Raw genomic sequence first — 72089 nt, 5'->3', positions numbered from 1 at the left:
GTATGCATTCCATCTCTTTCTCTCTTTCTCACTGATAAGTCCACAGTTACTCACTACAGCGGATTACAATTATGTGTGTGCGTGTGTGTCTGTGTGTCTTTGTCTGTGTATCACTCTCTCTATCTCCTATACATCTATATATATATATATATATATATATATATATATATATATATAGTCACCCTTTTCCTTGTGGCTGGGTTCATGGTTGGAAATAATTCAGAAATAAGCTGAATGACCCTATTAACAAATAATCAATAATGCAAGACTAATAATAAACAAAAAAAATGACACTACTTCTATGAGCCTTGCTGAAATACCCCATAGTTTTCTAATCTTATATCCCTGAACTTTGGCTGTAGGTAGCAGCTTTGCAGATACACAAAAGGAATACAATTTTGAATCCGAAAGACTGTAGACCAATTATTCTGGATGCATCTTATGTAAGGTAATGGAAATCATACTCTTCCTACTGGTTCAGGCAAATGGATGGTCTTCTTTTCCTTGGTCCTGATTAACTAGTTTTGCCAAGTGCAGTTCAGATCTCCTCAATTTGGTGACCTTCTTTAAAGAGATGGTCATGGATGCAGATTTGACCATTCATATGGCATACCTTCAGCTGGAGAAAGCATTTAAATCATCAAAACTGGGAAATTATCTCTGAACTCAAAGACTTCCATGTGATTGAGTTTGCAATCATGTTGCTTTGAGGCTGGTTAACTAGCAAGTCGCAACAAGTGAATACTGGTGGCTCCCCCTTAATGGCCACTAGTCTTGCGCAAGGATCTTTACTTAATTTCCGTTTTACTCAGAATATTCTTATCTCAGCCAAAAGCTGGCAGTCATCTATACATGCCAAAATAAGCAGATAACTGTAAGATGAGCAATCTAATCACTGCTTTTTGCAATACTAGGTATTGTAAAAAGAATTGGATAAGCTCATCTCTTGGTAAACTGACAATAAATTTGCCCTTATAATAAAGAAATGCTGTTATCTTATGAATTAGAAAAAGAAAATAAATTAACTTTGATTGTAAAATTAAAGAGCTGTCATGAAAAATAATTCATGAAAATAGGAATTTGGATAGAGTCACTGGCAATAGGTTTGACCTTTAACCTCAAGTGGCATTCACAGTTCATAGGTTCATAGGTGTGTACTAGGCTAATGGCCCGGGGGCCTTTACAAGCCTAGTCCATAGGATAGAAAACCCTTGGTATAGTACTCATGATTTTAGCTCATTACAGACAAGTGATGACACTAGGTCTTTTTGCAGTTACATCCTACTGACGTCTTTATGCATTAAATATTGCTTGTTCATAATTGCATTAATAATTTCAGAACCATGCTTTATACAAAGTATTAAAATATTTCATCTTAAATCTTATACAGTAGCAAACACAACTACATTGACATTTGACCTCTGTCTAGTGCAGGTAAAAAAATATTAATTATTGTTCGTATAATATTTATGTTGTCACAAATTTCATGTTTTTCTAAGTGTCTCTACAACCAAGTAGCATAGACAGAACTGCTTAGTCTCCTATGAGACCTGTCAGCTGGATGAACAAAATGTTGCTGATGGTATGTGTGTAACTTGAGTGGTTTCTTAGCTATAGTAATTTGTTTACAAAGTATTACAAACTTAAAATCCAGTATGATTTAAAGAATGCTACTACTATAAAAATAGTTTGTGTTGAAGTTTGCTATTTAAACTTTTTTAGTAAGCCCTATGGTTCCAGAGATATGGACATTTGTTTGGAATGTTAGGACATAATTTGATTCTTCATAAAGCTTAGACTCCGCCCATTGGAAGTTACAGTGCGACCCTCCAGAGCTCCATTGGAGGTAATGAGTTGATAGCATGTTCACAGAGACAGAGTATTGTGTTCTGCAGCCTGCTGAGAAAACACCTGATGCAACTTTGACATTGACTATCCACAACTTTACCTGGCTGCTGCGTGCCCCTGAACCTTGAGACATGCTAACAAACTCAGTCTCTCCACAACCTTGCATTAAGGGACCTGCCTGGCTTCTAAGGACCCCTGAACCACCTCAAGCCTTGCCTAATTGGACCATCCTCTATTTCTGCTGCCCTGTGCTCCCACCTGACTGTACTGAACTTACTAACAATCTCTCCACAACCTTGCATTAAGGGACCTGCCGGGCTTCTAAGGACCCCTGAACCACCTCAAACCTTGCCTAATTGGACCATCCTCTATTTCTGCTGCCCTGTGCTCCCACCTGACTGTACTGAACTTACTAGCAATCTCTCCACAACCTTGCATTAAGGGACCTGCCTGGCTTCTAAGGACCCCTGAACCACCTCAAGCCTTGCCTAATTGGACCATCCTCTATTTCTGCTGCCCTGTGCTCCCACCTGACTGTACTGAACTTACTAACAATCTCTCCACAACCTTGCATTAAGGGACCTGCCTGGCTTCTAAGGACCCCTGAACCACCTCAAGCCTTGCCTAATTGGACCATCCTCTATTTCTGCTGCCCTGTGCTCCCACCTGACTGTACTGAACTTACTAACAATCTCTCCACAACCTTTCATTAAGGGACCTGCCTGGCTTCTAAGGGCCCCTGAACCACCTCAAGCCTTGCCTAATTGGACCATCCTCTATTTCTGCTGCCCTGTGCTCCCACCTGACTGTACTGAACTTACTAACAATCTCTCCACAACCTTGCATTAAGGGACCTGCCTGGCTTCTAAGGACCCCTGAACCACCTCAAGCCTTGCCTAATTGGACCATCCTCTATTTCTGCTGCCCTGTGCTCCCACCTGACTGTACTGAACTTACTAGGTATGTTTTACAATTGACCCATTTTGAAGGCTAATCTGCTTAATTTGTCTTGTAATTACACTTTATAAAGTAATTTAGCCTCTGGGTCAGGAAAACCAGCAGCCAGTCCCCTCTCACTGATTTTAGTCTCCTGAAAGATTTACCCCTCATTACCTACCTTATCCTTCCCACCAGCTGATTCTTTACCTGGCTACCTGCTGCTACTTCTTTTCTGCCCACTAGGTGGCAGTGTACTCTAGGCTTCGTGCCCTTACTCACTCCCCTTATTCTTTCTTAGTCTCTGCTCACTGCTCTTCTTTTTTTTCTACCCCCTCTCATCCCTTGCCCAGTAGCCTGACTTCTCCCCATCTACCTCTTCTTCTGTTTCTAGGCTGTACTTTCCTCTTCTCCTACCTACTATAAACTATAACACTCCATAGTTCCCCCTCCCTTCTGACCTACTCCTTATCTGCTCTTCTAGCAGCTACTTACCTGCTTCACTATCTCTCCCTGGGGTTCTGCTGCTCACTGATTGTCTCTGCTGACTCCCCCTCTACTTGCTCTAGCCCAGTCCGTTTGCCCTATGGGCTCACTCTGCTCCCCTACCCTACCCCCAATTCACAACCACCCCCAGTGCTGTTACATTTACACATCCTTAGCCACACCCACTATACTCCTCATCCTATCATCACACACCATCAATTATCTACCCTTCCCCTTGCCAACTTTATACTTAATCAACCCCTCCCTACTGCAAGAATACAATAATCACTGTACTCTTCCTCTATACCCTCTGCTACCTCACCCTTTAGTGACCCCCTATCTATTCTATCATTCCATATCCCACAGTTTTACTTTATCAAACATTCTACATAACCTCTAAGCCCTATTAACTAAAATGATCTTCTTTCAGAATCCAAACCTGAAACAATATCTTCTTATTACTTCTACACTAATATTCTTGGCATTACCCTATGCTCTAACCTTCTACGAACATGTCTCCCTAACTTATAACATACCTCCCCACTATCAAACTCTACCCACCACACACCCAAGCTCCCTCTCTCATAGCAACATAACCTCATCATCAATCTACCTACTCCCTAGATTTCATAGATCTTCCCATGTCACTTACATCTACAGTAAGAATACCTCACTCAAGTACTCTAAATATATAAGAACTATACTAAAACATCCCACACAACTTCTATCTCATGGTGATATCCATCCAAATCCGGGCCCAAATTCACATATCGGCAACATCCCACAAAAACAAACTACTAAGGTTGTCTCTAACCCTATACAGTTAGTGAACTCTCTCAGAATAGCTCAACTCAATATCCACAGCATTAACAACAAACTCAGTCAATTACATGCTCTTTTACATGTACATGCATTTGATATCCTTTGCCTCACAGAAACTTGGCTTAGACCCTTTACACAGGATCTAGAAATAACCCCACCTGGATATAACATCCTTAGATGTGACCACACTTCCAAGAAAGGTGGAGGTGTAGCTATACTATATAAATCTGAACTATTACTCTCAACCTTTAATGTGTTACCACCCTCTATCAACAATGCAGAAACCCTGTCCATCAAACTCCAACTTAATAAATCTAAATCCATTTATATTGTTTGTACCTATATTCCTCCAGGAAACAACATTAACACTCTTGAAAACATTCTTAGTAGTCTCTCCACCATTCTACCCCAAGAAACAATTGTACTTGGAGATTTTAACATCAATTGGACTACTTGTAACTCCCCTAATCCTACCACCCATATTAATCTTTATGGCTTCTCTCAAATAATAAACTCCCCCACTAGAATTCATAAACCTAATAATAAAGAAACCATCCTTGACTGGATCCTTATAAACAGTCATCCTGGAATCTATACAACAGGAACACTACCAGATGACATTAGTGACCATGTTCTAACCTATATAACAAAGCAAAAGCCTCATAGTCCTAAAAATAATACTTTTAAATCATATCGCTCAAAGAAGCACTTTAAAGCAGAAAGCTTTCAAAGTGAACTTAAAGCCTGTGACTGGTCACCACTGAAACTACTCAAACTAGATGAAGCTGTTTCCTACTTTAATACTAAATTCCTAGAAATCCTAGATCTCCATGCCCCCCTGCGCGCTTCCCTAGTTAGGAGCAAACCAGCCCCATGGCTCACAAAACAAACCAAGGATAAAATATTCCTTAGGAACAGAATATGGGCCAAATGGAGAGCCACTAAGAGCTCTGCAGACCGGCTACTATATAAACAACTAAGAAATGCAACTAAAAAAGACATTATCCTAGACAAAAAACTTTTATCACCACCTTCAACAATATCACCCAAAAAACCCTCAGAAGTTCTGGTCAGGCATTAATAAACTTCTTCAACCAGGACATACCAAAACTCCAGCCCCATCTTCTATTCCCAACAATAATCCTCTACAAATAGCTGATGCCTTCAACAATTACTTCACAGAAACTATTATAACTCTTGCGAAGACACTACCTCCCACACCCCCCAACCCGTTCCAAAACACTAGCAGCTCAGTGCCCTCCTTCCATATACAACCCGTACCAACATCCTATATATGCAAACTTCTTCAAAAGCTCAAACCCTGTACCCCTTCTGCAGACCACTTACCACCTGAATACCTCCAAATAGCAGCCAAAGTCATTGCATACCCAATATCCATCCTTATTAATAGAACAATCACAGAAAGTAACATCCCATCCATATGGAAAGTCTCTCAAATTATCCCATTACATAAAGGAGGCAAATCCACTGATATCTCTAATTTCCGACCAATTGCACTACTCTCCCCACTGGCTAAAATAATGGAAAAATGTATTCACCAACTACTTCAACATCTGCTCCAAAATAATCTACTGGCCAACTGCCAGCATGGCTTCAGACCCTTTCATAGCACAACTACCGCCTTGCTAACCTTCACTGACTGTATAAACAGGAATTGAAATAACAACTCCCTATCTTCTGCACTATTCATTGACCTATCAAAAGCCTTTGATATGGTTAACCACGACTTACTAATCAGTGAGCTAAAAGCCCAATCTCTTGACCCACAAGCAATACGTTGGTTTACATCCTATCGAGAAAATAGACAACAAGCAGTACTCTGGGACAACAATCTCTCCTCACCTATTGCCATAAACATTGGAGTCCCTCAAGGCTTTATTCTAGGCCTTCTTTTATTCTCCATTTTTACTAATAATCTCAAGACTATTTTTCGTAAAGCCACCTGCATACAATACGCCGATGACTCAACTTTAATCTGTACAGCTAAGTCATCAACCTCTCTTCAGACCTTGACTCAAACTGTATTTAATACTGTAGAAACATGGTTTACCCACCATTGCCTCCTCATAAATCCAAAAAAAAAAAAAACAAATTACTGCTTTTCTCTCCCACCCAAAAATCACCAGAAATCAACGTTACAATTACCTCTAACGATGGAACTACTATTACCCCAGATACTAACACACGTCTCCTGGGCATAACCATAGATAATAAACTCAGCTACGACGACCATATCAATAACACCATCCAAACTGTTAATAAAAAACTAGGCTCCCTGTATAGACTCAGACCCTACCTCACACCACTAGCGAGAACCTCTATTGCCCAAACTCACCTAATTTCTACCCTTTTCTATGCTTCTGCTATATACACCAACCTATCAAAATACAACATAAACAAACTGGAAACTAGCTATAACAACTTAGCCAGATTTGCCACAGGGAACCCTTTCAGAACCCACCACTGCTACAACCTCAAACAACTAGGATGGTCAGAGCTACAAAACCAACTACTGTATAATCAACTTGTGATCACACAAAAAATTCTTCATCACCCAAATAACACCCCAATCCTCACTAACCTGGTCACCCCATATAAAAATCTTTCAACACTTCGCTCTGCAAACAAGCTACTCATTTCTAATATCAAATCTAACAATAAAGCGGGGGACTCGTTATTTACCAATATTGTGGGCAAAATCTGGAATAACCTTCCTATTACACTCACATCTCACTCATCAACATCTCTCTTCAAGAAACACCTAAAAGAACATCAGCAACTACTCTGGCTCTGTCCCTGTTCGAAACCAGACTGAACCATAGTTCATCCCCCTTTTTCTTCTCCTTGCTCTACCCCTATCTTCCCTGCTATGATCTCCTTGTAACTAAACTCCTCAGAAGTCACCTGCGCACTAGCTAGTGCTTTATTTGTTCTTTCTTCTTTCATCTATTTCCTTCATTCTCTTTCTTCTTTCTACCCTATATGTCTCAATAACTCTGAACCCTTGTGCCAATTCTAAACTTTCCTTTGCCTCTATACTTATTTCTTAAACATAAATCTTATTTTTTATATCTTTTCTCTATCCAAATATTGTTAATCCTCTCATGTGTAGTAATTCATAGAAATATGCTTTTTAAGTATTGAACTTTTAACTAGTGTAGACTTGTTTTATGTATTGCATTTTTAACTACTGTTTTTATGTAAATTTTACTTAGCTTTGGAGCTTATCTCCCTGGGCCTCTACTGAAAAAAGACATGTATCCAGCGAGACTAGCCCAGTCAACACATGGAAAATAAAAATAAAAATAAAAAAAAACTTGAAAAAGCATAGGATTTCTGAATAGAAAAGCAATTACTTTAGTGTTCTTAACAACTCTAGTGGACTAAAGGAACTATTTCTGTATTTTGTGTTATACATATTTCTGCTCTCATTGCAAGGAATATTCAACCCCATACTTTTTGAGAATCTTTGCAGTGAGCACAATTTAGGGTTAGGCAACAGAATGTATGAAAACATTAGCCTTAAAATCAGCACAAATCACAAGGTTGTAGCAAAAGAAAGATGCATTAGTCAGAGACTGCAAGGGCACTATAATAGCCTCCACTGAGTACTGCTTAATTGGCCTGGCTCCTGCCCTTTAAAAGTGGGAATGGTATCTAACTAGAAGATGAAAATAACATGGGATGGTTGTTATTAGCTTTGTTCTTCTTCTTCTTCCTTCGGCTTTTTCCAGGTTAGGGGTCACCACAGCGGATCATCTGTCCGCTCATGATTGGCAGTGAAGTTTTACAGTGTCGAGTTGCCATCCCAGCGCCCAACCTTCCACAGAAGGCACACACACACACACACACACACTCACACCTAGGGCCAATTTGAGAGTGTCCAATCTACCTACTGCATGTCTTTGGGATGTGGGAGGAAACCAGAGCACCCGGAGGAAACCCACGCGACCACAGGGAGGACATGCAGACTCAGCATAGAAGGCACCCCAGCTGAGAATTGAACCGGAGAACCTCTTGCGGTGAGGCGGCAACGCTAACCGCTGCACCACTGTGGCCACCCGGCTATTAGCTTTGTTATGCCCAGTAAATCATAACCTTCATTTCATAACCTCTGAACCTATGAATCTGACATCATCCCTTTTCAGCCTTTTGGCTAAGATCAAATATATGACCTGACATCATGACCATTTCCTTGTGAAGTCCTTGCATACTCTCTAGTTTTCTCAGTCAGTCTTCCTTAATTTATTTCACTAGCTTCATGATAAAAACTTTGTTATGATGTGAAATAAATAAATGGTTGTTCTTTGTAACCATATACCAATACCTACCCTCAAGTGAGATATATGATTAACTGGCTGGAACAGCCCCACTCATAGCCCATTGAGAATGATCCTGGTTTTCAGAATAGGTAAAGAAAGAATACTGCTATAAAGTACGCAAATACAAGTCTACTATTTTTTCTGTCAATGTTATAGTTAAGGGAAAACAGAAAGGCATTATTAAGGGACCGATCAAAGGAACAAGAGATTAAGAAGGCTGTAGCAGCATTATTATTAGCTGCAAGTCTGGTTTAGGTGAAATGGGCATTCATACGTCTTCCTTAAGTAAACACTATTTTCCATGTGCTAAGTCTATGTTGCACACCTTTTCTGTCTATCGTAGGCATTTTTTGCACCATAGCAGAGAGAGAGAGAGAGAAAGAGAGAGAGAGTGAGCGAGACAGAGAGAAGCATTAAAATAGTCCGAATCCTGTTATTATTTCATGTCTCCTTAGTAACAAAGTCCTTTATCTCTTCTGTTCTTTACGTTTGAGACACTTCTTACATAATTAGCTGCTTCCTGTCTGTGTTACTGTTCTGTACACTCCTGTAAACTATACACTCTTCTCTTGTGATGCCACAGTCAGTATTCTCCATTTATCATGCATTTGTGCTCACCACTGTGTCTGAAAATTCCTTTTCCACTGATGTCACTAGCTGAGGAAATTTCCTATGTAGGTATTATTGGAAAATCATTTGGAAGATGGAAGATGAGCAAACTGGATTACCTTTGGCATCTGCAGTATCATCAGGATCCATTAGTTGTGTGCATATTGTTTTGAATCATATCATGACATAGTATAATCAACTGATACCCTGTTTCAGAAACAGAGGCTATTACAGTATATAATTTACTATTATCTACTTACTTCCTTTCTGTTATGCAATTTTTAGCATCTTCTTCAAAGGCTTCAACCTAAAATATGTCTAGTTATTTATTATCCACTTTGTGTCTTGTACAGAGTGTTCCAATTACACATCGTATATTCGATTTTGAAAGGTTTATAGGGAGTGGAGGCAAGTAATAATACTATAATTTGCTTTGAAAGGTACATAGATAAAGCTCTTATAGCTGCACCTGATATGCAACATTTTATTTTTGGCAACATATTCTGCAAAGCAATCATTTGAATTTGCTATTTGAAGATACCGAGATGAAAACTGGGTGACCTTAATGTACATTTTTATTTAATCCATTTGTTAATCAGTTACGGCCATTGGACACAAGGGTCCCATTTCAGTGGCAGCTCAGGAACAATCACTGGCTATGTGACTTGCTCTGAGACAGAAACTAGACATACAGGGTTGCAAGGACTCAGATCCTGTAACCTTGACTAAAGACAACAGCTTGTTAACATCTCAGAGCCTCTATGCTAACTGTTTTACAATTGTAATAACAATAAAAATGCCACCATTCATAGGATTATGAAAACTAAGACTCTAATTTGAAAATAACATACATTATATTAAAAAAATATGCCTTTTATTACATAAGCCACTGAGAGCATGGAGTGTATTATTCAGAAATTTATAAACTGACTATGTTTAGATATGGTGACACATAAATAAAATGAAATATCATTGGTGCAGATTCAATAAGCCTTGCACAAGCAGCTAAAACAGTGGGCATGCTGTGGTGTGACCCGCATATGATAGTGCACCATTTTGTATTCAGTAAGTGGCTCTACACGGTGTGCTGAGCAGCGCAAACATGGTAAACACCTTGGCATGCTAATTACAGCATAAGCAACTGAACTGTATTCTAATCAACCAATCCAAGATGAAGGAGACTCAGTGCTGGTTTTCCCTGCAAATTCCAAAACCTATTGGAATACAGTCACTGAAAGGAGTCTACACAGAAAGAATGTTAGAGGCTGCTTTAATTCATGTGTATATGCAACAAGCTGAAGTCTATGCTGCTGCTAATAGACCACAGCCGAGAAGGAGAAGAGTTTTCTGACCCAATTTAACATCACAATTTGCATGAGGTGGAAATTGTAGAGCACTATAACATGGATAGAGACACACTACAGGAACTCTGTAGCCACTGTCATCCTCAACTCAGACCAAGGGCAAACAGAGTGGAACCAATACTGATGGAGACAAAGGTATGTGTAGCAGTTAAATTGTAACTACAGGAACCTTTCAGAGACCAACAGAGGACATGCTGTGGGTGTCATAGGCATCAACATCCAGGATCCTCCATTAATTCCTGAATACTATGCTACAACATGCCAGTGACCACATATATTTTCCCCATACACCCGAGGACAGGGCAACAAATATACAGGAGTTCTACCCTGTAGCACACTATCCTGAAGTACTGGGTGGAATAGGTTGTACACATATAGAGATTAAAGCACCACCTGGGGAACAAGGAAGGGTCTACATAAATAGAAAGGTCTTCCACTCCATTAACTGCCAAGTTGTGTGTAACGCAAAAGGGAATAATCTTGAATGTGTGTGCTGACAACCCAGACAGTTACCACACCTCACATATCTGGCACAACTCCCAAGTGTCTCAGATGTTCACTAGGTGGGATATCCCACAGGGTCATTTACTGGGGGATACGGGTTATGTATGCATTGGAACCATGGCTGATGATGTCCATCAGAAATATACACAGTCCCACCGAAGAAAGCCATAATGAGGCACATGATGAAAACAGGAAGATCATAGAGCATGTGTTTGGGCTGCTTAAGTCATATTTCCGGTGTGTAGATATATCTGGCGGAGCCCTGCAGTACAATCCACATACATGTACTGAAATATTCACAGATATTCACTGTCTGTGCCATACTTCATAACATTATCCTGAGAAAACAACTTCAGCAGGATCAACAAGGGGAAGAGGCACACTTCCCACCACCACTGGCAAGGTCACCACAGCCACAATGAGCAGTCAGAAGGGGAACCAGCAGCTGCTGTGGATGAATAGCATAACCTTGAATACTGTTACTTGGTAATGTAAGTAAGTAAAAGGTGGTTGATTGTTACACATTACAAAAAATGGTAAGAAAGCAGTACAATTAGCAAAACAGCAAAACACACACAGATATTCTAAGCACTAAGTCAGCCAAGCACCCTGAGCATCAGACACAAAGCTTATGTATCCCTGAATCCAAAAGATAGAAAGCAAGGATATGGCACAGTTATCATCACTTGCACAGGATGTTGTGTGGGGAGGCAGGAAACCTAGGCTGACACAAAAGATTGGTGAGTGTGTGTGTGAGTAAGAAAGAGAAATGGGCAGACATTTGGATAAAGTATCAAATGGCCACTGAAACTAAGCCTCATAACTAAACCATGTTACTGTTGTGTGTGTGTCTGCATGGGCACTCCAGGTGAAATTGGTGTGTGAGTGTCTGCAAACACCGAGCCAAGCTCTGTGCTAGCTCTATATCTTGGTATGTTAGACAAGTGTATGCTGTGCATGGTAGAGGTGGCAGTTCTTTGTCATCATACACAACTATGAGAACTAGCCTCTGTCAGGAGTTGCACTGGCACAATCACACACATGGTGAGATACACTGCTGCTACCTGAACATGACTGATATCTGCTGGGCAAGTTCTCTTCATAAGTATGCCCAGGATCATGACCCCATGGCCAGCCTCATGTGGGTGTGGACACCTCAACTACTGACAGAATAGTGGAAGTAGTGCCACTATGGGAATGTGATTGGGCATGGCTACATCAGCTAACATCAGATGATGTGGCTGACCTACATCCACATGGTAGCCATCCTCCTCCCAGCAAATATGCCATCACAGACACTGCCCATTCCAACATGTCATTTATCCAATCCATTGAATCGGCGACACAGTGGATGCAGTCACACATGTCAGCTTGTGCCACACATGCAATCCTAAGCATTTCTTTGGAAGTCCTATCGGAAGATGCCTGTGCCTCCATGATAGCCCTAAACATATGTAGAGTGGCACGGAAAGACACACCTGGATCAGGTGGAAGATGGACAGCAGGCCTCCTCTGAGCACCCCTAACAACCCTCCTGCATGGCACCTCTGCCACACTTTGGCTATGGCCAAAGTCAACAGGCACTGAATCTACAGTAACCATACTACCCTGATCGAGTGTTTCACCTGTACAATATCTGAGAGCTCACTGGGATAGGTTGGCATAGGTCTACTGGCTGTGTCCAGTGGAATTACAGGGGATGGCTGAATGTCAACCTCAGTGTTAGATTCAACCCCCAGTATCCCCCAACTCTGTCTCTGTTTGGCCACCATCATCATCAAAGTATGACGATACTCTGACATCATGTGGTAAGAGTCATACACTACCACTGTCAGGATCACCTGTGATAATAAGCAACAAACATAGGCAAGAAATGAATAGCTACTCTACTACAGTTCAATATATGCTAACAAACTGACAAGGGTGCCACTGTTGTAGACAGCACAGCAATACACTGACACCTACATCACACATAAGGTTAAAATATATCTCTAAACTGCTCATCAGTACTGAAATAAAAATGTTTGTCTTACCATGTGCAGATGACTCCCCAGTTCCTAGGAAGTATGGTCCTGGAAGAAGATAAACAAAAGGTAAGGGCACCATCATCACAATTAACAGTAACACAGCTGGTGAAAAGGTTTGTCCCTTTATATGTCCATTAACAATACATGTAACAGAAACTTGGATGACACGTTCACCCCAAGCCCACATGTAATGAACCAGAATGTGTTGTTAACTGTATCAATCTTTATAACTACTCCCCACCAAAAAAAAAATAAATAAATAAATTGGCAAACAAACCTAAGTGTTGCTGTCAAAATTTTACTATACAAGAAAAAATTTACAATTGACAATAGTTAAGCTTACTTGAAAACTCATTCTGGGACATAGTTGTCCTCACTGAAATAGCAGTACCAACACCAATCACATGCTGTTGAGAACATTTCATTGAGCTCTCTGGATCCCTGACAGTGGACAGGAACTCTTCATTTGGTATAAGTGGTGGTTCTGTAGCAGGTCCCCCACCCAGTGGCCATCTGTCTATGGACCACTGCAGCTGCTCTCCTCCGGGCTGATGAAATCATGTCAGTGGCCCTATCATGCACCTGATCATATGTCCTGCTGTGACCCCTAACAGCATTGACATCTTCTACTATCTACTGCCAAATGTGCATTCTTTGAGGCATATCCCCATGGCCTCTCTCAAGCAGAAAGCCACCAAGTCACCTAAAGGCTTGTACAATTACATCATTTTCATGGCTATTAAAATGGGGTTTGCAGGAATTGGAATGCTTGGGTGCCATAGTCCTGTGTGACATAAAACAGAAAATAAAGATAATACGCATAAATAAAAGTTCTGCTTAGATATAACACATAAAGAAGTAGTTTTTCAGTAGTACCCACTGGAGAAAAACAATTCAAGTATATTCAGTATAAAAAAGGATTTATGTGGTTGCAACATATTACAGTGAGATACAAAGTAAGGTTGGATCCAAACTAGGGGAGTAACAACTGCAAAGCAAACCTCTGTATAAACAATTTTCTGTGTGTCAACACAGACATGGAACTTGTCCCCCCCCCCCCGCCACCAAAACAGCAAAGAAATAAAAGTTTGCTACCAAACAAAGGAATTAGAACTTTCAGTGACTTGGTATAAATGCTATCAAATAAACTGTCTCAAAAACCTCTGTACACATTTACCACAGAACATTCATTTTGATGCAATTGACCATCACCTATACCTGTGGCTAGCTCTCTCCTAGAGGTGTCTATGAGCCATCCTAGAAGGCTAGCATCCCTGTCTCATTGACAAAATATGACATTTACATTTCATGGAAATAATAATAGAAGAGTGTAGAGAAATAGTTGTAACATTAACATTTGTGTTGAAAGTTACTAAGGCTATGTATCTGTGAAAGTAACATGGCCTGACAAAAATGTATCAGTAAACATCCAAGAAATACATACAGATAAAAGTAGCATTTGCTAATGCATATATATAAATATTTTTGTAACTGACATCTGAGCATATCCAGTATCTAACTGAAAACGTAATCATACCTTATCAAGATCAGTACTCTTCTGTGCAGAGAAATCCAAAGTAATAGCAATCTTCAACAGTGTTATCCACATAAACAAGTATCCTGACCTTCAGATTCACTAGCTACATGGTTACCTTCTTATAGTATAGATTCAGGGCTGTGAGCACAGTGAAGATGCAAATGAGGTATAAACTCATTAGAATTGCTGAATCCCACATTTTTGGCTCCTTGTATCAGATGTAAACATAGTACAGGCACTTCCTCAGTGTTTGCTGCCAATCAATTGCAACTGTGAATGATTATTGCTATAGAGAAGGAAAACACAACAGCAATTCAGGCTCCCTTACCTCCAGTGGGTGTGTCAGCCAGGGTAGACTTAAAAAGTGTAGAAGTGATTGTATCAATGTTTTAAAAGTAAGTAAGCAGCACACATTTCACAGTTTCTGTTGACTAACATCTAACCTCCCTGCACTGGCTGAAAACTATATATTTTTTGCTATTTAATATTCTCTGACATTTTAAGGACAATGATACAAAAATGCCTTACATACTGCATGCATACCTCTCAACTGTACAGATTTTTGCAGAATGCCCAGATTTTTGCCTCATATTTTTGGTTCATTTTTTATAAAATTATGGTTTTCTGGCAAATTAGTGGCAAATCATTAAAGACTAAAGTTAGAAAAGAATGACAGACATTTGGTTTTCAGACTTCATACCCTTCAGAAAACTCATGCTAATGCAACATCTGTTATTCTATGAAGTTTCTGAGTTTGTAAGAGAAATATTTAAAAAGTGCCCCTATTTTTGGGCTTTTTTCTTTAGTTATGGCTTTGTCCAGATTTCATGCTCTGAGAGGTTGAGAGGTATGCCTGGATGTCTCAAATTACTGCACAGATAATAGAAGATTGAACACCATGGAGAGAAAAGACAGAGCTGCGTTTCTTCAAACAGTTGTAAGAAATGGTTGTGTGATCACTCATTGCATATCTGAAATTAATACATGTATAAAAAAGTCAGAAGTGTACAAGTACCATCTGATATTGTGGATGATTTTGGAAATGCTTGTATGCACAATAATATTTATTCTCGGCTGCTATGTTGTTTCTGTGCAAAGAGGGATAAGACACCCTTACACTGTATTTTGAAGGGTCATTGGTGTGAGAGTTTAAATACAAACTTATGTAAAAATCTTTCATGTGCATTTACATATATTTTGTAGTGTTGTTTATTGTATAGATTTCTTTTTTTATTTATTTATTTTTTAATGACTGTATTTGCATGGTGCATGGCTTAGCGCAAACACGGGAAACGGATAAACACAATAACTGTCATGTAATGTACTTCTTTGATAGTCAATATGTCCACTACACCTTTGAATCACCTGTGTGCATAGCACATCTGCTAAACACATTGATCCACACAGCATATATTATGTTCGCATCAGGGTTCAAGTCCCACCTTTGCCTTTTAAGGATGACACCTAATAAACTCTAATCACAAGGCTAGAACAAGTTTAGTCTTACCTTTCTTGTTTGTGTGACGCTTACCATCTCACAAGTTTAGACTAATTGCATGCAGACAGAACACCTGCAGACAGGACGCAGACATTCTAATTTCAAAAAGGATAATTTGTTACATTTTTTGCTTTCCATTGTGCAACACCGCTTAGCGACATTGTACGGCAGTTAGCAAGCTTCCCCAAGACCTGCAGGCATAAAACACCTACAGAGAAGAAGCAGACAGTAAAAAAATTTAAAATAGATACATTGTACCAAGTGTGTTGGGCACCACACAAACACGCTAAGCTGCGTTTTGTTGTGGTTAACACACAGAAGTTAATAACGAATAGGGAAATATGCAACTGTCATTTAACTTTTCCTGTGGCATTAGGTGTAAGTGGAAGGCTGTAATATAGATGGTGTTATCTTCTAATACAGGAAGATCAACACATTTGTTACTGCTGTTACAGTTCAGTTTGTAGTAATGAACAGGAAAATATTGAAGTACTATTTCAAATTTCCTGTTGCAACAGGTGAAAGTGTAGGGCTGCCATACACATGGTCAAATTCCAGCCATTTTAATTGTTGTTCCATTTCACTTTATATTGAATATCACTTATAACAATTTAAATATAATTATAAATAACAATAACTATGCATAACAGTGGAGCTCAAATGAACTCTATGTATAAGGGATAAGATACCTTTATTGTGTTCTGAAGGTTCAGATTGTATGATTCAGGGTATACTGACTGATATCTTTCTGTAATCATAATTGTGATTTCTGGCCATGGATGGTCTTCAAACTTCAACAATAGTCATAAACAGACGAATGTATAAATCAGGACCTTGTCAGGTCACACACATATATGGTTAACTCCTCAGTCTGTCATGTGTATTTATGTGCAAATAATGAGTATGTCTGAGAAGCACTTCTTCTGTGGCAAGGATGAAAAATCACTGCTGTGAAAGAAACAGTTTTGTTTCTTATCCATAGGTTTTAATCACACATTACAAAAATGAATTTTATTAGTATGTAAAGCCCCTCAGAAATGTGTCAGAACATAACATTTGTGTCCCCAGAATATGTCCGTAAAGTTATATCACTTAACAGTTCCAACAGCAAACAACCCTCAAACTAATGCCAAGTGTCAGATTAACCTTCCAATTTCCAAAACTGTTTCCTCTCTGTTTGGCACTGTTGCTCTCCAGTTAACAACGTGGCTGGCATTGTTGCTCATATTTGCGCACTACCAGTAAACATGATAACATGCATTGATGGGAAATCATTATTAGCTATTGCTGTCTTTTCTGGCTAAAAAGGAAGGTGCTCAATTTAGGGCACAGAGGTGGGGTGTTTAGGAGTCCAGAATATTTATGGACTCCTTGTAAAGTTTCACAGCCAAAGGCTTTTGCAAGGGGACTATGTTGTTTCCCAGTACAAGTCTGAGGCTTGAATTAGTCTGGCCAAGGCTGTGTCCAGTGTGACTGGCATTCTACATACTGGAGAACAGTGTAGCCTTCAATTTAATAGGTTCATAGGTTCATAGGTAGGTACTAGGCTATCGGCCCTGGGGCCTATACAAGCCCAGTTAAAAAAGGTGCCTGGCTTTTGCCACCCAAGAAAATTATTTTCCTGTGCCACTGTCGAGCAGAGCCACAGACGTGATCCCCGGGGTGAAATTCCTATTTCCCATTCAGTCATCAAGATTGTTCTTGAAGAATGCTAATGAGGAGCTTTGTTTGATATAGATAGGTAGTTTATTCCAGAGTATGGAAAGTCTCTGGGACAGGAATCTATCCCTCCGGCATGTTCTGTTTAATGTGGTGACAAGGTTTAGGTCCCTAGAGTGTGTAGCTCAGAGGGATTGGGATTTCTTTAAGTGGAGCATGTCCAACAGCTCTGGGTTTGACATAGCTTTTTATGTTAGGCAGAGATCTTCCCTGAGTAGGCGATATGTGATGGAGTAAAGCTGGAATTTTTTGAGACGGTCTGAGTAGGTCATCTGTTTGAGGCCGGTAATCTTCTTTGTGAGGTATTTCTGTAGCCTTTCCAGTTGTTGTAGATGTCTTGTGAGGTATATACCAAAAGGAGCATTGTACTCTATAATGGGTCTAATGAGTGATGAGTAGAGGGGAACAATGACCTCTTTTTTTCTGGATGAGACACCTTTTGTGATGAGGTGTGCCACCTATGACCTAAAAAGGCACAACAGGGATATATTCAAACAGTGGCTGGATGATTTTAGAACTAGCAACATCCCACAGTTGTGTAAATATACTAATAAACAGAATTTATAATAGATAGAAGGATAAATATAGGCAAGACTAGTATGCATAATGCTCTTCTGTTCTCTTCTTTTCTTTTCACAGCTAATGCAGAAATCATTGCAAATAGGGAAATTCATGCTGAGTGTCTCGAGAGACTGAGGGAAGCAAGGAGTATATATGTATCACAAGAGCTGTATTATTGCAGCTTTTAAATTAATATTTTTTTCTATACAGTTGTAGCAAAGTGAACATGCATATCCTAACTGTAAAAGCAACTATGCATGCATCAGTCTGTACCACAACCAATATTAGAAGTCAAGTTTAAGACTGTAGTCAGACATTCTGGGTTCAAATACCAAAAGTAACAAGTATAAAATACTGCAACCCTTTAAAAATATCATATAAATTAAATTTACACAATTCACACAAGTGGCATAAATGTCCTGCTGTTAAATGTAATCTGTATAATTAGACCAAGCATATGTGCAATATGTGAACATTTCAAGGATTACATTGAATAATTCATAATTATAGTTTGTAGTTGTTAGACAGTGTACTTAAATGTAAACTTTCAGAAAAAAATAGTTGCATTATTGTGATAATGCATTGTACGTCACATACGATGGTAGTCATTTTATCTCATTTATTTCCTCTCACCCCAACCCTTATCTCTCCTTTTTCCTATGTATCATCATAATGTTTCCATGTCATCCATCGTTAACAAATCACAAGATGCTTTACAGCACAGGGAGGTAGGCCAACCCCAGGGGCTCAGCCTGACCCTGCTCCACCAGCTTCAGCACCAATGCCCAGCACATCTTGCACCCAAGTACCACTTCTACTGTCCCTGCACTACCTGTCCCCTCAGGTAGTACTACCCCAGCAGCTGGTGCTGTGGTACCCTCTGGGAGTACTGGCAGAGGTGGGGATTTTATCACCAGCCAGGAGATGCCTGGATTGGTGCACAGGGTCATGCACAGCACATTGGTGCACACCTATGCTGGATGGAAAGACTGCTCTCCCTCATGGTTTATAGGAGGAAGAGACATCCAGCATTCCAGCGGCTAGTGGAGTAAGGGGATGGTGATAATAGTCCTGTGGGTGAGAACTAGATTCACACTGTTCCCATGTTTGATGGGCATGGGCTTCTGTTGTCTCCTCCCTAACACCAGTCATGGTGTCCCCCAACCTTTTGTGCCCTCACCATCTCTATGTCTTGTCTTATTTGTCCTGTTTGTTTGCATCTGTTACCTCACCTACCCTACTTACCTGGACCAGAAATACATAAAATCCCTTACCCAACATGCCTCTCTTACTTAAGTTAAAAAAGGACAACTGTCTCAAAAAAATAATCGTCACATACATAGCTGTTCACATCACACACATGCCTTCTTGACACACTTGTTTCAGTCCAATTGGCTATACAACATGATTGTTTTGTTGTCATCCCTCTTTGTTGAGGTGACAGTCCAATTTCAGCTAATATTCTGTACCATATTTTCATGATATACCATTGAAGAAGTGGATGTTCTACCTCCCTCCAGCACATTCCTAGATTGCTTTCCCTTTTGTTCTTCACCCTGCTTCTCCCCATTTCACCAGTTTTCTATGTACCCCATTTTAACACCTTTAATCTGGTCAAAGAAATAGAATCACACACAACATACATAAGTAGCAAAAAAGCAATGGACTCCTTCAGTTTTTGGCCTGTGTATTTGCATGTAGTTTAGCATCTTGCACCAATGCCATGTGGCAGTGAATGGCTCTTCAATGGTGTGGTTACTTCAATGCTATGCCACTTAAATACACTGAGCTAAGGTAACACACACTAACAGACAGTGAATATAGTATCAATAATTATTTCATAGCATTATCACTACTTATTTAAAACTATTACATGTACCTGGAGTCAAACCCTATATCATCTGGGCTCCAAAAGAAATGTGTCAATGTATTTACACCTCCTGCCACAGAGTCAGTTAAGCAGCAGGTGTGTTTCTTCAATAAAGCTTGCATTTGCTCACTGCTTAACTACACACAAACAGGGAAAGCAGAATAAATGCTTTCAAATGCATGCGCACATACTTTGCCATCTTTCATGTAAACCCGCTGCTTGGTGGTGTGCTATGAAAAGTGAACAATGGCATGTACTTCTTTTGTTTACTGTCCATTTAGTCTCCATGCCATGAAACTACATGTAAAAATACAAACAAAAGGAAGGCACCTTTTAAGAAAAAGCAAATATTTACAATGAAGCATCTGTTAGCACCAACATGCACTGCAGCCTTGTTTACAAATATATCAATTACAATACAGAAATAAATAACAAATGCTTTCTTATATACCATGCACATCTTTATAATAATAATACACATTCAGATGTTTCCAATTCCTGTAATGTGGATACCTATTTCCATATAGTTTGTAAAGCTGCCCCTTAAAGTATATCTGCACATTGAAAACACAACAGGAAATAATACACATTGCACATTCATCAATGGGGGAACATGCAGAATTTTAATAGCATAACAGTTTGACTTGGCTAGCTATCCATTTCATGCAGGTTTCCTGACATATTCTCTCTAATATCCAGTGCTGGTGTTGTCCACTGTATATTCTACAGCCTTGTAAAAGTCAGACTTGTGTCATGGTGCTTGCATAAAGTACTGAGTTCTCTAGTCAGTGTATTTAGTTAGGTAGTAGTTCTAAGTTCAATGCAGTCAACTGGTGTGTGTGTGTGTGTGTGTGTGTCTGTCTATTCAAAAGAGTATAACTGATTATCCTGCAGTTACCACTCCAAATCCATGGAGCACCAATAGTTTGGCAGTTGCACATACCTTCACATCCATTTCATGCAGGTCTCCCAACATCTTCTCTACAACATCCAGTGCTGATGTCATCCACTATGAATTATCCTACAGTTTTATAAAAGTCAGACTTGTGCTGTGGTGCTTGCATAAAGTACTGAGTTCTGTAGTCTGTCTACTTAGGTAGGGGTTCTGTTCTCACTGCAGTCAACTTGTGTGTGTATGTGTTTGTGCACTTGCTTGACATTAGAGAGAGCATTTTTCACCAGTATGTCAGACACTGCCATTATCATCTTGCTCTCACCAGACTCTGCTGATGTCATCACTTATAAACTGCTGTCCAATCCTCTCCACCTCTCCAAGTCAGACTTGTGCTGTGTGTACAGAGGTCTCTAGTAGATGTAGGTAGATAGGTGGGGGTTCTGTTTTCACTGCAGTTAACTGGTGTGCGTGTGTGTGTGTATGTGTGTGTGTGTGTGTGTGTGTGTGTGTGTGTGTGTGTGTGTGTGTGTGTGTGTGTGTGTGGTTGTGCATGCTTGCGTGTGTGTGTGTGTGTGTGTGTGTGTGTGTGTGTGTGTGTGTGTGTGTATGTGTGCGTGCGCATATGTAGTTGTGCACTTGCTTGACAGTAAAGAGAAAATTTTACACCAGCATCTCAAACACTGTTATTACCATGTTCTTCTCAATAGAGGCTGCTGATGTCATCAGCTATAGCTGTCTCTTAAGATTGTTCTGTTAATGTCATAGGATAGGTTAAGATCCCTACAGTGAGTGACTCTTGTGACATTAGATTTGCCAATGTGAAGTCATTCCAATAGTGCAGGGTCAGACACTGGCCTGTAGGCCAGGCAAAAATTGCCTCATCCTATGCAATACAGAGTACAGTGACAGGGCTTTCAGTCTATCCACATACATCATGGCATGGTTTTTATGCCCTGTGTTTTCTTGTTGAGAAACCCCTGTGATTTCTCCAGATGCGGCAGGTGTCTGGTGAGGTACATGCAAAAGTGAAAATTGTACTATTAGCATTCTGATGAGGTTCTAGCACAGTGGTATTATAACATCCTAACGCCTGAATATGACGGCCTGACTTATGAGGTGCACAAAGTAGAAGGTTTTCCTTACAACTGTGGAAACTTGGTGGTCAAAGTTCAGATTGCTATCTACTGTGTTCCCAGGTCTTGCACCACTGGGTTTGAGCTTGGGGGAGGGCATGTTGTCAATGCTGTAATTAGCAGGGTATTCCACTTTGCAGAACTCACATATAATGACACATTTTTACATTTCTTTGTAGACTGTGTGGCTTTGTCACCAATCATTTGAATGTGTTAGGCCCTACTTTAATATGTTAAAATCTTTGGTGGACTCGTTGATTGCACCCAATATGCAATCATCAGCAAACTTTGGAAACCAAAGGCCATATACTTAGCCTGGACTTCCAAGAAATAGATTCCAAATAGTAAAAGGCCCAGCACAGACATTTGTGATAAGCCACTGGTGATGTCTCTACTGATAGATGTTGATTCACCAACTTTCATAGTATGTGTTCTGTCAGTGAGCCATTTGGCTTACCATCTACCGATGTAAGGGTTGATGCCCAGCTGGTAGAGTTTTTTAGTGATACCTGAATGGAGGATTGTATCAAAACCCTTAGCCAGATGACCATAGGTGGTGTGCACTGTCTTACCTTCATCCAGGCCTTTGGTGACTTTGTCAAAGAAGTCTGTTATGTTGAGTAAGCATGATCTACCCTTAACAAAGCCAAATTGGGTTAGGTCTAGAGTTTGGAGTTCACCCATGCCCTTGTTGATAAGGTCCATGATGATTCTTTCCATGGCCTTGCAGATAAGACTGGTTAGACTTACAGACCCATAATTCCCAGGTTTGGTTGATGGCCCACCTTTGTGTAAGGAGATTACTGCTGCTGTTTTCTAATCGACTGGAACCAAGCCAATTCTAAGGTTATGGTGACAGAGGATAGTAATTTAGTCCACTAGGTCCTGCTATAGATTGCTTAGTAAGTGATGCACACAGCGCATACATAGTTGTTTGACAACATTGATGGCATGGGTTACATTTGTGACAGTGTGGATTATATTATATCAATATGCCATGCACAACTGTTAACTAGCCTGGATTGTTCATAATGTCACATACATGGATAGTAGTGTCCCGTCTAACACCTCCAACAGATGTTACAGTGTTGGGATGGTGTGCTTGAGTACCTTTATAAATTGCTGACATCTCATAATAGTTGTACAAGTATGTTAGTGCAGAAATATCTATGAGCACTCACAATCACATATGTCATAGACATATCATTACTAGTGGTATTATTCTGAGATTGTCCATAATTGTGGATGCTTGAGCATGCAACTATGTATCCCAGTTAATGGATACCTCTGCTGACATTACAGTCATATTCAGACAACTCATTTCTACAGTTTCACAATGTGCAGCTAATCCCTATTATACATAACATCCCTAATACATGTCCTCTCCATTATACACATCAGGATGCTCATATCACAGATACATCTTCTCCATTGTTATCATCTTGTGTGACAGTAACATTATATACATTTACACTGTGTGGTCTGTACTGTATCATGTTGATATATGATTAGTGTTCCTGCTACAACTGTCTTCATTTAAATGACCTCCTCTGATGTACATTACAATGTTTCACCTATCCTCTTTCCTTGTGTTCATTCCTACAATTCATCCTGTGTGTCCCTATTCAACACACACACTTTCCCTGATTGTTATTTTAAAATGACAGTCAATTTACAGTTAGAGATCATTTACACAACTGACCTCTTAGATCTGAAAACAAATTGCTGCTCAAAGTAGATAAACCAAATCTCCCAGCTGGTCAGATTCTCTACTCTTTTACTATCCCAAAATTATGGAACTCTCTCCCACCTTCAACCAGAACTACCAGTAAAACTGCTCTCTTTAAGAATTCCCTCTGACAACACCTGTTCTCTCTCTGGTTATGTACATGTGCTTGTTCAACACTCTCCAAAACCTGACTCCTCCACTATCACCCCTGCATTACTTCCATCTTAACATGTTCATTCTCTTCCATCTTCTCACTTACCATAACTGACTTCATAGCCACTTCTCTGTCTTCATAAAACTCCACTGCTCATGCCTACAAACCTCTATCAGTTCATAATCATTCAACTATGTCTTAGTACCTCTATTAATGGAATTGTACAATGCTAATATGTACTGTGTAAGTAATAGTCCATACATTGTGTTCATATAACTCCTAGCATTCTGACTGTATATATTATGTACTGTGTGTCATTCCATGTATGTACTGCTTAATGTATGTAATCTACTCCCAATTGTAATTATGTTCAGTATATCTGCATTGTTGTCCTCTTGCTACTCCAAGCATTGGGTATGTATATACTCTGTATTATTTGTATGATTTGCTCATTTCAATTATCTACTGTCTAATCTATGTGGAGCTTTTCTACCCGGGCCTCCACTGAAAATGGGCTCACCTAGGCCCATTGGACCTTCCCAGTAAACAAATGCAATAAATAAATAAATAAATAAACACATTTTGTACAGAAATCCTGAAATGGGATTCCACAATACTCTGCACTGTATACACTGTCACAATGTCTTGTAATGTATTTGGATCATATGCATTGCTATATTATTAACCCTGGTAATCATTGTGGTATTCGGAGCAATTCTGCACACCTAGTTTGCCCATAGTTAAACAGCTCTGCTTGTTTGCTGCTATGTATACTGCTTTACACAGTTTCCTGTCCGGCAACACTGCTGCTAGCCACAAAACTGCACTTCTTTATGTTTAAGCTCAGTGTGCGTTATGAACATGTAATTACTGCCGCTGCTCACCATGCAAACGTGTAAACTCTGTGTAGGCTTTGTGCAAAGCTTACATGAAGTTTATTGAATCCTCAGGATTATCCTCTGAATAAGAGACTTGTATTTTTGTATTCAACCTCAGCATGTATATACCTACAAGAATTATCAATGTCTGTATTGTTGACTTTGTTTGATTATTACATTTCTGTTCTGTTATTACCCTGAGCCATGCCTAAAAATGGTCCTTTGAGATCAGTGTACTGCACTGGTTAACAAATGAATAAATGAATGAACGAATAACCACATTTCAATGCAATACGTTGGCTGACATCCTACATATAAAGTGCTAAATTCAGTTAGAAGCAACATCTGGGTTTCTGCTCATATTAACACCTAGGAAAGGGACACAGTTCCTTCTGGTTTCCTCTGTCCTTGATCTTGGATGATAGAAGAGCAACTATAGGCCAGAACATAACATACATCTGATCTACACAGCAGAACCTGCTCTTCTGGGAGGAAAAACCCTAATGACTTCTTCTTCCGATATATGACCTACAGCGACAAAGTTTGTTTCCTCTTTGGAAAGATTGTTGTATATAATGTAAAATAAATGCAGATATTGTTTTATGGGTTCGAATGGCATGTACTTATTAAGCTATCTCACATAGATCTTTACATTTATGTCATACCGTTTGTTCTTCTAGCTTAAAATTGCTTAAGCATATGCAAATGAGTATATAATAACATGAAAATTAATAACATTATTAAAAGGAGAGTTATAATGAATGCAAATGAACATAAACAATATGACGGTACAATTATACAATGTATACATTTCGTGTGATGAGGTACAACTGCCAGAGTTTCTGATAACAGTAAAATCCTGGAGTTGCAGGAGAGAGAGAGAGACAATGAAAACATGTATGGGGAGCTACAGGTTTAATAGATATGTACATGCAAGAGTCTGTTCTTTCAACTAATAGCCATTATGTTACCCACCATTGCCTGTGCTGTTGCTGAGTCATCCTTATGCCCATAACATAGAATGCCTTCCATGACATAGAAACAGTGGACCACTGCCTCCTATTAATTAATTAATTAATTTATTTTTTTGACATTTGTTTAGGCACCATACAGCAGCTAGTTGAGACATGTCATCCTCAAATACAGTCTTGTAGGATGCATGGAATACCCATCCCTGTAGACAGCAAGGTACTGTAGCTTTGAGAATTTTGGCTACAGGGACCTTCCAATGACCATGTGAGGACATAATGAGTATATCCCAGGCATGTGTCTCATGGAAACTATACCAGTTTTTTGATGCAATGGTACAGCATGTGAAGGAGTATACGTGGTTCCCATGGATTCACTTCAGAATACAGAATCCCAAAATCTTGAAACCCAAAATATCGAGACCAAAATCTTGAAATTGCAAAACACTGAAAACTCAAAACACTGAATCTCATAATATTGAAAACACACAAGATACCAATACTGACTATATTCCAGCACAAGTACATACAAAAACAATTGAAAGACAAACCATATGACTTTTCTGAAAGTGTAAACATGGGGCAAACCCACCTGCACCCCCACACCCCCTGCTACTTAAATATATCAACTTTGAGACTGCATTTAGTGTAGTGAAGTGCAATCTTGGAGTTGATATATATAAGTAACAGGGCGTGTGGGGGGTGCAGGGGGGGCTTGCTCCCCTGCTTATTGTTGAAGGGTAATATGTTTCTGTATGTACTTGTGCTGGGATATTGTCAGTGTTGGTATTGTGTGTGTTTTCAATATTATGAGATTCAGTGTTTTGAGTTTTCAGTGCTTTTAAATTTCAAGATTTTGGTCTCGATATTTTGGGTTTCAAGATTCTGGAATTCTATACTCTGAAGTGAATCTGGTTCCCATACACCACAGAGGAGAGAAACAGTGCTATACAGGCCTGTTATTAAACAACCCATTTTTCTGAGGCAGTAAGAGCCACTATCTGTATGCACATTGCCAAAAAAGTTCCACCAAGGGTCCAGGGACAATGGTATATCAACCATTAGAAATTCCACTCCATTAACTGTCAGATGTTCTGCAATGCACAGGGAATGAAACACAATATGTTACCAGGTCACCAAGGTAGTGCTCATGACTCCTGCATTTGGCACATGTCTGACTTATATTTGTAATTTGTGTGTGTGTGTGTGTGTGTGTGTGTGTGTGTGTGTGTGTGTGTGTGTGTGTGTGTGTGTGTGCACGTATGTGGTTGTGCACTTGCTTGACAGTAAAGAGAAAATTTTACACCACCATCTCAAACACTGTTATTACCATCTTCTTCTCAATAGAGGCTGCTGATGTCATCAGCCATAGCTGTCTCTTAAGATTCATAGGTTCATATGTTCATACTAGGCTGTCTGCCCTAGGGCATTTATAAGCCTAGCCAGTGTGTGTTTGGCTTTCGCCACCCATTTTAAATTAATTTTGCTATGCCCTTTTTCGAGGTTAGTATACTGTGCCTCTGTCTAACAGTGACACAGAAGTGATACCCGGGATAAACCTACAATCTCCCATCCACTCATCAAGATTCCTCTTGAAGAGAGTCAATGAGGGACTCTGCCTAACCTGGACTGGGATTTTATTCCAGAGTGAAGGGAGCCTCTGGGTTATGAATCTGTCCCTCCAGCATGTCCTGTTTATTTCAGTGCTGAGGTTCAAGTCTCTCGAGTGCGTAGCTCGATGGGATTTGGATTTTCTGAGGTGCAGCATGTCCATTAATTCTGGGTTGGACATGGCTTTATATGTCAGGCACAGATCGCCTCTGAGCAGGTGGTATGCCACTGAGTAGAGCTGGAGTTGCTTTAACCGGGCAGCATATGCCATCTGTTTGAGTCCTTTGATCCTCTTGGTGAGGTAGTTTTGGGATCTTTCCAGTTGCTGCAGGTGTCTAGTAAGGTACATTCCAAAGGGGGCATTGTATTCAATTATGGGCCTGATGAGGGATGAGTAAAGAGGCATGATGATTATGGGCCTGATGAGGGATAAGTAAAGAGGCATGATGACCTCCCCTGATCTAGATGGGAATCCCTTCATGATTAGGTGGGCTATATAAAATGTTTTTCTAACCACTTTGGCCACGTGGTTGTTAAATGAGAGATTGCTATCAACTTGGGTCCCTAGGTCCCTAATTACTTCTTCTGTACTTAATGGATTACCATCTATGTGGTAATTTGTGGGCACTTTGTTTTTGCCAAAGGGGATGACTATGCACTTTTTGGCGTTTAGCTTGAGGCTATGGCTCTGGCACCAGTTGTCTGTTTCTATGAGGCCCTTTTGAAGGATGCTTGTGTCGGCTGGAGAGTCGGTTATGGCACCCAGTTTGCAGTCATCTGCGAACTTGGTCAGCCACAGTCCTTCCGTGTTGGCCTGTACCTCCGAGAAATATATACCGAACAAGAGAGGTCCCAGGACTGAGACTTGTGGGACGCCACTTGTAACTGGTTTGGAGTCTGACATGGCTCCAGCAATTCTAACCATGTGGGTTCTGTCCTTGAGCCAGTTTGCAACCCATCTAGTGACATAGGGGTTTATATTTAAGCTGGTGAGTTTATCTATAATGCCCAAGTGGGGTATTGTATCGAAGGCTTTTGCGAGGTCCAAGTAGGCTGTGTGGAGCACCTTTCCCTCATCAATGGCCTTGGTGACTGTTTCAAAGAAATCAACTAGGTTTAAGAGGCAGGATCTGCCCTTAACAAAGCCGAACTGGGTAGGATCCAGTGTCTGTAGGTCCCCAATATCTTTATTTATGAGGTCCATGATGATCCTTTCCATAGCTTTGCAGACCAAGCTAGTCAGGCTTATGGGGCGATAGTTTCCAGGATCCGTTGAGGCACCACCTTTGTGGAGAGGGACCACTGTTGCTGTACGCCACTCTTTGGGTACATATCCTGTAGTAAGGCTGAGATTGAACAGTAGTTTTATGTTTGGGTTTAGCTCTTCCTGGAGTTCATGTAGGATGCAGCCTGGGACACCGTCTGGTCCCATTGATGCTGTGTTTTTTGCTTTGGAGAGGGCAGCTCTTACCTGAGCATCTGAGATGTCAGGGGGGCAGCACTCTTTTGGGATAGATATTTGCCCTTTTGGTGGGGAAGGGGGGGAGAAGTTTGCACTGAACCTGTCAGCTAGGATTTTGGCAATGTCTGTGGGTTTGGAGTATTTTTTGTCATTTTGGACTAATTCTGAGCATATCTGGGAATTCCCACCCAGGTTCCTAACATAACTAAAGAAAGCCTTGTGATTATCCTTAGTGTCCTGTGCAATGTTTCTCTCGAAGCTGGCCTTAGACGACTTTATGAATGCCCATAGTTTTTTGCTAATACTGATCAGAGATGCCTTCCCTTTTTGGGATTTTGCTCTATCATGAAGTAGCTTCCACCTTCTATTGTATGGTTTCTTTATGGCTGGGGTCCACCAGACAGGACGTCTGCCTTTGGAGGATTGGGTCTTGGTTTTATTTGGGATTGCATGATCCATGCATTCCTGAAGGTGTTCATAGAATGTGTTTATAAAGGATTCTGCAGACTGGGCTGTATTTTCCACAGGTCCGGGGGCTTTGAAGGATTCCACCTCGGTTTTAAGGAGTGAAATTTGCTTTAGAGAAGTTTTTCACTGTGGTTTTCATGGCAGGGGTTGGAGTCGGGATGTGAATATCCAGTGAGATTAGTTTATGGTCTGATCTTATTGTTCTGTTAATGTCATAGGATAGGTTAAGATACATAGAGTGAGTGACTCTTGTGTCATTAGATTTGCCAATGTGAAGCAATTCCAATAGGGCAGGGTCAGACACTTGCCTGTAGGCCAGGCAAAAGTTGCCTCATCCTATGAAATACAGGCATGGTTTTTATGCCCTGTGTTTTCTTGTTGAGAAACCCCTGTGGTTTCTCCAGATGCAGCAGGTGTCTGGTGAGGTACATGCAAAAGGGAAAATTGTACTATTAGCATTCTGATGAGGTTCTAGTACAGTGGTATTATAACATCCTAACACCTGAATATAATGGCCTGACTTATGAGGTGCACAAAGTAGAAGGTTTTCCTTACAACTGTGGAAACTTGGTGGTCAAAGTTCAGATTGCTATCTACTGTGTTCCCAGGTCTTGCACCACTGGGTCTGAGCTTGGGGGAGGGCATGTTGTCAATGCTGTAATTAGCAGGGTATTACACTTTGCAGAACTCACATATAATGACACATTTTTACATTTCTTTGTAGACTGTGTGGCTTTGGCACCAATCATTTGAATGTGTTAGGCCCTCCTTTAATATGTTAAAATCTTTGGTGGACTCGTTGATTGCACCCAATATGCAATCATCAGCAAACTTTGGAAACCAAAGGCCATATACTTAGCCTGGACTTCCAAGAAATAGATTCCAAATAGTAAAAGGCCCAGCACAGACATTTGTGATAAGCCACTGGTGATGTCTCTACTGGTAGATGTTGATTCACCAACTTTCATAGTATGTGTTCTGTCAGTGAGCCATTTGGCTTACCATCTATCGATGTAAGGGTTGATGCCCAGCTGGGAGAGTTTTTTAGTGATACCTGAATGGAGGATTATATCAAAACCCTTAGCCAGATGACCATAGGTGGTGTGCACTGTCTTACCTTCATCCAGGCCTTTGGTGACTTTGTCAAAGAAGTCTGTTATGTTGAGTAAGCATGATCTACCCTTAACAAAGCCAAATTGGGTTAGGTCTAGAGTTTGGAGTTCACCCATACCCTTTTTGATAAGGTCCATGAAGATTCTTTCCATGGCCTTGCAGGTAAGACTGGTTAGACTTACAGACCCATAATTCCCAGGTTTGGTTGATGGCCCACCTTTGTGTAAGGAGATTACTGCTGCTGTTTTCTAATCAACTGTAACTAAGCCAATTCTAAGGTTATGGTGACAGAGGATAGTAATTTAATCCACTAGGTCCTGTTATAGATTGCTTAGTAAGTGATGCACACAGCGCATACATAGTTGTTTGACAACATTGATGGCATGGGTTACATTTGTGACAGTGTGGATTATATTATATCAATATGCCATGCACAACTGTCAAATAGCCTGGATTGTTCATAATGTCACATACATGGATAGTAGTGTCCCGTCTAACACCTCCAACAGATGTTACAGTGTTGCGATGGTGTGCTTGAGTACCTTCATAAATTGCTGACATCTCATAATAGTTGTACAAGTATGTTAGTGCAGAAATATCTATGAGCACTCACAATCACACGTCATAGACATGGCATTACTAGTGGTATTATTCTGAGATTGTCCATAATTGTGGATGCTTGAGCATGTAACTATGTATCCCAGTTAATGGACACCTCTGCTGACATTACAATCATATTCAGACAACTCATTTCTACAGTTTCACAATGTGCAGCTAATCCCTATTATACATAACATCCCTAATACATGTCCTCTCCATTATACACATCAGGATGCTCATATCACAGAGGCATCTTCTCCATTGTTATCATCTTGTGTGACAGTAACATTATATACAATTACACTGTGTGGCCTGTACTGTATCATGTTGATATGTGATTAGTGTTCCTGCTACAACTGTCTTCATTTAAATGACCTCCTCTGATGTACATTACAATGTTTCACCTATCCTCTTTCCTTGTGTTCATTCCCACAATTCATCCTGTGTGTCCCTATCAACACACACACTTTCCTGATTGTTATTTTAAAATGACAGTCAATTTACAGTTAGAGATCATTTTCACAACTGACCTCTTAGATCTGAAAACAAATTGCTGCTCAAAGTAGATAAACCAAATCTCCCAGCTGGTCAGATTCTCTACTCTTTTACTGTCTCAAAATTATGGAACTCTCTCCCACCTTCAATCAGAACTACCAGTAAAACTGCTCTTTTTAAGAATTCCCTCTGATAACACCTGTTCTCTCTCTGGTTATGTACATGTGCTTGCTCAACACTCTCCAAAACCTGACTCCTCCATTATCACCCCGGCATTACTTCCATCTTAACATGTTCATTCTCTTCCATCTTCTCACTTACCATAACTGACTTCATAGCCACTTCTCTGTCTTCATAAAACGCCACTGCTCATGCCTACAAACCTCTGTCAGTTAATAATCATTCAACTATGTTATTCATGTAATCTTAGTACCTCTATTAATGGAATTGTACAATGCTAATATGTACTGTGTAAGTAATAGTCCATACTTTGTGTTCATATAACTCCTAGCATTCTGACTGTATATACTATGTACTGACTGTCATTCCATGTATGTACTGCTTAAAGTATGCAATCTACTCCCATTTTTAATTATGTTCAGTATATCTGCATTGTTGTCCTCTTGCTACTCCAAGCATTGTGTATGTATATACTCTGTATTATTTGTATGATTTGTTTATTTCAAGTATCTACTGTCTAATCTATGTGGAGCTTTTCTACCCGGGCCTCCACTGAAAATGAACTCACCTAGGCCCATTGGACCTTCCTAGTAAACAAATGCAATAAATAAATAAATAAATTTTGTACAGAAATCCTGAAATGGGATTCCACAATACTCTGCACTGTATACACTGTCACAATGTCCTGTAATGTGTTTGGATCATATACATTGCTATATTATTAACCCTGGTAATCATTGTGGCATTCGGAGCAATTCTGCCCACCTAGTTTGCCCATAGTTAAACAGGTCTGCTTGTTTGCTGCTATCTGTACTGCTTTACACAGTTTCCTGGCTGGCAACACTGCTGCTAGCCACAAAACTGCACTTCTTTATGTTTAAGCTCAGTGTGCGTCATGAACATGTAATTACCGCCGTTGCTCACCATGCAAACATGTAAACTCTGTGTAGGCTTTGCGCAAAGCTTACATGAAGTTTATTGAATCCTCAGGAGTATCCTCTGAGTAAGAGACTTGTATTTTTGTATTCAACCTCAGCATGTATATACGAACAAGAATTATCAATTTCTGTATTGTTGACTTTGTTTAATTATTATATTTCTGTTCTGTTATTACCCTGAGCCATGCCTGAAAATGGTCCTTTGAGATCAGTGTACTGCACTGGTTAACAAATGAATAAATGAATGAATGAATAACCACATTTCAATGCAGTACATTGGCTGACATCCTACATATAAAGTGTTAAACAGTTAGAAGCAACATCTGGTTTTCTGCTCATATTAACACCTAGGAAAGGGCCACAGTTCCTTCTGGTTTGCTCTGTCCTTGATCTTGGATGATAGAAGAGCAACTATAGGCCAGAATATAACATACATCTGATCCACACAGCAGAACCTGCCCTTCTGGGAGGAAAAACCCTAATGACTTCTTCTTCAGATATATGACCTACAGCGACAACGTTTGTTTCCTCTTTGGAAAGATTGTTGTATATAACGTAAAATAAATGCAGATATTGTTTTATGGGTTTGAATGGCATGTACTTATTAAGCTATCTCACATAGATCTTTACATTTATGTCATACCTTTTGTTCTTCTAGCTTAAGATTGCTTAAGCATACTATGCAAATGAGTACATAATAACATGAAAATTAATAACATTATTAAAAGGAGAGTTATAATGAATGCAAATGAACTTAAACAATATGACTGTACAATTATACAATGTATACATTTTGTGTGATGAGGTACAACTACCAGAGTTTCTGATAGCAGTAAAATCCTGGAGTTGCAGGAGACAGAGACAATGAAAACATATATGGGGAGCTACAGGTTTAATAGATATGTACATGCAAGAGTCTGTTCTTTCAACTAATAGCCATTATGTTACCCACCGTTGCCTGTGCTGTTGCTGAATCATCCTTATGCCCATAACATAGAATGTCTTCTATGACATAGAAATAGCGGACCACTACCTCCTATTAATTAATTAATTTATTTATTTTTTGACATTTGTTTAGGCACCATACAGGAGCTAGTTGAGACATGTCATCCTCAAATACAGTCTTGTAGGATGCATGGAATACCCATCCCTGTAGACAGCAATGTACTGTAGCTTTGAAAATTTTGGCTACAGGGACCTTCCAATGATCATCTGAGGACATAGTGAGTATATCCCAGGCATGTGTCTTATGGAAACTACATCAGTTTTTTGATGCAATGATACAGCATGTGGAGGAGTATAAGTGGTTCCCATGGATTCACTTCAGAATACAGAATCCCAAAATCTTGAAACCCAAAATATTGAGACCAAAATCTTGAAATTGCAAAACACTGAAAACTCAAAACACTGAATCTCATAATATTGAAAACACACAAGATACCAATACTGACTATAGTCCAGCACAAGTACATACAGAAACAATTGAAAGACAAACCATATGACTTTTCTCAAAGTGTAAACAGGGGGCAAACCCACCTGCACCCCCATACCCTTTGCTATTTAAATATATCAACTTTGAGACTGCATTTAGTGTAGTGAAGTGCAATCTTGGAGTTGATATATATAAGTAACAGGGGGTGTGGGGGGTGCATGGGGGCTTGACCCCCTGCTTATTGTTGAAGGATAATGTGTTTCTGTATGTACTTGTGCTGGGATATTGTCAGTGTTGGTATCGTGTGTGTTTTCAATATTATGAGATTCAGTGTTTTGAGTTTTCAGTGCTTTTAAATTTCAAGATTTTGGTCTCGATATTTTGGGTTTCAAGATTCTGGAATTCTATACTCTGAAGTGAATCTGGTTCCCATACACCACAGAGGAGAGAAACAGTGCTATACAGGCCTGTTATTAAACAACCCATTTTTCCGAGGCAGTAAGAGCCACTATCTGTATGCACATTGCCAAAAATGTTCCACCAAGGGTCCAGGGACAATGGTATATCAACCATTAGAAATTCCACTCCATTAAATGTCAGATGTTCTGCAATGCACAGGGAATGATACACAATATGTTACCAGGTCACCTAGGTAGTGCTCATGACTCCCGCATTTGGCACATGTCTGACTTATATTTGTAATTTGTGTGTGTGTGTGTGTGTGTGTGTGTGTGTGTGTGTGTGTGTGTGTGTGTGTGTGTGTGTGTGTGTGTGTGTGTGTGTGCGCGTGTGTGTGCGCGTGTGTGTGTGTATGTGTATGGCGGGGGGGGGGTTCCACATGGCCATCTTATTTATAATGTTGGATATACCCTTAAGCCATGGCTCATAACACTAAAAAAACCACGGATGATGTCAGAGAATGCATGAAACATTGCCCTGTCATAGACCTGAATCATTGTCAAATGTGCTCTCAGATTGCTTAAGGACTCCTTCCTCTGTCTAAATTTCTCCAGTGGTATCCAGCAGTACTATCCCCTAAGCATGCACTAAACTATTTGCAGTGTGTGCAATATTACATTAAATGCTGGTACACATGCAAATACTGGAGGAGAAAGGCATTTGGGAAAGGAAATTCTTAGAGTCAGTGGTGGAGGAGGTACGTGATAAGGAGCCTGCTGAAGATTTGGCTACAGGGGATGACCATGCAAAGCAGAGATGGGTGCATTATGCATTTAGTTCGCGACTGTAGGCCAGAACATAACATACAGCATTAACAATGATGCATGCAATGATATGACCAGACTATGCTACACAATCCATGGACTGGTCATTCTGTGCATCAGACACAGGCTAGCAGATACTAAGGACAAGGAATAGTTGCCATCTTATTCCTAGATGAGGAGGGCCATAGTGACAGCTGCCAGCCATGGGGAGTGTGTGTGTGTGTGTGTGTGTGTGTGTGTGTGTGTGTGTGTGTGTGTGTGTGTGTGTGTGTGTGTGTGTGTATGTGTCAGGTGGTCTATTTTTTGAATTGGTCCAAGTACCAAATTGTAGAAACCCATATGGTCGAGTCCATATGGTTGACAATTAGATTCATCAGACCGTTCTGACTGAGATCACAGTACAGTAAAGCTTGAGGAATTTGTCCTTTTCCCCACTGTAGTCTGAATTTGAAGTTTGTATAAATAATTACCAGGGGGTATGGTGGGTGCTGCAAAAATATTTGTGTTGTTTGTGGATGTTGTGTGGATTTATGTCAGTTTATTGATTAACTGCATTGTCAATCATATGGTCTCGACCATACAGGTTTCCACAGGTTAATGCTGTGGTTGAAGATGTATCTCTTGAATTCATTGATGTTCCAAGACCACTTAGTCTCATTGCCATTCTTGCCTGGCCAGTACCCTTCCTCAAGTAGCAACACCTTTCTCAAGGAGGGTCATGCCAGTCAATTCTGGAGTAAACTTGACACCCATCCAGTCTTCTAGTTATGTTTAAAGGAAGATAGTGAGTAGCAATGCATAACATGAAGGGGAAGTTTATTCCAATGTTTTGGGGGTGTAATGTTATAAACCTTTACTACTACTGTGTTTTATTTATCTATTAGAGAAGATTTAGATCTCTGGATCTAGTACTGATGGAGATAGTGGACCTGTGGAGAAACAGGAGGTCCAGGATATTTAGGTCTCTAATGGAGAAGTAAGCAAGACTGGGATTCTGCCCTCAAAAGTCTACAAGACACTAACTAAAGGAATAGAGCTTCCAGCTTCTCTTGGTAGCTCAGGGACTTTAGGCCTATGATTTTTTTTCTTTAGGAACTTTTGGGGTTTTTCTGATTGTTTGACGTGTTTAGTGCGATACATCCTAAGGAGGCATTGTACTGGATAACTGTCCTGAACAATGCTGAGTATAAGAGAGTGATTACCTCTTTAGACCTTGACAATATTTATTAAAATGATTAGCTGGGCTAAATAAAATGATTTTTTGTTACTATAGTCAAAAGATAAGTGGCTATCAACCCAAGTACCTAGGTCCTTGCGTACATTTATATTTTGTATATGTGTGCTATCTGAACACTATGATGAGGGGAGAGATTTGTAGATGTGTGCTATCTAAACACTATGATAAGGGGAGACATTGTCTACCAAAAAGTGATTATAATAAGTGTAGCAATGAACATGCACTGGCCATAATGTGTGGCCTCTCAGGGATATCTGCAGCATATAGACTCCCTGCACTGCCTTTCCATTATTCTACACAAAAGGTCAAGGCCCTCCTTGCAGGTCATTATACAGACCATGTACCATCCCAACTAACCTTGCTACAGCTGCATTGGTCTCTGCTTGTAACTGTATAATGTCCCTGTACAAATGCTGAGTAGTGGTCATAGAGACTCTTAACTCAAGAGGTAAGCAGTACCTAGGACATTGCTGGCCACCAGTACACTGATCCATGTTGCCCTCCCTATGTTCAATGGAGCTAATGCCAGCCAAGGATGAGTCTGCTTGGAGAAAATAGGGCATTTTGTGTGCTGAGATACCAGACAATTCCTGCCCTTTTGTGTCACACTGAGACTAAGAAGTGGGTTGCACACGTGCAGGAGCTCTGTCTATGTAAGTGGCCCATGTCTACCACTGCCACCATGACTGCTGCCTCTGACAAGATGTGATTGCAATTAACATCAGGTTGAACAAGACCCCCAACATTAAGAATATCTATATTCATAGTGGAGGAACCTGACAATGTAACACATGGGAAACCATGTAAGCGTACCTGATTATATGAATGCACTCTTCTCCAACACCCACTGCCCAGTGTAAGTAAATCTCTACAACAGAGTGCAATGAAAGTCTAAAGTTAAAGTACATTGAGCAAAATAATGCTGTTTCTGCAGTCCTGATGTTCTTGTAACAATAAATATCTGTATGACTCTATGTCAAGAATGTTGTACAGCTTGCCTCACATTGTAGGATGATATTCTGCTGAACATTTTCAACCAATATGAGAGAGATGTCATGAACAGTTCTGTTCATAGGTTCATAAATGAATACTAAATGAACATACCTGAAGGGCCATTTTAAGCCTAGCTAATAAAACTAGGTCAGAATCAAACCATGTGCCTAATGTCCATGAGGTGAAAACCTTAATCATCATGCCAAACCCACCACCCCTGTTCTCAATTAAAGTATCCTACTGTGGATTTGTGAGCTGTCTGACACTTTATCAGATATACCAGAAACTTCTCTATGTCATTCCCCCATCCTTACATGTGGCAGGCAGGTTGCCTTGCTGCATGCAGTCACAAGCATGTCAATGACCCTTCAAACTTGCTCATGAGTTCTGTTGTGCTTTTTACTGTACTGCCTTGATCTACAAAGTGTTGCACCAGAAACATTCCTGAAAAGTGCAGTCTGATCTAATGTTCTGGAGTATCTGCCAAACATATGTGTGGAAGACCTGCACCAGATAATGTCTTCTTCTCCTTTCTCCCATTGTCAGTCACCTCTACCTGTAATTGTAAGCATATATGTGTAACATGGTAGTATTTAATACATGTTATACCCATGGATATATCCATTCTTCCCGTGATCTGTGTTATGTGTCATTCCCAGTGCAGACATGCATATGGCTGTCAGCTTTTTAGTGGCAGTCAGTATGAAATGTTACTAGGCATTACATTGACAGACAACAGGAGGTTGCATTACCCTGCAAATGAAACCATTTAAAAACACGGATATCTGGAGCAAATATGAGTTATGTGTATTAAAAGGCCCAAAGCAGCATGCATACTGCCTCTACCCAAAGTGTGTATGGGTACAAATGTTTGTTTTCAGTGCTCTTTGTCTGTCCACTGAACTTTGGAAGTGTTACAGGAAACAGCAGAGCAACTGACTGCCATTGCTTGTCAACCACTCCAACAATAGCAGACACATGATTCTCAGCTGTAGTTTGTAAGCCCATACAGCATAATCAGCTGTTATATGACACTTGACTTCAGTCTGTGTGCAGTCCGGCAGTAGGTTGAGGCCATAGATGTAGTAAGAGGCAGCCCATAAATGCTATATAGGCCTTATAATCATCCTCTTCCCACATTTACATATTGTTGGTAAATGAAGAAATGTGTACATTTCCACAAGTATAAAAGCATTTTACAACTTCATCTGAAGCAAATTCCATAGGAAGAGGTCAAAGGTATGCCTGTGGCTGATTTTGTTGTGCATTTTCTAGGCACTTGGCACAGTCATTATGCTAATAAGCCAATTAAAAGCAAATGTCTCAGAATTGCACTTTTTCCACAATATTCACATGCCCACCACTGTCTAACGAGTCTCATTCAACAATGTGCATTCACATGACTATCTGAGAAGTGCAATTCATATATGTGGGCAGGTCAATACTCCTGGTGGAAGGTTACATAATTATGACCTGTGCAAGTAATAAAGTGTGGAACTAGAAACATATGCATATACTGTTCTACTTTTATGCTCCTTATGTGCTACAGTTCACACTCTAACATCAGACTCTCATCTCTCAAGCCATGTATATACCCCCATAATATGATGGCTGTGCAACATGCCATGCTCACCTGTTGTTGTGTGTCACAGGTCTGGAAATAGCAACATGTGTGCATGCAACGCAACTGCCATATTCCTCTGGATTGTGACCTGAGTAGTGGCCATGGCTTTTGAAAGCACTTAGGGAGGCAGGACTACCAGGTGATGCTGTAAATGAGAGCAAAATAATTCTGCACTTTATGTACAGAAAGCACCATCAGCGCTTGTTTGGGGATGCTTATGAGGGTCCCCTATATAAAATGAATGCTTGGCGCAGTCTTTACAGGGTCCATCTGCTCCTACTGGTATTCATTACTCTGGGGAGCACTGCCAGTACCACCACAGTGATCGGAAGAGTTACAATCTCAACATTCTATGCCAAAAGAAAGAACAGATAAGAAAGACTGCTCCCATGATATGCAGTAAGTATGCCAAGCAAATCATTCCTTTGTAGTTTAAACATATTTGAAAGGGCTGTGGCAAGACATTTATTTAATATTGCTTGTAGCTCTTGACGCAGTTTTCAGTTATTGAGTAGACACAAAACAACAGGCTGCTACTTTAGAGGAGGATGGGGCACCTGTTTAGATGCTGGGCTAAGTGTACTTTAGTGTCATACTACTTGATTCTGTATGTCATAGCAGCTGTATATTACTCAGTGTTATAACTTGTACAGAGATAACAATATCACCCATTGTGACAGCAATCCACACTGATACATCCCCTGCAAATGCTATCATGATACCAGACATACTCGCAGGACATGTTCTGAGATTCCAGACATTCCCATTTACAAATTAAGCCCTGTATGGTATGCCTTTACATCATGTCCATAGCCAGACAGTAGCAGACATGGAAGGCTATTGTCCCACTACCGTGATGCGAGCATTACTGCGCAAGGTGAAGATGTTTCTGTACTGGCCATGCATCATACAACAAAATGCCCATGCATGCACAACTTCAGACTGGTATACCCATGCAATTCCTATATTATTTCAGTTTGTCCCTTAGTAAATGTCAGATTATATTGCAGTAGTCACCCACTATATGTTAACAGCTGCTTTTCTGTCTTTGAAATGTAACAACCCACTGGCACATTGCACCTGTTGGACTGCATAGTGTGTAATAGCATCATTGTCCAATGGCTTTTCAGTGGTCCTGTCCCACATGACATACCTACATTGGCAGACCACATACATCTTCCATGGATTCTTATAGCCAACAGCACCTTAATGTGGTAGAGTCACACATATGTCATCCTACCAAGATTATTACTATGCTTTTGCACCACTGAACACAGGTCTTCCAGTAGGAGCATATGACATTCTGCACATAGCCACCATAATGGCCCCTGGCATCACAGCATACTTAGTAGAAGTTTTTTTTACCTCTAGGTACCACTAAATAGTCATAGTCTGACACAATAGCAATGTTTTTGTTTTTTTTTATATTTCTTTCTTTGTCACTGTCATTCTTTTATATTTTATTTGATGTTTGTTGTTTTTATTATCCCCATTTATGTCACCATTTTATGCACTGCCAGTTATATCTGTGCCTGTGGTGTCAGGCCACATTTTGTCATCCTAACCTGCCTTCTCCTGGCAGCTTAACATCTGCCTACAGGCCTGTTTCTCCATCAAGAGACATGTGTCAGTGGTGAGGCATAACCTGGAAGTGTCCTAGGTGGCCTCTGGCAGTATATCAGCACAGGGAGTGGTGTTGTTCTCTCTGGTCATACCATCTGTAGGCCATATTTTATTACCTGGTAGGAGGAGTTGGAGGAGATGATGGCAGAGTTTGGACACTAGCAGCTTGGTGTCTGCAGTAGCTGCCAAGACACTATCCTTGTGTGACTATGAAAGTTGCACAGCTGCCTAGCACTGCCTAGTGTGCCATCTAAGGAAGGAGACAGTATTGTAGTGACTGAACTCTGTCTAGGTCCCACTTAAACCAGTATGAAAAGGAGCTGGGATCGCACACAATCCCTGGTCATGGTGTTTCCCTTCCTTGAGTGTCATCCCCTCCTTTGTTTGTGATCCATTCCTTTCTATTATAACTTTTGCACCCTCTTTTAGTATGTCGGCGTCTATCCCTTGAAAGCCCCATTTCCACTTTGTTTTTTTTACCTCACCTATTGGTCTTTATTTGCAGTTTATGTTTTTCTGTGTGCCCATAATTCCATTCCTATAACATCTTTTTATCCCCTGACTTCTCCTTACATCTTTCCCAATCTAACCTTCATGGGAACAAATGGACACCTGTTCTAAATATAAATAGTGTCCCTACTTTCCCTGCTCCCACATTTTCCTCCTCTTTTGTATCCTGCTGTGCATTTCCTTGCTTAGTCTTCCCCTTTTCTGACTGTCTTATACTTCCATTTTCTTCAATGACTAAACCTAGTGGGGATCCTGCTTGTATCATGGCTTGCAGCAACTGTCATAGCATCATGATATTGTACATATGGAAGTGCATAGTAATGTGTACGCAACAGGTACAGCATTACCGCATGAGAATTGTGTATCTGCTGCACCCACAGTATACCTCTCTGTTCATTAGCAGTGTCATTTATGAGAACAGAATTCTTAGTTAATACACATTTGGGAAGCATGGCTGCGGTTAAAGCCGCCTTGGAGTTGTAAGCCTAGTATTTGCCTATGAACCTATAATAGTTGAGGTGATAAATGTCTCCCTCTTAATAGATAATTACTTTGGGCAATGTCACACAACAAAACATCAGCATGGCAGCCATAACTCTAAAACCTGCAAGAATTCTGGACAAAGCCAAAAATAATGGAGGGACAAAGGCATAAAATCAGATGCATATTTTAAATCTTTAGATTCTAAATATATTAGAAAGTTGCTAGAATAACAGGGTTGGCATATGCAAGCATTTTTCTGAAAGCTGGGAAGTATGAAACTCAAATGTTTGTCATTATTTAATGAATTCAGTCCTCAATGATTTACCTGAAAACCACATATTTTATGACATGCAAATCAAAAATATAATGCAAAAATCTGTACATTCTAAAATAATTTGGACATTTAACCAGAATGATGGCAGCACTAGTGTGGCCAAATTAGGCATGTTTCTGAATCTCAAGGAATGTCTTACATATGGATTTTCCCAGTCATAGTTATTGCTAGTGGTTTATGATATGTTAATCTCTGTGTATTATAATTTAATGCTTGATTTTTTGCAAATTATTTAAGCATTTTAGTACTGTATATTGTTTACTTTTGCCTCTGGTCTGGTCATGGTTAGCAATGGTCTTGCAACTATTCTAACTCCATATGCAGCGAACAAATTAGACATATCTTCAATACCCCTCCCCACACACACACACACACACTCACATACACTCCTTTGCTGCTTAACTTATTTCTTAGCTTGTTAACATTCTCAGAATTCATATAGGATTCATTTTGTTCTGTTCTCAAGTTTCTGCTTTGTCTGTAAAATGTATTCTGCTGCACCATGCTGATAAGTAATCTTCCTATTACAAATCTTCTGCCTGACCTACTCATGGAATTTCTGTGTCCATAGCTCTGTATATGTCTTTTGTTTAACTACCTTGTACCTGCTTAGTGACTATCTGTATATATGAAACCTTTTTCTTTTGTATGTATCAAATGATGTAATTGATGCAAGTTAGTGCTTTTGTGTTTCATCTCAAGTCATGACAGAAAGGGATCCTCAGACCAGTTACTGCAGTATGATCTCATAATAAATGTTTTCTTTCTAGGTAGTCCCCCTCAAATTACCCCAATATAAGACACTCCTGACTGAAAGGACGTTACCCTAAAATTTTACCTGCTACAAGTTTTTGAAGTCCAACCTGCAGTTTGAATAAGGTTAATACCATAACATGCACTAGTACCTTAACACTCTCCCTATGTACTGTTTCATGCTGCCCTGGGTCTAAAGGCACCTCTAGGCTCCCTCCATATTGTGTAACCTAGGTCGATTTTCCTCAAGGATCTTACCTCTTTAACCAACAAATCTACCCTGCACACAGTAATTTCATCTGGCTTCCCTGCACATAGACCATAAAATATACCCTGCAGCTCTTAATTAATCTCTGCAAGGGAACAATCTATAGCTTAAAAATAGCCCATACATTTGGTGTAAAACTAAACCAGTAAAATACAGCCAAAATGATACATTTGGAGTGAAATTAAACTAGTACAATACAGCCAAAAAGATAGATTTGGTGTAAACAAAAACAAGTGAAAAGATACATTTGGTGTACAGAGAAAAGAAACAAGTAAGCCCAGGGATATAATTGGAGTTAATGTTAGCCCCACTGTGCTCACCCTCACTGCACTAGGGCTCACTCCATTCCCCTCCCTGGCCCCTCTTCCCACCTGCCCCCACTAGTGCTACCTTTCAACTAAACTTAGCCACTCCCCCATGCTAACCACCAATCACTGAATCTGCCCCACCCATGTACCCATTTTGTTCTCTTCCACTATTCCACATCCTGTAAAGCACAGTCTTCCATCTAACTACCTTACAGTCACAAACAACACCTCTCATCATCCACTACACCCACCCCGTCCCAAGCAGATCTCTCTCTCTCTCTCATGACCAAACCCAACCAAACTATGCCCAAACTACCCAGACCCACATACATAAACCTCTTACTATTGCTCCTAGGTGTATCCACCCTCCCACTGCTAACTTCTATAACCAGCCACCAAAAACAACTTAATTTTATCCACATACCAAGAAAAACTACTTCCATTAACATTATTACAACACACCTTTTTACTCAACTAGTCCCATATCACTACTGATCCTTCTTTATTCACCACTATGCACACAGATTACAGCCATCACACTACCAGTCCCAAATAACTATAAAGAACTCTAAGACTGTAAACAAACTACTCAAACTCTATTTTTACCTCAGAACCCAACTCATTAGTTGTGGTGATATACACCCAAACACAGGCCCACAAAATCTAGGAGCCCCAACCCTCAACCTGAATGATACCCTACTCCACTGTGACAAATCCATGCTCCTCATTTTAAATTTAAATGTCAGAAATATACTAAACAAAGTCCACGACCTTCATGCACTACTCTCCTTTTATCAACCTGAGATAGTCATACTAACAGAGACTTGGCTTAAACCAGTCAACCACAACAATGAAATCACTCCACCAGGTTACAATATAATTCGTAGTGATAGAATAGGTAAAAAAGGGGGGGGGTTGCTATAATGTATATCTCTCACTTCATCCTTGTGAAAGTAGACATAACAACCCCAGACCTTGATAAAGTTGAACTCACACTAACAAAACTAAAACTTAATGATAGTAAAGATATCAACATCATAGGATGCTACATCCCAACAGGCAGCAATATCCCCGTTACAGAAAAACTCCTAGAATGGATATCTAACTCTTTCCCCCAGGAAAGCATAGTATTAGGAGACCTTAATACTGACTGGCAAAACTGTTCCAGTCATAACCCACTCTCCCATATTAACCTACATGGCCTACCCCAACTCATCACCTCCCCCACAAGAACAGACAAGAGAACCAAACACCAATCCACTCTAGATGGGATACTCGTATTCCACCCATCACTGATATCCCTAGCAGGGTGTCTACCAGACACCCTGAGTGACCACCAAGCCACATTCTTACTCAGATCAAAATCACCACAACTGACCCAAATATCTACATGCCTAATTAGAAACAAAAAACACTTTAACCACTCCAGCTTTATAAATGACCTAAAAATGTGCAACTGGACCCCCCTAAAAAACCTACCTCTTGATGAAGCTGTACTATATTTCAATACTACCTTCTTAAACTCCCATAGGTTCATAGGTTCATAGGTTGGTACTAGGCTATCAGCCCTAGGGCCTATACAAGCCTAGCCATAACAATTCCCTGGCTATTTCTTCCCACATTATTTACTTTCCCGGACCCCTGTCTAGCAGGGCGACTGACGTGATCCCTGGGGTGAATTTCCTTTCTCCTATCCAATCGTCAAGGTTCCTCTTGAAGAGGTCCAAAGAGGCACTCTGCTTGACATGTATGGGCAATCTATTCCAGAGTCTGGGGAGTCTCTGGGTCAGGAACCTATCCCTCCAGCATGTTTTGTTTATTGTGATGACAAGGTTTAGATCCCTGGAGTGTGTAGCTCTGAGGGATCGGGATTTCTTTAAGTGTAGCATGTCCAACAGCTCTGGGTTTGACATGGCCTTGTATGTTAAGCAGAGATCGCCTCTGAGTAGGCGATATGCGACAGAGTATAGCTGGAGTTTTAAGGCGGTCAGCATAGGGCATCTGCTTTAGGCCTGTGATTCTTTTAGTGAGGTATTTCTGAGGCCTTTCCAGTTGTTGCAGATGTCTTGAGAGGTACATACCAAATGGGGTGTTGTATTCTATAATGGGTCTAATGAGGGATGAGTACAGTGGGACAATGACCTCCTTTTTTCTGGATGAAAAGCCCTTCGTGATGAGGTGTGCCACATAGAAGGATTTCCTGACTGTTGTGGCGATGTGGTTATCGAAGGTGACACCACTGTCCACCTGTGTCCCTAAGTCTCTTATCATACTTTCTGTGTTTAGTGTACTACCACCTATATGGTAATTCATGGATACATGTTTTTTCCCAAAGGGGATAACAATACATTTCTTGGCATTGAGCTTGAGCCCATGGCTCTGGCACCAAGCATCTGTTTCTGTAAGGCCCTTTTGTAGAGTATCCACATCATTTGGGGATTCAGTAATGGCTCCCAGTTTGCAGTCATCTGCAAACTTTGTTAGCCAGAGTCCCTTAGTGTTGACCTGTACTTCAGAGAAGTAGATGCCAAACAAGAGCGGCCCCAGGACTGAACCCTGAGGTACTCCACTTGTCACTTGTCTGGAGCTGGATTTGGAGTCGGCTACTTTTACAGTGTGGGTTCTATCAGTAAGCCATTTAGCAACCCATTGGGTGACATAGGGATTAATGCCCAACTTAGTAAGTTTATCTATGATTCCAGAGTGGGGGATGGTGTCAAAGGCCTTGGCAAGGTCCACATAGGCTGTGTGGCCCACCTTACCCTTGTCCATGGCTCTGGAGACGGATTCAAAGAAGTCAATCAGGTTCAGGAGACAAGATCGGCCCTTCACAAACCCAAACTGGGTGGGGTCCAGTGTTTGAAGGTTGCCAATGTCTTTGTTTATAAGTTCCATGATAATACACTCCATGGCCTTGCAGATAAGGCTTGTCAGACTGATGGGACAGTAGTTTCCGGGATGCAAGGTGGATCCCCCCCTTGTGGATTGGGATAACTGTAGCTCTGTGCCACTCAGTGGGCATGAAACCTGAGGTGAGGCTATGATTAAACATGACACTTAGGTGAGGTGCCAGTTCATATTGTAGTTCATGTAGTACACAGCCCGGGATGTCATCTGGTCCCATGGATGCTGTATTCTTGGCTTTAGAGAGTGCGTTTTGTACCTGTGTGGCCGTTATTACTGGAATTTGGCAGTCTTCTGGTATTGAGATGGGCCATTTAGGGGGTGAGAGGGGGGTGAAGTTGGCACTGAATCGATCTGCCAGGATATTGGCAATATCCTTCGGATCAGTATATTTAATGCCATTCTGTTTTAGCTCAGAGCAGATCTGAGCATTGCCATTTAGATTCTTGACATAGTTATAGAATGCTTTATGGTTGTCTTTGGAATCTTTGGCAATTTTATTTTCGTAATTAGCTTTGGAGGATTTTATGAGGCATCTCAGTTTCTTACTGAGGCTAGTAAGGGAGTTTTTTGCATCTTGGGATTTTCCTCTTTTCTGCAAAAGTTTCTTCCTTTTGTTGTAAAGTTTGTTTATGGCAGGGGACCACCAGATTGGCTTCCTTTTTTGGATGAGAGCATTTTGGTTCTATTTGGGATGGCACGATTCATGCATGAGTGGATGTGCACGTACAGTGCCTTAGTGTAGGATTCAGCAGTTGAACTTTCAGGTCCGTCTGCATGGGAGTCATGAAGTTTGTCACTTCTGACTTGAGTAGCATGAAGTTGGCTTTGGAGAAGTTATTTATGGTGGTTTCTTTACTGGGGGGTGGGGGTGGGATGTGAATGTTAAGGGTGATTAGCTTATGGTCAGACCTGACTAACGAGGGGGTGACCATAGGTATGGAGCATTGATTTCCCATGTTGGTAATGACCAGGTCTAGGATATTGGAGCCCCCTGGTGGGACTATGGATTAGTTGATCCAGGGCGTTGGAATTTATGAATTCCAAGAACCGTTGCGCAAAGGTGTTGGGACATGAGTAGTTTTCCCAGTTAATGGCAGGGTAGTTAAAATCACCCAGTATTAGGGTGTTTGGTTCTATCTTAATATTTTCCAGTATGTTTAGAAAGGTGTAGTGAGAATCTTGGGGTATGGTGGGCGATCTGTAGCAAGCTACAATTTGGATTGCAGTCTTACCTAGTGTTAGTTGCACTTGGAGAATTTCAGACACATTGTGTTGGCCAACTAGCCTGGTGGTGTGAATATCCTTGGTGAATATTGACACTCCTCCACCTTTAGTGTTTCGGTCCTGGTTTGGTGGCCGAAAAGTGTGGTAAGAGTTGTAGCCTGGTATTGCAGGGGTGCTCTCTGGAGCCTTGAACCAGGTCTCAGTTACTGCTCAGATATCGATGTTCTCCATTTTTAGGAGTGCCTCGAGAGAGTGCATTTTGAGGTTTAGACTTCTAGCATTGAGTAGCATTACCTTCAGATTTTGCATGCTTGTACCTGTTACGGTGGTGTTTTTTTCCTTTGAAGTTTGCCTAAAAAAGGCACTATGGGGTGGCAAGAGCCTTAGCCAGTAACCTGAATCCCAGGGGCGACAGGTGCAGACCATCTCTGGCAAAGCATCGTGGTCTGTCAATCATGTCATCCCAGGCAGACAGATACTGGATCCCCTTTGAATGACACCATAAGCTTAGCCAATTGTTGAAGTCAATCATTTTATCCTTATATTGTGGTATGATTCTGGGTGAAGGCAGGATGCTACTCAGGGCTAGGGTCATACCTGCCTGGGCCACATGATCCGAGAGCTCTTCCATGTCTCTTTTCATGTAGTCCAGGGAGGTACGTCTCAAGCCATTCACTCCAACATGGACAATGACAGAGTCATATTTGTACTTGTTGTGGAGTGACTTGAGTGCATGCGTTATGTGGCGGATCCTGGCACCCGACAGGCAGCTGACTGTAATTTTCTCCTTATTCAACCTGGTGAGAGGGACATCAGTGTGCCGGACTATAGAGTCACCTATGATTAAAGTGTTAGGTACATTGTCTTGCCTTAGGGGCTGTTGCTGGGTGGGACACTGGTGTTGTGAAGTATGTGACACATTGGTTGTAATTGGTGTTTGTTTGCGTTTCAGCTTCAGAGGTCTTTGTTGCTTGGGCAGGTTACAGTTAAGGGCCTCTGCATATGTGGATTTAGTGTTGCTATATGTGGGTGTTGGTGGTGCGGGTTTAGAAGGGCTATGTGTTGCTTGAGGTGTAGTGTGGGTGTTAACCTTCTCCTCTTGACTGTTTAGCACAATCTTGGGTGGAGAGAGCTTTGCTTCCATTTTGGCTATGTAAGTGCATCTCTCACAGGTTGTAGTGTTGGGTGGTAGGAGGAGAGGGTTGTCTGTGTACATGAGGCAATTGCTGCATTGCCCCAGTATGCCCAGATTCACCAGGTGGACAGGAGAAATCACCGGAAGCTGACCCTTGGACATGCCTGGTTTGGGGCTTTTTTTTTTCTTTGTAAAGTATAGGAGCTGTTTCCTTAGCAAGGTACTTTGCAATTATAGGCTGTTTAGTGCCTACTATTAATTTCTCCTTGTTTACAAGGAGAGTTCAGTGTTTTTATGAGTTTAAGGCTTCCTAGTGCTTTCCAGCAGGTATTAGAGAAAGGGTTGGGAGGGTGGCCTAATGGTTAAGATGTTTGCCTTACAAACACAAGGTGCAGGGTTTGAGTCTCACAAGGGATATGTGGCTAAGCTTAAAATCGCTTGCAAGAGCAATTAGCCTAGTACTAATCTATGCTAGTCACAGGGATGCTTAAAGGTAAGATTGAAAAGAATGCACTCTGCAGTGTGCACTAGAGAAGTTAGATGTGAAAGTAGGTAACTTGAGTTTTACCTGTTTAAAAAGTTAAGGTTTAGTGGAAAGTTACTATTTTTAAAATAGCAAGATGGATTGAAAGGGGTGGTCACTTTTGTATTTTGGTACTATGAAATACTGTAAGATGGCCAATAAATTTAAATAATTGAAGGGGTGGGATTTCAATAATGATGATTTTGTGATTACTCACATAAGCCAGTGAAAGTAGAGAGAAATGAGATATATGGTCAGATTAACATAAGAGGCGGGCAACTAGAAAGACAGTGGTATTTAACAAGACAACTTAAATGGGTGAGAGGGCGGGAAAAAATTCTGCCTGACTCAGAACAGAGAGAGCTGTGGTCTCTTTTGAAGTTTTAATATGCTGTTAAAACAGAATGCAAGCAAAACACAAGGTAAAGAAAACAAACTACAGTATTCAAAATATAGAAAGGCAATACAGTAATACAAAAAATAAAAGCAAACTAACCTTTCCTTCACAGCAAAGTGTAACAGAGCCTGGATGAGCCATAACCATCATGCCCCCTCCAGAACAACAAGAATTAAAACTAAATATGCCCCCTGGTTAACCCCAGACATAAAATCCCTCCTCAAAAAAAGCAACAAGGCCTGGACCAACTACTTCAACAGTAAATCCCAATTGAACAATCAAATATACATTGAACTACGTAACAAAGCCAAAAAACTCACCAAAACAGACAAAACATGTTATTACCAAAAGTTACAGGATAAGCACAGGAACAATCAACAACAATTTTGGGCAGCAATAACTCTATTCTCCAACCAGCTAAAACATCTACCCCAACCCCAAAAATAGATAACCAAGAAGACATCCTCACTCAATTTAATAAATACTTTACAGAAACTATCCAGACCCTTGCAAACAACCAACCCTATGACAACATCCCCACCCTGCAAATCCATCCCCCACCCCCAACTAACAATTGCCCCAGGTTCAGCTTCCACCCAGAACCAACCAAATCCATTGAAAAACTACTCTGCAAACTCAACCCAATGTCTCGAGCCACAGATAAATTACCCACTTAATATCTCGACCTGGCTGCAGAAGCCATATCATATCCTGTCTCCATCCCAATTAACAAATCCATCTCCGAGTGTATAGCACCCAAGCTATGGAAAATATCACATATCATCCCTCTACATAAAAGGGGAACCTCCCTGGAACTCAATAGCTACTACCTATAGCCATACTACCCCCTTTATCTAAAATGTTAGAGGGTAATACACAAGCAGCTAATGAAATATCTCCTAGAAAATAATCTAATAGCAACACAACAACATGGCTTTAGACCCTTCCATCGCACCACCACCACACTAATAGAATTCACCAACATTGTCAATACTCACAGAAACAACGGACTCCTTGTATCTGCCACCTTCCTTGACTTGTCCAAAGCATTCGATATTGTTAACCACAATGAACTCCTTCTTTCACTAGCAACTCTTAACCTTACCACCCATGCCATCTCCTGGTTCAATAACTACCTAGAAGGAAGGAAAAAAGTTGTTATGTGGCAAAAACAAATCTCCCCCTCCCTACCATCTCCCTAGGAGTATCCCAAGGCTCCATCCTGGGGCCACTTCTTTTTACCCTCTTCACCAATCAGCCCCCAAACAGTATTCCTAAAGCCTCAATAGTGCAATATGCAGATGATACCACCATAATATGCACAGCCAAATTAATTGAGATCCTTCACTCCCTAACACAAGAATGCTTTTCCCTAGCAGAAACTTGGATTACAAACCAAAGGCTCATTCTGAACCCAAGTAAAACAAAGCTAGTACTCTTTAGCTCCCACAGAGCCACACCTCCCACTGATTCTTTCTTCATCTCCTCCTTGAACAAGATCACAATCACCCCCATAAATCATATCAAACTCTTAGGGGTTGAAATAGATAATCACCTTAGATTTGACCTACGTATTTCTATAACCATAAAAAAGTACATAAAAAACTTGGCCTACTGTATTGCAATAAAATAATTCCTCACTGACCACTCCAAAACTACAATAGCGAGGACTCACCTACTATCCACCCTACTTTATGCCTCCCTCGTGCTTACAAATCTCTGAAAATCCGACGTAAACAAACTTGATAGTTGTTATAATAAGATAGACAAATTTGCTAAAACCTCTCCCATCAGAACACATCACTGTGAATGCCTAAAAAAGCTAAATTGGCTAGAACTACCACTACTACTTCAACTCAATCAACTATCACTAGCCCACAAAATAATACATAACTCTGATAACACCCCAGCCCTACAAAATCTTTTGCAACCCTATACAACCACCAGGCCCTTGAGGTCTAGCACACAAAACCTCCTCAAAGTAACCAAATATAACAATGAAGCTGGTAAGTCTGTCTACAGCCACTAATAGCAAAAACCTGGAACTCCCTTCCTGCCCACATAACTAACAACAAATCCCCATCACAGTTCAAGAAATTTGTTAAAACTCACTTTTTGAATAACTGACTGTGCTCTTGTATCCCCCCTGGCTAATGTCTCATTAGAACACTTCACCTAACTTAAGTAACTCTGCTAAGCCAACCAATCGTAGTACTGTACCCACTTAGGACTGTTAATCTACTGCTCATCCCATCTCTCCAGGAGTTAGGGAAAACTACCTCAGCAATGTTGTGCTTTCCATAAGCAACTAAAACCAGGAGAATACATATTGTAAAATAAATTTGTTATCCTTCTCAACTAAAACCAGGCAAAGACATATAGTAAATGAATTTGTTATCCTTCTCAACTATAGTGAGCATCATCTGCACTCTTGGAGCCTTATTCTACGTCTCCCTGCTTTTACTCTGATAGTAAATCTATCACAGGAATCCTAAACTTAGGAATATCTTCTAAAATGTAATATTATATTGTAGAGAATGAATGTATCCTATCTGTTGGTTAATATGTATGTCAAAGTCTCTTCTATGGAAATTGTATGTCAAAAGTCTGTCCTTAAAACTATGTTTTGTAAAAAATTGTTCTCTTGGAGCTTTTCTCCCAGGGCCTCCACTGAAAATGGACTTGTAATCCAGTTGGACTCTCCCGGTCAACAAATGTAAAATAAATAAGTAAATAAATAAATAGACAGATAATTAAAAATAAATCAGTAGCTGGGTTTCTTGGATATTTTTGTTCATTTTTCTGTCCCTGACATTGATCTGAATGGTTTGTATTTACCAAGTTTGTCTACTATTATACTGATGGACATCATCTACTGTCTCCTGTTGCCAGAGTATCCATTTCTGATATTTCTTTAACAATGAACAGTGCTATGAACATCTGACTTTTTTATTTTGAGGCAGCTTAATGGGCTGTTTTGTTTTTAATCACTATTTATCAGGGTGCAAAGTAATCTAATAAAGCACACTTCCTGAAATTATTTTTCGACAGCAGACTCAGTGACCTCATCGGTTACCAAAAGTGACCTTTCCGTATGTCGTATGGAGGAAAATAATTAATTTTGCTCCCTGTAAATATTACCACTGGAATGGAATAGTACTTAACAGAAATGTGTCACTAATTCAGTTTTAGGGCAGCCAAGATGGATGATATGGGGTAACGTCAGCTTCAAATCTAGGTCTTTAACAAGTCCAGGTGGTGTCTGTTTTGTACTTCTTCCAAATTATGGGAAAAGTTTGGATTAACTATAGTTTACAAATCTGCTTCCATTCAAAAACAGCATTTTCTTCTTCCATATGGTTATGAAAATTCTATTCCTGGTGGTTAAATTGATGGAATGGTTTAACCAGCAACTGTTTAAATTCTTCTTTGATCTATCAACTAAGATGTCTCCTGATTGTTAGTTTGCCCAGTATTGAATTCTCAGTGGTATACCTACAGACCTGTGTTAGTACACTGAGTTGTTATTTTTTGGAAGTTAGCAATCTGAATGCTATTACTGCATCCCATTATGTTATTTTATCTGGAGCTGTGGACCATCTTCCTTCAGACTATGTCAGTCTTTGCCTCTTCATTCTGTGATAATCACCTTGAGTAATACTTGTCCAACCCAAAGTGGCAAACAGTGTAGCTTAAAATGTTGCTGGAGGGTAGAGATCCTAAATGCAGTCCTAGTTTCATTGCTAGACTAAAACATATTTTACCAGTCTACCATATCATGTAAAAAGAAAGAAGTTTCTATTTTTAGAGATATCTGTACCATCAAACTGACCATCTCAGCTATTCTTTAGTATATAATGATGTACAGTTCAGTTTGTGTAATTGTCTTGAAGGAACTGCCAGTACAGGACTTAGTTAAATCTGGCAGTCATTTATCAGTAATGTGCCTGGTATCAAGGTTCTCTCCATAAGCAGTGATGGTCAATCTATATACTCAGATCCTATTTGGAACAACTGTATGATTTGTTTCACTGAGCCCATATTCCTAGTTTCCAGCAAGTAGACAACCTCTTCTTGCAGAGCTCCAACTTCAACAACATTAGTATTGTGTTGCTTGACTGTTTTACAAGTAAACTACAACATTTTTCTGTCCTTGAGAGATACATCTTTTACTCTGTATAGCTTCAGGAGCTCATACCCAATATTTTTTATAGTGAGGAAACCAACTTGGGGATTCAGAAAGAACTCTACCTCAAAGGTTAAAGGCTGTGGTATTATCAGAACATCTTTGATGTAGCCTTTTTCCTGCCCTGGTAAATTACAGATGATTACAGTCAATCATTAATTTCAGACATTAGCGTTACAGACTTCATATCTTTTATTAAATGCATGGTAGAGGAATAATTAAAATCTGTCCCTGATTTTGTTCCACAATTAATTCTTGCTTTCTTATGCTATGAGATTGAGAGATAATTTCCCTGTCCCTCTCCCTGTCCCTCTCCCTCATCAGCCATGTACTGTTGTATAGGCATTGAATAATGCCAGAGATCTTCGTTATATGATTTAAGTCTTTCAGCTTTTCCTGGTTAAGGGTTGCCACAGCAGATCACCAGTCCACTAATGACTGGCAGTGGATTTTTACAGTGTTGAGTTGCAGCCCAACATTCAAAGAAGGAACACCCACACATGCACACACCTACCTGCACGTCTTTAACATTCACTCAACCACAGGGAGGACATGCAGACTCAGTACGGAAGGAACTCCAGCTGAGAATCGATCCGCAGAGCCTCTTGCTGTGAGGTGACAATGCTAACCGCAGCACCACTGTGGCCTAACAAAGAAAAAAAAAAAACACTGCTATGCAAACTTAGTTAGTTCATTTGGTTAATGCTGAGGTTTCCTGTGGGAAGGGTACAGAGTATGAATTCTTGTTTTTCCCTTTGTAGTTTTTGTACTTTTTTTAAATAATTTCTTTATTATTATTTATTTTTTATTATAATTACATCCCTGGTGTCTAGTGCTGGTGCAGAGGACTAATATCCTCAGTGGGAGGTTGGAGGATACAGGGTCGGAATCCCTTTTAGGCATGCTAGTTATAATATTCCTGGTGTCTAGTGGTTCCCCACAACATTTTTTTTATTTAAGTGTTTTAAGGCATACTATATAGAGAATCCCTGTTATCTTGTCTTCTCCCCCTGACCTTTACCATTCAAGTAGAGAGATTTCTTGTGAAGTCCTTTCCTATTTTCTAAAACAAATGATAGCTATAAAGATGAAATAATTAAAAAAATATATGTGATTCCCAATGCACTGGGAATACTGAGTGAGGAAAGCACTTAAATGGATATATGTATATATGGGAAATCATGTGATATAACAAATATGCGAGAAATTGATTGAAATCAGCATCAGAGAGAAAAACAACTATTTGTTAACATAAATATGAAATTTAAGTATTCTATCTCAAATTTTACTTAAAAAATTAAATGCTATATTAGATTAAAGTGAGCCCTATAGTGCATGCTGTCTGCTGAAAGTCCCATTTGTTTTTAAGCTGCAAACCATGGGACATTGCTTTTCAATAAAGGTTCTATGACGAGGTTCTATGGCAGTTGAATAAGGAAGGGGAAAACAAAGTAACTGAATGATGTATGAGAAAAGGAACTAATATATTACATGATGAAAATAGACACTATTGTATAAAGTTATTTATGGTACTGAGTGCAACAGGTCTAAGAATGAACAAAAAGTTAAAAGAGACAAATATGCTAACTGTAAGATGGACAGATAGGAGGGTTCACAAAAACAATGCACTGCAAATACCGAGAGTGAAAAGTAAAGGGAAGGGAATATATGAATGGAAAAGTATGTTTGGTGTAACCAAAATGTATAAATGCACACTCAAATAAATTTTAAAAGCATTGACATCAGTAAATATAATATGAAAATAACTATTTGATGGTGTATGCAGTTTAGCTAAAGCTACATTAGTTATAAGGCTTCAGAATGGAAGACCCTCAGTCTGCAGTCTGTCCTATTATGCTTCTAGTGCTATTGGAATGCAGCATGCCTTTCCATACAAGCTATGATTGGTTATATTATGCTTCTAGTGCTATTGGAATGCAGCATGCCTTCCCATACAAGCTATGATTGGTTATATTATGCTTCTAGTGCTATTGGAATGCAGCATGCCTTCCCTTACAGGCTATGATTGGTTATATTATGCTTCTAGTGCTATTGGAATGCAGCATGCCTTCCCTTACAAGCTATGATTGGTTATATTATGCTTCTAGTGCTATTGGAATGCAGCATGCCTTCCCATACAAGCTATGATTGGTTATATTATGCTTTTAGTGCTATTGGAATGCAACATGCCTTCCCTTGCAAGCTATGGTTGGTTATATTATGCTTCTAGTGCTATTGGAATGTAGCATGCCTTCCCTTACAAGCTATGATTGGTTATATTATGCTTCTAGTGCTATTGGAATGCAGCATGCCTTCCCTTACAAGCTATGATTGGTTATATTGTGCTTCTAGTGCTATTGGAATGCAGCATGCCTTCCCATACAAGCTATGATTGGTTATATTATGCTTCTAGTGCTATTGGAATGCAGCATGCCTTCCCTTATAAGCTATGATTGGTTACAAGAGGATGGCAGCACTTTGTCTAGATCGTTACCAAGTTTGAACTTTTGGAAAATAGTTGCAACATTTGAAATATCTAATGAAGTTAAAGCGGTTTTGTTAAAAAATGTAAATTATTTGAAGGAATGAGCAAAAATTTAAAGGGATAAAAATACTAAATGAAAGAAGGTCAATAACAATACTTGGCTAAAAATGTTATTTCATTAGCTAGCTGTAGACCAGTGAAACAAACAGATTAGTGATTCAAAATAAGTGGTTTCTAGCTCGTATGAGTAAATCACTGTCTTCAGAGTTCTTCCTGATGTCTAATGGTTCCCCCTGATTCCCGCTACATTTAGGTGTCATTCATGCATGAGATGTAAGGGTTCTCCCAGGTGTCTACTGGTTTCCCCTCACCCATGTTATGTGTATGTACCATTAAGGCATTATGATAAAAGTTCTCCCTGGTGGCTAGTGTCCTTCCATTCCATGACTTTGGAGTTATCCCTGATGGCTACTGTTCCCACTGATCCACATCTTTAAAGTTATCTCTTTTGGCTATTGTTACCCTGACCCACATCTTTAGACTTATCATTGCTAGTTAGTGGTTCCCCTAACCCAGTGTTTCAAGCTTTGCTCATTAGTCTAGTAGTGTGTGGAAGTATGAGTGCTACCCCAACTCAACCCCCCCCCCCCGACAGACACACCTTCCTTACCCTGTCACTAATCTCCAGCTGTGGCCTCCCAGGCAGACATACACTCACACATGCAGCCCCTCAAATACATGCCCTTACAAACCCACTAACACCACATGACCACTAAACTCTCTAGTACTTATCTCTGCTACAATATACGGACATGGGCTTTTGACTGTGTTCACTACCATGAGTGGCCAGGAGTGGCAATGCTACTTTATACATCTGAGCAATTCTCTAAGTTCCTTACTGCAGACAGTTCCAGGGGAGATCACTTGCCTACTTAGCATATGTTTGTTACCAAGAATGTCTCATTAGCATCTAGTATGGCTGTGAAGATTGCTTGCTGTGGTGTTGCAGGTCTTCCTGTTGTAGTACCATGATAGGGCTGTCTCTGAATATAAAAAAATTACCATGAAGCATACACATCAGAAACACACTGCAGTAGCGTTTCCATATTCAGGCCTTTGTGTTTTCCTCTTTTGCTGGACCGTGTACTTGGATAGATACTTGACTGTGAGAAATTATATTCTGATAAAGGCCTGATACAGTTGAAGCAGAGCAGGGCAATAACTTTCTTGGGCCTGAAGGACATGCCTTTAGTAATTAGATGGGCTAAATAGAAAGATTTCCTAACAACAGTTGGTATATGATCATCAAATGGGGAGTTCACTTTCCACAAACATATTCAAGCCTCTATTGACAGCAGCAGTTTTGAGGTGGGTGTCATTTATATTGTAGTTGCTTTGGTGTTTTTTTCCAAAGAGTACAATACTAGATTTTAAGCTTTAGTCTATGGTCCTGACATCATCTTGAAATATGTGGGTTTCATCTGGAGTGTTGATGATGGCTCCAGATTTGCAGTCATCAACAAATTAGTGAGCCATAGACACCCTGATGTCAGCAAAGTATATGCCAAAGAGTTCTGACCTTAAAACTGCGTACTGGGGGACACCACTGGTATCAAGCCTTTCTGATGAAAGTGTACCTCCAACCCTAACTGAGTGGGCTCTGTCTGTTGGCCAGTTTAGCATTCCATTTAAGAAAGGAAATATAAATAGCTGGGTCAGTGTCTGTTGATTTAATTGTAACAAGCTGCTTTTTACATTTGTAGCAGTTTTAAAGCAAAATAACCTTTTTTGACTTAACTTTTGAGAGGATCTTTTTTTAGCCCCTCATCTTTGAGTTCAGGGGCCACCAGTTCTGGAACTATACAGGCTGATGGATGACCTTAGTACAGTTCTGGATCTGGTAAGTATGCTGCTTTACAATATAGTAATAGTAACTTAGATGATTAGCTGACAGTTACAAGACATAGCTATAGCAGTGTGGTGTAATGAGAAAGCACAGCACAGTCAAAACAAAAGCAGGCAATTAGTAACAACTTTTTCATTACTATAGAACATGAAATGATACAAATTGTTAGCCATGTTAGTAGCTTAGAAGGATAAAGCCCTGACTGAGGCCTATGTGACCCAAATAAGAGTAGCGGTTCAAGTCAAACTCTCCAAGGAATGGCTGGGGAGGATGGCTGTGCACATCTTGGGGGAAGAGTCCCAGTAGACTTGTGCTTCTGGTCCTGACCTGACCACTGCTGGAGGGCATGGATGGAGTCAACTGGGCAGGGCCAGTGCAGGCACAATATTACTGTCTTCACCCAAGTCACTGATGTTCAACCTGTTTGAACACATGAAGAAGCATTTTTAGATTGATAGAGGGACATATGCAGTCTATATGGATGCCTCTGTCACCACCCAATGGGAGAGGTTAAGGCCTTTATCCATAACTAGATCTCACTACCAGGACCCAAAGTCTTTGTCTGGATAACAAATCCTCCAGACTGCTGTTGGCTATAGAGATCTGAGGAAAGAATCCCCACCTAAACCAAATAAAGTGGCTTAAGTCTAATGGCAGATGGCTTGATATGTTTTAGGTGGATGGACAAAAGAATAGAGAAAAATGAAAATAACACAAGTAATAGGCATGGGTGCCACAAATCTTAGTATGTATTTTAAAGGAGACACACATCAGGTTGTAGACAAAGGTACCACCATACATGCATTTCAATATAACTTTTTAAAGTAGTGCTAATGCCACAAAAATGCAAAGACACTGGTACCACAGATGTTACTTGAGGTTGTTATCTGCTGCAGTAAGCACAGGTATGCAGCACAGGCATAAACAAGTGACACAGAGGCATAGACATGAGGCATGGATACCACAATTGATTGTGCAAGGCTGCAAGCTGTTGCACTAAGTGCAGCTGCTTGAAGGCTAGATTTCGGATCACTTGAATAAATGATGGAAGAAGAGGCACCCACTGGCTATTGTGTAACATGGGTGTGCAGCTGCTAATAGACAATGCAGATTTGGAGTGACAGTAAGCTCACAGCAAATATACTCTCTGAGGAATAGAAATTCCCCTTCTCTTACAACAGCCATGTATAAAACTGTTCCTAGGTTCATAGGTTCATAGGCTCATAGGTGTTTACTAGGCTAATGACCACAAGGACCTTTTTAAGCCTAGCCATGCATCCCAAATCTCTGACAAGTTTGGATACCCTTGAGAAGTGTAAGCATGGGCCTGGGAGATGAACCATTTACAGGTTCCCTGTTTGCATCAGAGACATAGGTGCCAAACCAGGGATGAATTTCCGGTTTCCCATCCAATTGTCCAAGTTGCACTTGAATTGGATTAGGGAAGAACTCTGCTTCACATGGATGGGGAGCCTGTTCCATAGATGGAGTAGTCTCTGGGATACATACCTGTCTCTCCAGAAGGTGCTATTTATATCACAGCAAGGTTTAAGTCTTTAGAATGGATAATTATGGTACTGTTTGCTTTGTGGATATGCAGGAGGTCCATCAGAGTGGGGTCTGACAATGACTTGTATGCCAGGTGTAGATCTCCCCTCAAAAGCCTGTAGGAGACAGAATACAGGGATAGGGACTTGAGGCAGTTTGCACAGGACATATTAGTTATGCCCTGTATTCTTTTAGTGAGGAACCTCTGTGGACATTCCAGTTGTTGGATATGCCTGGATAGGTACATACCAAAGGAGGCATTGTGCTCAATGATAGGTCTGAAGAATGCCGAATACAGTGGAACAATAACTTCCTTGGACATAGATGCAATACCTTTGCTTATAAGTTACACAACATAGAATGATTTCCTCACCACTGTAGACACATGATGATCAAAGGCTAGATTACTATCTAGGTGAGTCCTTAAGTCCCTGACTACTGGGTCAGCTCTAAGGGGTGTGTTGTCAATGTGATAGTTACCAGGGATGGATGACTTCCCAAAGGATACTATTATGCATGTCTTGGCATTTAGTTTTAGTCCATGACTCTGACAACAGTTGTTTGTCTGTGTCAGCCCTTTCTGGAGAACATTTTTGTCAGTGTGAGATTCAATGACAGCTCCTAATTTGTAATCATATGCAAATTTAGTCATCCAGAGACCACTGACATTGGCCTTGACTTCTGAGAAATAAATGCCAAAAAGGAGTGGTCCAAAGACTGATCCCTGAGGGACTCCATTTGTGGCTGGTCTCTTTGTAGAGGTGGACTCCCCAATTCTAACTTTCTAGGTCCTGTCTGTGAGCCAGTTGGCTATCCACCAGGTGACATACGGTTTGTACTTAACCTTGTGAGATGAAAATTATGAAATTTTAAAACACCGTGGGGGTATAGCCCCCCCCCACCTAGGTGGGTTGCATGAAGTGTGGTGTGTGTTTTTTGATGCTTGGGCAAGTATTTACTTGCCCTGGTTAAAATTCATAATTCAGTGTTTTAAAAGCTCACGATTTTCATCTTGTAAAACTGTCGTTGATGTTTTGAGAATTCAAAATATCAAAGGAGATCCGTATATATATATATGTATAGACAGATATATATATATATATATATATATATATATATATATATATATATACAGCAGGCAACAATAGTCTCAAAATCATCTTAAAGTACTCTAAACTGATTTAACACGTACTTTTATGTGGTTTGCCAATCAAAAATTAGTCAGAAATAGCAAATGTTTCAGCTCAAATGTGCAAAGAAAGCAAGCAGAAAAGCCACCCTGATTGGTTGCAATTGGAGTTGAACCACTTGATCTGTACCAAATGTACCACCATTAAGCTAGATCTTCATATATCCCTTTTTCAGAAATAAAACAGAAGAGAGTCTGGTGTTACAGTGGGTGAAACACCTCTCGACTACTGACCTTCTGTATTCTTTCCACACTTTGTTGTGTCTTTCGGCTTTTACCGATTAGGGGTCGCCACAGCGGAACTCCGGTTCGCTAATGATTGGCAGTAGATTTTTACATGCCGAGTTGCCAGCCCTGACGCACAACCTTCAACGAAGTGAGTGGCCAATATCAGCTCATCCTTCCTGGGGTTTTCTTCTGTAAACACATAAAATCCAAACAAATTTCCTCCCTACTTAAAGCATCCCCACAGTTTTGACAGTTTCAGTCCATGGTTCCTCTATTACTAGCCAAACCTCTTACTTGGATCACAGTTCTATAAACTCATGCATTTTGTAAGATACTGCCCACTAGCAGCTAAACTCACTGAAAAACATCCACCTACAACCTCAGGAGGCTAATCTCAGTCTATTGCAATACCCCTTCTGTACCACAGCTCCATCCCTGTGGCAATCTCTCCCCACCAAGCTAAAGGAAGTCTCCTCCAACACAAACTTCAGATTTCAACTAAAAGACTACCTTTTCAAGGAAGCCCAATGCTCCACCTCCAAATGGGTCACATGACCTTACTTACTATTTATTCCTCCTTCTCTTTCCTCTACCCCTCCTATCTTTATATATTATTGTAGATATTGTATATAATTTACATCTAAACGTGTTACTACTCTTTTTTAAGGAATTGTAGAACTCCCTATAGTTGTCTTAATCTGCAGTCAATTGTATTTTTACCATCTTCCAATTAACTATCTACGAGCTGTGATTATGTCACTCAGGCTATGTCTGAGAATGAATAGTGTTGATCAGTTGTCAAAGGAAAAAACTTCAAAGACCAATACATGTAAGGTTCAGGTTAAGGCACTTTAATTCTTGCGGCAAGGAGACAAAAACATGCATGCAAAAATACAGAGTTTGTCTGGTCTGTAACAGGAAATGAAGCCATTCTTATACTGTTTTACAAGACATTGCCTTCTGAAGCTGACATAATCAAATACAAGCCTACAATATCATTTTTCACAGCAGATGTTGTTCAATATTTTCTGCTGATATTACATTGCATTGCTAGATTTGTGAGAAACTTTTCTTGAAAGATAACATGGCCTCGAAGACCACTAGCTAGTTACAATTATTTCTACAGTGCTGTGTTACATTTCAAGGTACTCTGCTTATTCAAGCACAAAGCAAACACAGATTATAGTTTATATTCTTCAAGCAGTCTTTGTTCTACTTATCTTTTCTTCCTGCAGCTATGTATGTTCTCATAGCACAGACAGGGCTACTTGTCTAAGTTTAATAACATTATAGAAAGCAGTATTGTTCTATTCATTATTTTCCTGAACTAGCAGAAAATCATCTGCTTCTCAGTAAATTTCCAAGACATAAACAAGATTTTAGCTGTGCTGACAAAATACAAGGTCAGAAAGCATTCGCAGTTTATATGGATTTGTGCAGTATGAAATAGAATAAATGTGTTAACCCTTTTGGGCTTTCTAAAAGCACTAATACACACATTAATACATATTTTTCTAACATTTCCCCCTATTAATACTTTTATTCTACTTTCAAAAGCATAAATGGTTTATTTATTCTCTTAACCTCTTCCATTCAGGATTTGCAGTTAAGAGAGTCATTCAGTTTAACTTATGAAAGCATTTCAGTCTTTAACAGTTCTTCAAACTCAGTACTTTGATATAAGGTTTCAGAAGCAGACAGGTCTATAAAATCTTTGATCAATCTTTTCATGCAGGGGATGCCACAACAAATGCATACTCCCAACAGGAGCATACCTACATAAATGACAATCAAGATGTTCGTTAGGATGGTACCCCACCCCCCAAACCATTTCTGGAAAAAGTCCGTCAGTGGGTTTGGGCCTGGTTTGGTCATGGCCGACACTTGCTGAATCACCTCAAGATGGTTGTCTAACTCGTGCTGGTTGTCAGAAATGTACGAACAGCACTCTTCTTGGATTAAAGCTCACGTACCACCTCTCGCTGCTAGGGTGAAGTCAAGAGCCATGCGGTTTTGAAGCACCACAGTTCTCATAGCATTCAGTTCATCACTTTGAGGAGTTTAGACAGTTTTCTCAGCTCCCAAATTGATGTCATTGCTCCATATGCTGGTAATATGCCTGCCCATGATATAACAGTATCACTCAAGTCCATATGTGTCAGTTTATCACCCATGGAATGATGGTTTCTCCAACCTGCCTCGATTTGTCCCACTGGATTCTCAGGTTTCTTGACAGGTTTCTTGGTGACCTCTCGTGCATTTTGAATTTTACCTCGAGACAAAACTGCAGTGTGTTGTATGGCCGGAACCAGGTAACCCAAAAAACAACTGCCGGACCAATTCTCAGGTAACCATTTGTATGTCTTTTTGTCACACACAAAATAACAATCCTCTACCTTAGTAGTAACCTTGCTATTAACATATACTTGCCCTGCATGAAACATTTTCCTATCAATTATAGACAGTTGTTTAAAAAGAACATCATTATGTTGTACTTCATTAATTGTTTTATGCATCAATTCAAGAAATGAATCATAGTTTGTATTACAATAAGAACCTGCATTATTTACTTTAGTGTAACATTTGTAAGGAACTGTCACATTGCAATTGCTCCAACCCACCTGAACAGTATAATTTTTGTAAAAACACACATTTTCCCTTCTGTGGAACAGACAAGTGCAATGCTATTTTATCTTGTGATTTAATAGTTGTGGTGTCATAAATCAAGTTTTCCCAGGTCTCATTGACCCCTAGGGGAACTGCAGTCATTAATATTCCCCCCATATGCTGTCGGTAAAGCTGTACAAATCCAGCAATTCGAAACATTAAAAGTCTCAGCATACACATATTTAATTGCTTGGTAAGTGTGAAAGTTCGGGTGCCAGTCTATAAGTAACACATCACGTTTATTCAGTTCAACTTGTGTGGCTGGAAAAAGGAAAGGTCACAACAAAAAGATTAATGTCACCAGTACAGTCAACAGGATGATCATGCAATACTTCTGTGGTTGTTCTGCATTCCTGTTTGCTCTGGATTTTGTCATTTTTACTCTTGTGGTGTAACAGTAACAAGATTTTTATCTAGCTCAAAGTTTTTAACCAGTTTACAGTGTGTCAGGTGAATCCAGGATGCACGCTCCATGATCTTGACTGCAGTGGGTGTTGACAGTAGCACTTGGAATGGCCATTCCCACTTCGGTGTCGTCCAGTTTTTCTTTTTGATGACTTCCACCCAGACCCATGTGCCTGGGACTACTGCTGCTTCTGATGGTCTGGTTTGTTCTTTATCTGAAACAGAATTAAGCTGCAAAAGGTGTTTAAAATTCAACAATTTCCTCATATACTCAGCAAGTGTACAGTCGGCTTCCTGGTCTGCGGGCATGAGAGGTTTCCACTGAGGTATATAATATGCTCATCCAAATAACTTCTCAAAAGGAGTCAATCCCTTTGAATTTGGAACAGTTCTCATGCTCAACAGTGCCAGGGGCAGACAGTACACTCAATTTCTATGTGTCTCTTCGATAAGTTTCCTTAACTTGTTCTTCAATGTCCCATTGTGCCTCTCTACTAATCCTGCAGATTGAGGGTGATATGCACAATGATTTTTTAAAGAAATCCCAAAATACTTGCTCAATTGTTGTATGGTTTGGTTTACAAAATGTGTGCCATTGTCACTGTAGATCTTTTCCGGTATGCCAAATCTAGGAATAATTTCTTTAAGAAGGGTTTTCGCAAAAGTAGCTGCGTCTGGATTTTTGGTCGGAAAAGCTTCCACCCATTTGGAAAACATCTACAATGACAAGACAATACTTCTTATTTTCGCATTTGTTCAGTTCTGTGAAATCCATACAGATAGTATGGAACGGATACGGTGGTGTAGGGAAACTCCCTTGCTTGGGCTTTAACGCTCCTTGTGCATGATGTTTATTACAAACGTGACATGACAAACAAAAATTTTTAGTGTAGTTTATAAATCCATATGTTGTGAACACTCAGTTCACTAACTGTACCATCCCCCCTGTGGAGACATGGCATTGCCCATGGCTCAACAAAGCTGCATATCTAAACAAGTTAGATGGCAATATTGGTTTTCCCTCTTTGGAGATGTTCAGCCCTTCCTTGAGAATTGCTCCTCGTTTTATCCATCTTTGTTTCTCAACTTGCGTAGTAAGTGTCTGCATTGTTTTTAATATTTCTAAGTCTAAAATCTCAGAAGGTTGTAATTCCTCATTTAAAAGAAATACTTCTGAAGCTGAAGCTGCCTGCTTTGCAGCTGTATCAGCCCTTGCATTACCTTTTGAAATTATATCCTGTTGCTTGGTATGAGCTATGCATTTACAAATAGCTACTTTCTGAGGTAACTGAATAGATTCTAAAAGATCTAAAATAAACTGTGCATGATTGATTGGTTTGCCAGTAGATGTTATCATTCCTCGATTTTTCCACTGTTGCGCAAAAACATGTACAGTAGAAAAAACGTACTGGCTATCAGTAAAAATGTTCACACATTTACCCTTTGCTAAGGTACATGCTCGTGTCAAGGCAATCAGCTCTGCCACTTGTGCAGATAAGTTGTGTGGCAAAGATTTTGCTTCTACAATCTCAGTATCAGAAACTACTGCGTATCCTACTAGGTTCTATCCTGTGGGACCCCTTTTGCATGAGCCGTCCACGTAGTATGTCACCTCGGCATTATCCAAGGGAACATCAGTAAGATCTGTCCTAGGCAGTGTCTTTTGCTCAATCTCCTGCAGGCAGCTGTGCGGTGTGCCATCTGCAGGAGTTGGAAGCAAGGTAGACAGATTCAAAGTTGTGCATAATTCAATTGTCATATGAGGTTGGCTCAACAATATAGTCATACAGGAAAGATGCCTAGCAGGAGAAAGATATGCTACTTTTTCTTGCAGTAAAATAATCACGACTGCATGAGGCACTCTCAATGTGAGAGGGTGGAATAACACTACTGAGGCCGAAGCCTGCACTGACATTGCAGCTGCAACTACTGCTTGCACACAGTGAGGTAATGACCGCACCACTGGGTCCAGTTGTGATGAATAGTAAGCAATGGGGCGTTGCTTGTCCCCAAGCTGTTGTGTTAGCACTGATGCCATATAACCTTGCTTACAATCTACAGTTTGGAAAAAACGTTTATGAGAGTTTGGTAATCCTAAAACTAGTGAGGATGCTATCAACTGTTTCAATTTACAGAAAGCAGATTCTGCTTCTGGTGTCCATTGTAATGAATCTTGTGCTGCCACAGGCTTCTTGCATATCAAGTTAGTCAGAGGTGCAAATTCCAAGGCATAGTTTGGAATCCAGCTCTGACTAAAATTGGTCGGACCCAGGAAGGACATAATTTCCTTCTTGGTAGGAGGTTTCGGAGCTTGTAAAATCGCTATTTTTCTGTCCTCATCTAATGTTCTGTCCCCTTTGGATATAACATATCCTAGGTATTTAACTTGCTTTCTCCAAAGCTGCAATTTTTTTTATTTACTTTGTCCTGAGTGGCTAAAAATTGTAACAATGCTACGGTATCCTCTTTACAATCTTGCTGGGTGGGGGCTGCCAGCAGGATGTCATCAACATAAAGTAAAATCTGACTGCCTCTTGGTGGGGTAAATCCCGCCAAGTTGCTTGCCATCTCTTGTGAGAATATTGTTGGACTTTCACAATATCTCTGTGGTAGTCGCATGTATGTGTACCTTTTCCCCTGAAATGTGAATGCAAACCAATGTTGGCTGTCAGGGTGTATTGGTATCAAAAAGAACGCATTGCTGATATCTACCACAGAAAAATATTTCTGTTGAGGTTTCAAATCATTCAACAGGGTGTGTGGATCTGGCACCGTAGGTGCCCTTGGCATTACTGCGTCATTTACAGCTTGTAAATCTTGGACCATACGCCATTCTCCGTTTGCTTTCCCTAACAGGAAATAAGGGTGTGTTACATGGTGAATCAGGAGAGTCCACCAGTACTCCTTCCTTAAGTAAAGTTGCTATTATAGGTTTGATTCCTACTTCTGCATCTTTTCTTAAGGGATACTGTCTCTTTTGCGGTCTAAATGATGACTTTGGCGTGATAGTAACTGGTCCTGCTGTACGAATAAGTCCTAAATCTGATTTGCCTGTTGACCAGAGAGTTTCTGTTATGCTTTGTAAGGCATCTTCTTCCTCTTCTGATAAGAGTGCTAATCAGCTGTTCTCGCTAGACTGCAAGTGTACAGCTGGGTGTGTCTGTGTTATCCAATTTAACTTCTGCTTTTGTACTTCCTGCTCTGACAGTTCTAACTCTGTCTGTTTTTCCCATCTCGTGACTTTTCTCCTAGGTCTGCCCATTTTACATTTTTGTCCTTAGTTAAGCTTACATGTGGTAATCGATTAGATTTATAAAGTGCAAAGAACTCCTGGGGTAATGAACAGCTAACTACACTGTTCCCTTTTATGTCCCAGTAGAGATTACACAATACTAACCTGTTTGCACGGTTTCTAAACAACTCTTGCTCATATTCTTTATCAGGTCCTGATGTGCTACAATAATACAGAGTACAGTGCAACAAATGTTGTTTATCAATGTCAAGGGAGGGGAACTTGCTGATGGCTGCATTCATCAGCTCTTCGGTTACTGCCCCTGGACCAGTCATAACCAAGTCCTGGCTGTTCCAATAAAATGTTTCACACTCTGATCGCACTGCAAAAGTATCAATTTGTCGCTGTGCTTCCATACCCTGCATAGTTGGAACTACTGCTATGCCAAATAGCTGCATAAGGTCTCGGCCCAAGAGGTTTACTGGGCATTTTGCAGAAACGACAATTTTGCTTTTCTGGATTAATCCTGAAACAGGATCAGTTATTGCAATGTTATGGGAGAGGGGCTCCCGATACAGCTGTCCATTAGCTGCTTTCACTAATATGTAATCAGGTGACTCCGAGTTCTCTGGCAGTTTGGAGGGATGTACCAGGGTCCGTGATGACCCTGAGTCACACAAAAATGTGACTTCCCTCCCTTCTACCAGGAGTGTAACTTCTGGTTTTGTGTCTGCTAAATAGAGCTCCAAGCTCAATAAAGCTAAGTCCAAAATGTCATTTTCTTCACTATCTGTGACTTCATGTACTTCCTCTATTTCTTCTGTCACATCCTCTACTCCCTCTATCACATTTGCATTTGTCTTTTCTTGGCTAGTTTCTTCTAGTGATTCCTGGCTATCATATAGTCAGTCCTCACCCTCTTTATCTTCCGTGGATGCCTTCTTGTTTTTCTTGCAATCCCTTGCCAAGTGTCCCTTTTTACTGCATTTAAAGCACTCCCCCTTTTCTTTCACCCTTCAAAGTCCTCTGATCGTTGATCAGAATTTTTGTTTCCCTGGGCATTTTTCTTGCCCTTTTTACCAGACTGTACTACATATACTTCTGCTCCATCTTCTACAGAAAATACTTGGGCTTTCTTTTTCTTTTTGCTATTAAAATGCCTCTCGGCATGTCTAGCATATTCAAGTAGTGACTGTAGTCTACTTGTACGATGATCTACCATGTGCTTTGTAATAAAGCTGCTTATGGGTGCAATACTGCCTTTTAAAAATGCATTCTTTAACTGCTGTTCATACGGGAAATCATGTGTTTGATCTTCAGGTACCTGCATTCTGCAATGGTTATTAAAAAACTCTAATAATCTAGCATAATATCTGTCAACAGTTTCACCTTCTTGTTGGATGCATTGATTAATGCAAGTCCAGTCTGCCCTAGGCTTCCATTTCTCAGAGATTCGGTCTGTAAGACCTTTCACTCTGTTGTCTAACTCTGCGCTGCTATGTGGGAGGGGTTTGTGTTCTGCATCACGGGGATTCCAGTTGCCACTGATCATGTGCCAATCTGGTCCCATGATTTGTCTGACTACTTTTTCTACTTCTTCTCCGTTTAAGTTATAACTTAACCTCATGCCTTGTAGGTCTTCTAAAAATTTTCTAAAATTAACTTTTGGATGGGGAATTCCCTCAGTGGCTTTCCGGATATCTTCCGGTGTCCACGGTTTGTAAACTAAGAGAGTTGGGTCCTGTCCTTCTTGTCCTGCCTGAGGATTAGGTACTTCTGTAAGTGGGCATATTTCTTCTTCACTCATATATCGTGAACATCTACCCATTTGATATAACTCAGTGTCCCCTTTTGAGTTTCCTGCCCGTGTTTGAGACCTGGTCTCGAAGGGATCTCTAACAAATGGTTTTGCTTTTGCAGGGATAGCAGGATATCGTGGGGGTGGACCAGCTTGTCCGCTCACTTCATATTCTGGTAAGGGAAGTGGAGGGGGTGGAGGGGCCAATGCTATTACTATGTTATTATCCTCTTTATCTAAAAACATTGCTTTGGAATTATTACTCTTTTGTTCCCTACGGTTTGCTTCCTCAATTCACCTGTATGCCTGAGGAATCCCTAACTGATGTTGCTTTTTTACCTGACCTCTGGAATCGGTTTTAAGCTGTTTGATAAGTTTAATAAGCAAGGATTTTTCTAATTTGCCATCAAATTCTTACTTATTAACCCATTTTGAGTAGTATTTAGCATTATCGGCACACTGTGATTGCCTAAATTTCGCATCTTCAGTTAACAGCAGAGTTTGGGATCTTTTTGTGCACTTATTTTCTATTTTGTTCTAACCTTAAAAATGTTACGTAACCCTTCCTATCTTTTACGGGGTACCACGGGATTTGTTATAGTCTCTCCAGAATAACTACCTTACCCATTCTGTTTCCCTGATCTATGACAAGACAAGCAATCTTTTTGTCCCTGACAAAACAATGCAAATCTAGTCCCTGATCTAAAACAGAAAAAGGTAAATCTCACCTTACCTGAGCCCTTGTGATTGATCACCTGGTTCGAGGTAAACCCGCCCTTCAGTCACAGATCAGAAAGTGGCTGGCCTCTTTGTATGACAATTCAGTTGGAGGTCTTTTCAGATAAGAAGAACTGATGTAGTTTCTTCCCCGTACGGTTTCACGCCACCTGGCCTGTCTGATCCGGGTGAAGTGGAGGTTTCTGGTCCGAAGGACCAATCTGTCAAAGGAAAAAACTTCAAAGACCAATACACGTAAGGTTCAGGTTAAGGCACTTTAATTCTTGTGGCAAGGAGACAAAAACATGCATGCAAAAATACAGAGTTTGTCTGGTCTGTAACAGGAAATGAAGCCATTCTTATACTGTTTTACAAGACATTGCCTTCTGAAGCTGACATAATCAAATACAAGCATAAAATATTGTTTTTCACAGCAGATGTTGTTCAATATTTTCTGCTGATATTACATTACATTTCTAGATTTGTGAGAAACTTTTCTTGAAAGATAACATGGCCTCGAAGACCACTAGCTAGTTACAATTATTTCTACAGTGTTGTGTTACATTTCAAGGTACTCTACTTATTCAAGCACAAAGCAAACACAGATTATAGTTCATATTCTTCAAGCAGTCTTTGTTTTACTTATCTATTCTTCCTGCAGATGTGTATGTTCTCATAGCACAGACAGGGCTAATTGTCTAAGTTTAATAACATTATAGAAAGCAGTATTGTTCTATTCATTATTTTCCTGACCTAGCAGAAAATCATCTGCTTCTCAGTAAATTTCCTAAGACATAAACAAGATTTTAGCTGTGCTGACAAAATACAAGGTCAGAAAGCATTTGCAGTTTATATGGATTTATGCAGTATGAAATAGAATAAATGTGTTAACCCTTTTGGGCTTTCTAAAAGCACTAATACACACATTAATACATAATCTTCTAACATTTCCCCCTATTAATACTTTTATTCTACTTTCAAAAGCATAAACGGTTTATTTCTTCTCTTAACCTCTTCCATTCAGGATTTGCAGTTAAGAGAGTCATTCAGTTTAACTTATGAAAGCATTTCAGTCTTTAACAGTTCTTCAAACTCAGTTCTTTGATATAAGGTTTCAGAAACCGACAGGTCTATAAAATCTTTGTTCAATCTTTTCATGCAGGGGATGCCACAACAAACACATACTCCCAACATGAGCATACCTACACAAATGACAATCAAGATGTTCATTGGGGGGGCGTGGCTAGGATGCGGAACTGATAGCTGCACTTCATTTCAGCTCTCTTACCTCAATACAATTCCTGACAGGAATTTTACAAAATAATATTTAATTTGAAGAAATTTTTATTACTAACTTATTTCTAATAACTCTGAGCATCTATAAGAAAAATTTTATTGTCAGAACTTGAATAATTCCTGTCAAATTAATTGCTGGAAAATCAGCACCAATATCAGCTTTACAGCATGAGTCATCTAAGGAATACAGCCCAAGACTCTTCTCTCAAAAAAGACCTGCAGTCTCTCATTACAAATATACAGGAACTTACAATAAAAATTGACAAGATGGACAATAAAATAGATACTTTTAAAGAAAAGTGCTCACAACAACTGGAACAGCTTCAAGAAATGTTTACACAGCATAAAGGACAGATATCACTTATTGAACAGTCATTAAGTGCCATTGACACTAGAGTCCAAATAGAAGAACAACAAACTGAATTCTTACTTCAACAGAATACATATTTACTAGAAAAGCTTGATGATATGGAAAATCGAACAAGAAGAAATAATATTAGAATATATGGTCTACCAGAAAAATCTGAAGGGGACAATATGATAAACTTTCTTACCACCTGGATACCAGATGTAACAAAAATACCTGAAGCTTTTTCATATGGTATAGAACGGGCGCATAGATCACTAGCAGCTTCTGGAAATGCTTCTTCTCCGGGTAAGAACAAGCCGAGATCTATAATTGTGAGACTTTTTTCTACACAAGATAAAGA

The sequence above is a fragment of the Protopterus annectens genome, chromosome 6.part0, assembly GCF_019279795.1.
Source record: "Protopterus annectens isolate FY-2018-M chromosome 6.part0, PAN1.0, whole genome shotgun sequence".
NCBI lineage: Eukaryota > Metazoa > Chordata > Ceratodontiformes > Protopteridae > Protopterus > Protopterus annectens.
Note: the sequence above shows the minus strand (reverse complement) of the source record.